General features: G+C 32.1%; 1 protein-coding gene and 2 long non-coding RNA genes across 6 annotated transcripts; 1 reads left to right on the top strand and 2 right to left on the bottom strand.

The window, feature by feature from the left end:
• Positions 1-16,270: 16,270 nt before the first annotated feature.
• Positions 16,271-19,527, bottom strand: LOC112715516 (uncharacterized). Of its 3 annotated transcripts, none has more exons than XM_025767292.3 (3): positions 19,110-19,461; positions 18,164-18,311; positions 16,271-16,889 (listed from the first exon to the last, which is right to left on the bottom strand). In XM_025767292.3, exons 1-3 carry the CDS (start codon positions 19,322-19,324, stop codon positions 16,875-16,877), a joined length of 378 nt encoding a protein of 125 aa, XP_025623077.1. In that variant the 5' UTR covers positions 19,325-19,461; the 3' UTR covers positions 16,271-16,874. The 3 variants fall into 3 exon arrangements, 1 of the variants encoding a protein (XP_025623077.1); XR_011866559.1 differs by lacking the exon at positions 16,271-16,889 and adding an exon at positions 18,410-18,503 and having other exon boundaries at positions 17,775-18,311; positions 19,110-19,360; XR_011866558.1 differs by lacking the exon at positions 16,271-16,889 and adding an exon at positions 18,410-18,493 and having other exon boundaries at positions 17,951-18,311; positions 19,110-19,527.
• Positions 19,528-46,094: 26,567 nt separating this feature from the next.
• On the top strand, positions 46,095-53,524 carry LOC112715515 (uncharacterized). Of its 2 annotated transcripts, XR_011866556.1 has the most exons (16): positions 46,095-46,273; positions 46,436-46,521; positions 47,103-47,167; positions 47,892-47,962; positions 48,087-48,241; positions 48,339-48,432; positions 48,540-48,610; positions 48,770-48,833; positions 49,118-49,190; positions 49,403-49,451; positions 50,074-50,139; positions 51,695-51,781; positions 51,990-52,119; positions 52,208-52,348; positions 52,451-52,557; positions 53,213-53,524. It is a non-coding gene; the product is annotated as an uncharacterized lncRNA (long non-coding RNA). The 2 variants fall into 2 exon arrangements; XR_011866557.1 differs by lacking the exon at positions 48,770-48,833.
• A 9,543-nt stretch (positions 53,525-63,067) lies between these two features.
• On the bottom strand, positions 63,068-63,740 carry LOC140175481 (uncharacterized). The gene is made up of 2 exons (XR_011866294.1): positions 63,474-63,740; positions 63,068-63,363 (listed from the first exon to the last, which is right to left on the bottom strand). It is a non-coding gene; the product is annotated as an uncharacterized lncRNA (long non-coding RNA).
• Positions 63,741-72,089: the final 8,349 nt, after the last annotated feature.

The raw sequence follows: 72,089 nt of genomic DNA, 5'->3' as shown, positions 1-72,089 counted from the left end.
TCTTAGCATGCACCGATGATGGTGCAATCTTTAAGTGTGGGGAGGTCGATACCGATCTCTACGAGTTAGTTATTCTCTTCTCAACACCAATATTCTATTTTCTTTGTTTGTTCATTGCTGCATTTACATATTTGATTGCATGTTTGTTTGATTTTATGCATTTAGTTACTACTTGGTTGAAGTAATATTTTCTTTTTCAAGAAATTTTTATAGTATTTCACTAATTTAAATTGAAAAATTAGTGTTAAACTTGTTTGGAAGTTGTATTTGGAACATAGTTAAAGGCTAGAACACACAACCTGTGAGACTTTGAGCTTATTTACATGGTTACATTATTTAACCATAAATATTTTATTCTTGTGTGTTTTATTCTCTATGATTGCAATCTTTGCTTTGTTCCATTCTATATGTCCATTATTTAGTGTACTTACATGCTTGCATATGATTGAGGCCATATTTGATTATTAACTCACTTATCCCAAATAAAGCCTACCTTTTATGCCATCCTTGTTAGCCCCCCTTGAGCTTTTATTCCCCTTCTATTTTATAACCACATTACTAGCCTTAAGCAGAAAAACAAAATAAAAATCCCAAGTTGAATCCTTGGTTAGCTTAAGATAGATATTGTGTATAATTTAAGTGTGAAAAATTTTATGGGAACATGGGATGATAGAAAAAAAAGTAGGAAATTAAATTGAATAAGTTATTTGAAAATTTGGGAAGCATACTCATGTGAAATCAAAATAATTAAATTACCATGTGCATTGATAAAAAAAAGAAAAAAATTATTAAGTAATTAAATAAGGGGATACAAAAAAAATATATATTACCCCAAATGCAAAAAAAACAAAAAGAATCAATGCACATGGGACAAAATTCAAAAATAAGTTTGATACATGAGTATGTAATACAAAAGTAAAAAAAAAAAATTTGGATAGTTAGGTAAAGCATTTTAAATTATATAAAATATGTATATCTTAGGTGACATCTTAGACTAATCAAGAGTTCAATTATTAGCTCACTTAGGCTTATATATATATATCCTTACCCTTACCTTAGCCCCATTACAACCTTGAAAAATACCTCATGATGTTTGTATGTATACATTAAATATTTGTTGATTGGTTAGATGAAGAACAAAGTTTAGAAAGCATGATTAGAGAAGAATAGAGTGATTACCCTATACACTAGAGAGACTAGAGTGATATACACTACCAGTGAGGGTTCAATGCTTGATTCTATGTTCCCTGCTTTCATAAGCTATCTTCTTACAAGTTTACTTGTCTTTTATTGTGTAATTTGAATTAGTGAAATTTGATTCATATTTGTCTTGGAGAACTTATTTACTTTTAACCAAGTAGGTAGAAACATTTTGCATGTAGTTGCATTCACATAGGTAGGTTGCATTGCATACATTCTATCATTCCTCTTCACTCCCTTTTAGTTCTCTTGAGCTTAGCATGAGGACATGCTAATGTTTAAGTGTGGGGAGGTTGATAAACCACTATTTTATGGTTTATATTGTGCTAAATTGAGTGGATTTTATCAATCTTTCGTACGCTTATTCATACTAATTGCATGAGTTTACGTTTTCCTTCCTCATTTTGTGCTATGATTGAAAACATACTTCTTTGACTTTTATTTTCCTTTATTTGAATCCTCTCTTATTATCATTCGATGCCTTGATATATGTGTTAAGTGATTTTAGAGACTACAGGGCAGGAATGGCTTAGAGGATGGAAAGGAAGCATGCAAAAGTGGAAGGAATACAAGAAACTGAAGGAATTGCCAAAGCTGTCAGCCTGACCTCTTCACACTCAAATGGTCATAACTTGAGCTACAGAGGTCCAAATGATGCGGTTCTACTTGTGTTGGAAAGCTAACGGTCGGGGCTTTGATTTGATATATAATTTAACATAGTGGCCATACAGATAGGTGACGCGAACGCGTGCTCCACGCGGACGCATCGCAGTGACGAAAATCAGCGTGGCAGATTTCTTCTCCAGCGATTTTTGGGCTATTTTCGACCCAGTTTGCAGCCCAGAAAATACAGATTAGAGGCTATAATATAAAGTGGGAGAATCCAATCATTCATTGATATCAGCTCATAATTCATAATTTTAGATGTAGTTTTTAGAGAGAGAGGTTCCTCTCCTCTCTCTTAGGATTTAGGATTAGGATTTTTAGAAATTAGGAATATTTCTTCTTCATCTCGGGTTCAATGTTCTTATTTATTTATTTTCTCTTTTATTTGTTTAGTGACCATTCATGTTATGATTTTCTTTGGTTAATATAATTTGAAGTATTTTCAGATCTATGATTTGTTTCTTTTATCTATGATATAAATAATTTAGATTTTTCTACCTTTTGGCTCTGGTTGATTAATTGGTGACTCTTGAGTTATCAAACTCATTGTTGACTGAAAATTAGAATTCTTCAAGAATTAATTCGAGTTCCACTAACTCTAGCCTTTCCCAAGGAAAGACTAGGACTTGAGGAATTAAAATTAATTCATCCACTTAACTTACCTTCGTAGTTAGAGGTTGACTGAGTGGGAGAAAAATCCAATTCTCATCACAATTGATAAGGATAACTGGGATAGGACTTCCAGTTCTCATACCTTGCCAAGAGCTTTACTAGTTATTATTTTGATGACTTGTTATTTTATATTACTTGTTCAACCCTTTTGAAAATCCCAAAATATACCTTTGCATAACCAATAATAAGAACATACCTCCCTGGAATTCCTTGAGAAGACGACCCGAGGTTTAAATACTTCGGTTATCAATTCCAAAGGGGTTTGTTAATTGTGACAACCAAACGTTTGTAAGAAAGGTTGATTGCTTGGTTTAGAAACTATACTTGCAACGAGAATTTATTATAACTTCTAAACCATCAATCTTCCGTTCTTCATTGCTTCATGACAGCATGGGCATATTGGCGATATAAATGGGATGCGGTGATGAATCCGAGCAAGCATCGGAAGCCAGCCATGGAGAGCTTTCCAGATAAATAGCTTAATTTTGTGAGGCAAGTTCAACTTCTATAGATCAATCTACAGCTTTTTCTGCTGCATATAATTAGGGCAAAGCTCCAAAGACAGATGGTAAAATAAATAGGCAATTCTGTAACATGAAGCTATATCATATTGCTTGGATTTGTTCAAATTCTATTGCAATTTGTTCCTACTTTGCTAAATTTTAACTAACAAAATCCTGTCTGCAACGTCTTGAAAAAATAATTCTTGAATAAGATTCTGATTCTAATTCCTATCTTCAGTAATTAGATCTTTAACTCTTGGAACCAACTCAAAAATAGTTTTTCTGTTTGGCATGTCAGAAATCATTAAAGGATACGGAGGAGGCAGCCAAGGATCCTCAAAGGTTAGGATATTCTCTCCAGTACCCATAGCCCAGTTAAGACCTTTTTCAACAATCTTTTGGCCTTCTAGTATGCTCCTCCATCCCCAAGAAGGTAAGACTCCAATTTCTGCCGTTATAGTATTACCATTACTAAAGTATTTACCTCTTAGGATTTTGGATAGTAAGAAAGTAGGCTGTGTTACGAGTCGCCAAAACTGTTTGCCTAAAAGCACCGAATTTTGGATTCTGAGATCTTTAAATCCGAGTCCTCTTTCTCTTCGTGGGCGAGATATAGTGTCCCAGCTAATCCAAGCCATCCGCCTTTCAGAACAATTTTTTTCCCACCAGAACTGAGAAAGTAGAGAGTGAATTTCTAAAATTAAACCATCAAGCAACTTGAAGCAAGACAATGTATAAATAGGAATAGCTTCTCCCACTACCTTAAGCAATACCTATCTACCACCTGACGATAGAAGAATGCGCTTCCACCCTTGGATTATTTTTCAAACCTTCTCTTTGATCATTCTAAAAGAAGCCTTTTTCGATTTAGAGATTGTAGAAGGCAAATCAAGGTATCTATCCTGAGCCCAATATGATTAATATTCATAGAGTTAGCCAGTAGTATACGAGTAGTGGAAGGAGTGTTGTGGCTAAAGAATATATCAGATTTATTAAAATTTACCCTCTGGCCACTGATGCTTTCAAAAGAATTTAATAAATGCAAGATGTTTGAACATGCTTTAGGATTAGCCTTATAGAATAAGATGGAATCCTTGGCAAAGAGGAGGTGGTTGACTTTGGGGCATCGCTTATGTATCTGAAGACCATGAATTAGTCTGTTTTGTTTTGCTTTGTGTAGCAAGAAGGAGAGACCTTCTGCACAAAAAAGAAAAAGATAGGGAGATAGAGGATCTCCTTGTCGAATACCTCTATTTGGTTTTGAAAAATCATAGGGTTGTCCTTCCACAATGACAGAATAAGAAATAGTTGTCACTAATTCTTGAATCCACATGATCCACTGGGAGTTAAAACCAAACTTCTCCAATATAAACCAAAGAAAGTGCCATTTCACCCTATCATATGCCTTACTCATATCTAATTTTTGTGCCATTTTATTTTCGAGTCCCTTTTTTTGTTCTTCAAGTAATGCATACACTCATGAGAAATTAGGATATTATTAGAGATTAATCTGCTTTTTATAAAAGCACTTTGCGTAGGGTTAATTAGTTTATTCATCATACCCTGAAGTCTATGTACAAGTACTTTAGAGATAATCTTGTAAAAGATTGAGGATAGGCTTATTAGTCTTACCTGAGTCATATCTTTAGTATCAGAAATCTTGAGAATAAGACAGATCTGAGTGTGGTTAAAACCCTTCAAAATTATGTCCCCTGAAAAGAAGCTCTTAACTGCTTGAAACACATCACCACTAAGTATGTTCCAGAAGCTTTGAAAAAATTTTACTGTCATACCATCATCTCTCGGAGCACTTTGAGGATGAATGATAAATGTCACACGTTTCACTTCTTCCATAGTCATTGGTCTTTGAAGCCTACGGTTCATGTGAGCTGTAACCTTAGGTTCAAAATCAGTAAACAGAGGTTCAGAGTTCTCCACCCTTGCCATGAATGTCTCTCTTTATCACTTGCTTTCTTTAGTTACTTGCTTGATTTACTCCTCTTGTCATTTAAATTCTTGCCCATTTATTTCCTTGCACCTTTTATAAATCAAACCCCTTTGTTCATTCATAGCCAATAATTGATCACTTCATTGTAATTCCTTGTGAGACGACTCGAGGTTTAAATACTTTGGTTAATTTTCATTGGGGTTTGTACCTGTGACAAAACCAAATTTTAATTTGATACGAGAGTTGTTTGTCGGTTTGGACTATACTAACAAGGGAAATATTTTGTGGAATTCCGAACCGGTGTAAATTCTTGCTATCAATTACCAAGTGGAAAATGTTCATCAAATAACCAGATTATTTCTATGATCAAATATGTATTCTTATAGGCTATGATTACTATGATAAATCATGCAATTGGAGTAGCAGGAGTTGTAAGCCAAAAATGCAAAGCCATTGTTGTACAGTATGGATAAATAATCATAAAGGAATGTTGTTATTGGCTAGTAGTTTGGGTGCTCTATCAATCGATGCATTTGTATATATTAATGCTACTCATGAAAATATATATTAAGACCAACTTTTGAAAGCAAAAGTCGAGTAAAATTGTATAATATTTAAGCTTGATCTACAATAATGCAAATTAGAATTCAAACTTTTATTTCTGTAAAGTCATTCATATAATGTCGATAGAAGGGTCTATAGAAAGTATAGTGCATTATAACTTTTTAAGTAAAAGAGATGAAACTAACAACCCCAAATATAAACCAAACATGACTACATGACAATTACGGATTTTTAATTTTTGTTTGAATCTTTTTTTCTATACATATTATAATTCCTGGTAGCAAAGTCAATGACATTGTGTAGTGGTGCACGAAATGCAATCCCACTCTTTGACAATTCACACAACTAACCAGCAAGTGCACTGGGTCGTCCAAGTAATACCTTACGTGAGTAAGGGTCGATCCCACGGAGATTATTGGTTTGAAGCAAGCTATGTTTATTTTATTATTCTTAGTCAGGATATCAATTAAAATTATCAGTTGGAATTATTAGAAAAATAAAAGAGCATGAAATAAATAATTGTTACTTTAATAATGGAGAATATGTTGGAGTTTTGGAGATGTTTTGTCTTCTGAATTCCTGTAATGTAATATTCAACTCAATTCCAAAGTGCAAAGTTCCTTCCATGGCAAGCTGTATGTAGGGTGTCACCATTGTCAGTGACTACCTCCCATCCTCTTAGTGAAAACGGTCCAGATACTCTGTCACAGCACGGCTAATCAGCTATTGGTTCTCGATCATGTTGGAATAGGATCCATTGATCCTTTTGCGTTTGTCATCACGCCCAGCAATTGCGAGTTTGAAGCTCGTCACAGCCATTCAATCCTTGAATCCTACTCGGAATACCACAGACAAGGTTTAGACTTTCCGGATCCTCAAGAGTGGCCGCCATCAATTCTAGCTTATATCACGAAGATTCTGATTAAGGAATCTAAGAGAAGCTCATTCAATCTGATGTAGAACGGAGGTAGTTGTCAGGCACATGTTCATGGATTGAGGAAGGTGATGAGTGTCACAAATCATCACCTTCTTCATAATTAAGCATTAATGAACATCTTAGATAGGAACACACACGTTTGAATGGAGAAATAGAAACAATTGCATTAATTCATCGAGACGCTGCAGAGCTCCTCACCCCCAACAATGGAGTTTAGAGACTCATGCTGCCAAAAATATAAAATCCAGTTCTAAAAACATCATGAGGTACAAAATAAGTCTCTAAAAATTGTTTAAATAGCAAACTAGTAACCTAGGTTTACAGAATATGAGTAAACTAAGATAATTGGTGCAGAAATCCACTTCTGGGGCCCACTTGGTGTGTGCTGGGGCTGAGACTTAAGCCTCTCACGTGCTTGGGCTGTTTCTGGAGTTGAACGCCAGGTTGTAATGTGTTTTGGGCGTTGAACTCCAACTTGTAACCTGTTTCTGGCGCTGGACGCCAGACTGCAGCATGGAACTGGCGTTGAACGCCAGTTTACGTCGTCTATCTTTGCGCAAAGTATGAACTATTATATATTGCTGGAAATCCCTGGATGTCTACTTTCCAACCCAATTGAGAGCGCGTCAATTAGACTTCTGTAGCTCCAGAAAATCCATTCCGAGTGCAGGGAGGTTAGGATCCAACAGCATCAGCAGTCCTTTTTCAGCCTAAATCAGATTTTTGCTCAGCTCCCTCAATTTCAGTCAGAAAATACCTGAAATCACAGAAAAATACACAAACTCATAGTAAAGTCTAGAAATATGATTTTTGCCTAAAAACTAATGATATTCTACTAAAAACTAATTAAAACATACTAAAATCTACATGAAATTACCCCCAAAAAGCGTATAAAATATCCGCTCATCACAACACCAAACTTAAACCGTTGCTTGTCCCCAAGCAACTAGATAAATAAAAGAGGATAAAAAGAAGTCAAGAAGCAATAATATCTCAGAGTTTTAAGTGAAGCCCAGATTCTAATTAGATGAGCGGGACTAGTAGCTTTTTGCCTCTGAACAGTTTTGGCATCTCACTTTATCCTTTGAAATTCAGAATGGTTGGCATCCATAGGAACTTAGAATTCAGATAGTGTGATTGATTCTCCTAGTTTAGCATGTTGATTCTTGAACACAGCTACTTTTATGAGTCTTGGCCGTGACCCTAAGCATTTTGTTTTCCAGTATTACCACCGGATACATAAATGCCACAGACACATGACTGGGTGAACCTTTTCAGATTGTGACTCAGCTTTGCTAAAGTCTCCAGTTAGAGGTGTCCAGAGCTCTTAAACACACTCTTTTTGCTTTGGATCACGACTTTAACCACTCAGTCTCAAGCTTTTCACTTGGACCTGCATGCCACAAGCACATGGTTAGGGACAGCTTGATTTAGCAGCTTAGGCCTGGATTTATTTCCTTGGGCCCTCCTATCCATTGATGCTTAAAGCCTTGGATCCTTTTTACCCCTGCCTTTTAGTTTTAAGGGCTATTGGCTTTTTCTGCTTGCTTTTTCTTTTTCTTTCTATTTATTTTTTCTTTTTTTTTCACACAAGCTTTTGGTTTTTCACTGCTTTTTCTTACTTCAAGAATCAATTTTTTTATTTTTCAGATCATCAATAACATTTCTCTTTTTCATCATTCTTTCAAGAGCCAACAATTTTAACATTCATAAACAACAAGATAAAAAATATGCATTGTTCAAGCATTCATTCAGAAGACAAAAAGTATTGCCACCACATATAAATAATTAGAATTTTTCTTATTAAGAACTCGAAAAAAATATTGCCTCTTTATTCTAAAAATCTACTATTTTATTCATGTTTGATGATGATGAGAAAAATAAATTATAACTTAATTGGAATTAAAATCAAAGTAGAGATACTAATTACTACTACTAATATATAACTTCTAAGGTAAATTCCTAATAAGAACAGTTATCACAGAGTTAAGGCAAAGATTAGAACTCTACGACCTTTATTTTGGGAAGTGGATGTTCCTCTAGTCTGTGGGGTGCTTGGTCCTTCAAGAGATAATTTCTGATGCTTCAGTTCCTTTAAGTCACATCCTTGCTCTTTCTATTCCCTTAGGTGCCATGATCTTGATGAGTTTTAGCTCAGTGATCATGGCAAATCACACCAAACTTAGAGGTTTGCTTGTCCTCAAGCAAAAGAAAGGAAAGGAGAGGAATAGTAGGAGAGACAAATTCGAAATTCAAAAGATATGATGAGTTGAAAAATATATGAGAAGAAATTAAAAAGATTTGAAAATAGTTCAAAAAGATAGATGAGTTTTGAAAAAGATTTGAAAAGAAATTACAAAAAAATCAAGAAATATGTTTAGGATTAAAAAAAATTTTTGAAATTGAAGTTGAAAGATGAGAGTTTGTAACATGTTTATGCAAGAAATCATGAATTGAAATGTGAAAATTGGAAAAAAATTGAATTGAAAACGAAATTACCTCCTCCCCCACAATCCTGGCGTTAAACGCCCAAACGCTGCATGTTTTGGGCGTTTAACGCCCAATTGCTACTTCTCCTGGGCGTTGAATGCCCAGCTGTTGCTTCTTTCTGGCGTTGAACGCCAGGAAGTCCTTTGTCACTGGGCATTTTTCTGAACGCCCATGACGCTGTCAATCTGGCGTTAAACGCCCAGAAGGTGCTTCTTTCTGGCGTTTAATGCCCAGATGGCTACCTTTACTGGCGTTGAACGCCCAGTGGGTGCTTCTTTTGGGCGTTCAACGCCCAAAATGTTTCTTGCTGGCTTTTTTTATGCCAGTGAGCTTCCAAATTCCCTTGTAACTTTGTGAATTCAAGCAATTGCTATTTTACCTTGAAGATACTTTGACATATACCTGTAAAAATCAATTAATTAACAAATAAACTTTGTAAATGGATGGGTTGCCTCCCAGCAAGCACTTCTTTATTGTCATTAGCCGAACTATTACTGAGCTTTAATCAAGCCTCAATTTTGAGCATTCTTGCTCAAAATTGCCTTCAAGATAATGTTTGACTCTCTGTCCATTAACAATGAACTTTTTATTAGAATCATTATCCTGAAGCTCTACGTATCCATATGGTGATACGCTTGTGATCACATATGGACCTCTCCACCGGGACTTCAATTTCTCGGGGAATAATTTGAGCCTAGAATTAAATAGCAGAACTTTCTGCCTTGGCTCAAAGACTCTGGATGACAATTTCTTATCATGCCATCTTTTTGCTTTCTCTTTGTATATTTTTGCATTCTCGAAAGCATTGAGTCTAAATTCCTCTAGCTCATTTAACTGGAGCAATTGTTTTTCTCCAGCTAACTTGGAATCAAGGTTCAGGAATCTGGTTGCCCAGTAGGCCTTATATTCCAGTTCCACTGGCAAGTGACATGCCTTTCCATATACAAGCTGGTATGGAGAGGTCCCTATAGGGGTCTTGAATGCTGTTCTGTATGCCCACAAAGCATCATCCAAGCTTCTTGCCCAATCCCTTCTACGGTTAATTACAGTCCGTTCCAGGATTCTTTTGAGTTCTCTATTTGAGACTTCATCTTGCCCATTAGTCTGTGGGTGATATGGAGTGGCCACCCTGTGGCTAACTCCATAACAAACCAAAGCAGAATAGAGCTATTTATTGCAGAAATAAGTGCCCCCATCACTGATTAGTACTCTAGGGGTGCCAAATCTGCTGAAGATGTGTTTCTGGAGGAATTTTAACACTGTCTTAGTGTCATTAGTGGGTGTAGCAATAGCTTTTACCCATTTGGATACATAATCCACCGCCACCAGAATATAAGTGTTTGAGTATGATGGTGGGAAAGGTCCCATGAAGTCAATACCCCATACATCAAACAACTCAATCTCCAAGATCCCTTATTGAGGCATGGCATAACTGTGAGGCAGATTGCCAGATCTTTGGCAACTGTTGCAATTAAGCACAAACACTCGGGAATCTTTATAGAGAGTAGGCCAGTAGAAGCCACATTGGAGGACTCTTGTGGCTGTTCGCTCACATCCAAAATGTCCTCCATACTGTGATCCATGGCAGTGCCATAGGATCCTCTGCGCTTCTTCTTTAGGCACACATCTACGGATTACTCCGTCTGCACATCTCTTGAAGAGATATGGTTCATCCCAAAGATAGTACTTTGCATCCGTGATCAACTTCTTTGATTGCTGCCTACTGCACTTTTTGGGTATGAACCTTACTGCCTTATAGTTTGCAATGTCTGCAAACCATGGCACTTCCTGGATGGCAAAGAGTTGCTCATCCGGAAAGGTTTCAGAGATCTCAGTAAGAGGGAGGGACGCCCCTTCTACTGGTTCTATTCGGGACAGGTGATCTGCTACTTGGTTTTCTGTCTCTTTTCTGTCTCTTATTTCTATATCAAACTCTTGCAGAAGCAACACCCATCTGATAAGTCTGGGTTTTGAATCCTGCTTTGTGAGTAGATATTTAAGAGCAGCATGATCAGTGTACACAATCACTTAAATAGGATTTAAACTTGTCAATAGCGTAAACCACTGCAAGCAGCTCTTTTTCTGTGGTTGTGTAATTCTTCTGTACGTCATTTAAAACACGACTGGCATAGTAAATGACGTGCAGAAGCTTGTCATGTCTCTGTCCCAACACTGCACCAATGGCATGGTCACTGGCATCACACATTAGTTCAAATGGCAATGTCCAGTTTGGTGCAGAGATGATTGGTGTTGAGACCAATTTAGCTTTCAGAGTTTCAAATGCCTGCAGACACTCCTTATCAAAGAAAAATGGCGTGTCAGCAGCTAGCAGGTTGCTCAGAGGTTTGGCGATTTTTGAAAAATCCTTTATAAACCTCCTATAGAATCCTGCATGTCCCAGAAAGCTTCTGATTGCCTTAACATTGGCAGGTGGTGGTAATTTTTCAATTACCTCTACCTTAGCTTGATCCACCTCTATTCCCTTGTTCGAAATTCTGTGCCCAAGGACAATTCCTTCAGTTACCATAAAGTGACATTTCTCCCAGTTTAAAACCAGGTTAGTCTCTTGGCATCTCTTTAGAACAAGTGCTAGATGGTTAAGACAGGAGCTGAATGACTCTCCAAATACTGAAAAGTCATCCATGAAGACTTCCAAAAATTTTTCCACCATATCAGAGAAAATTGAGAGCATGCACTTCTGAAAGGTTGCAGGTGCATTGCACAGGCCAAATGGCATCCTTCTGTATGCAAATACTCCAGATGGACATGTGAATGCCGTTTTCTCTTGATCCTGGGGATCTACTGCAATTTGATTATAACCTGAATATCCATCCAGGAAGCAGTAGAATTCATGACCTGCTAGTCTTTCTAGCATCTGGTCTATGAATGGTAAAGGAAAATGATCCTTTCTGGTGGCTGTATTGAGCCTTCTATAATCAATACACATACGCCACCCTGTAACTGTTCTTGTTAGAACAAGTTCATTTTTTTCATTATGAACCACTGTCATGCCTCCCTTCTTAGGGACGACTTGAACTGGGCTTACCCAGGGGCTATCAGAAATAGGATAAATAATCCTAGCCTCTAGTAATTTAGTGACCTCCTTCTGCACCACTTCCTTCATGGCTGGATTCAGCCGCCTTTCTGGTTGGACCACTAGCTTAGCGTCACCCTCCAATAAGATCTTGTGCATGCATCTGACTGGGCTAATGCCCTTAAGATCACTGATGGACCACCCAATAGCTGTCTTGTGTGTCTTTAGCACTTGAATTAGTGCTTCCTCTTCCTGTGGCTCTAAGGTAGAGCTTATGATTATAGGAAAGGTATCACATTCTCCCAGAAATGCATATTTCAGAGATGGTGGTAATGGTTTGAGCTCGTCCTGAGGGATTTTCAAAGGTTCTATTATTCTCTCTGATTCCTCCAGATCAGGCTGAACATCTTTAAAGATGTCCTCTAGCTCTGATTCGAGAGTCTCAGTCATATTGACCTCTCTTACCAGAGAGTCAATAATATCAACACTCATGCAGTCATTTGGGGTGTCTAGATGTTGCATGGATTTGACAACATTCAACTTGAACTCCTCCTCATTGACTCTCAGGGTTACTTCCCCTTTTTGGACGTCAATGAGGGTTTGGCCAGTTGCTAGGAAAGGTCTTCCTAGAATGAGAGTTGCACTCTTGTGCTCCTCCATTTCCAGCACCACAAAGTCAGTAGGAAAGGTAAATGGCCCAACCTTGACAATCATGTCTTCAATCACGCCTGATGGGTATTTAATGGAGCCATCAGCAAGTTGAAGACATATCCGGGTTGGTTTGACTTCTTCAGTCAAACCAAGATTTGTGATAATAGATGCAGGTATTAAGTTGATACTTGCCCCAAGATCACATAGAGCTTGCTTGGTACAAGTACCCTCTAATGTGCATGGTATCATAAAGCTTCCGGGATCCTTAAGCTTCTCAGGTAAGCTTTCCAGGATAACTGTACTGCATTCTTCAGTGAGGTAAACTTTTTCAGTTTCCCTCCAATCCTTCTTATGACTTAAGATCTCTTTCATGAACTTGGCATAAGAGGGTATTTGCTCAAGTGCTTCTGCAAACGGAATCTTTATTTCAAGAGTCATGAGATAGTCTGCAAAGTGGGCAAATTACTTATCCTGTTTCGCTTGGTGGAGTTTTTGAGGATAAGGCATTTTGGCTTTGTATTCCTCAACCTTAGTTGCTGCAGGTTTATTACCTGTAGAAGTGAGTTGGGAAGCCTTTTTAGAAGGGTTGTTATCAGCACTTGTATGTGTCTGATCCCCCACTGGCATTTGAATGCCAGGGGTGGAAGCTGGAGTGGCGTTAGACGCCAGCTCCTTGCCTGTTTCTGGCGTCTAAACACCAGAACTGTGCTCCCTTTGGGCGTTCAACGCCAAGTCCTTGCTTGTTTCTGGCGTTGAACGCCAGGAATGAGCATGGTTTGGGCATTCAGCGCCAGCATTATTCCTCTCTGGGCTCTGATTGTCCTTAGAGGGATTTTGGTTAGCCATTTGTTCATTTCTTGGCTTCTTGCTGCCTTGAAGTGAGGTATTTAATGTTTTCCCACTTCTTAATTGAACTGCTTGGCATTCTTCTGTTATTTGTTTTGACAGTTGCTTTTCTGTTTGCTTCAACTGTACTTCCATATTCATATTAACCATTCTTGTTTCTTGTAATATCTCCTTGAACTCGGCTAGCTGTTTTGTTAGAAAGTCTAATTGCTGATTGAATTCATTAGCCTGATCTACAGGACTGAGTTCAGCAGTTACTGTTTTAGCTTCTTCTTTCATGGAAGCTTCACTGCTTAGGTACAGATGCTGATTTCTGGCAACTGTATCAATAAGCTCTTGAGTTTCTTCAATTATTTTTCTCATATGTATAGATCCACCAGCTGAGTGATCTAGAGAAATCTGAGTTTTTTCTGTAAGCCCATAGTAGAAGATGTCTAATTGTACCCATTCTGAAAACATTTCAGAGGGGCATTTTCTCAGCATCTCTCTGTATCTCTCCCAAGCATCATAAAGAGATTCATTATCTCCTTGTTTGAAGCCTTGGATGCTCAGCCTTAGCTGTGTCATCCGTTTTGGAGGAAAATAGTGATTTAGGAATTTTTCTGACAGTTGTTTCTATGTCCTTATGCTGTTCTTAGGTTGGTTATTTAACCACCTCTTAGCTTGATCTTTTACAGCAAATGAAAATAGTAATAATCTGTAGACATCCTGATCTACTTCCTTATCATGTACTGTGTCAACAATTTGTAAAAATTGTGCCAGAAACTCTGTAGGTTCTTCATGTGGAAGACCGGAATACTGGCAGCTTTGCTGCACCATGATAATGAGGTGAAGATTCAACTCAAAGCTACTAACTCCAATGGAGGGTATACAGATACTGCTCCCATATGAAGCAGTAGTGGGGTTAGCATATAACCCCAGAGTCCTCCTGGACTGTTCATTTCCACTTAGTTTCATGATGGAGCAAGGGAGATGGTATGGATGTTGATATTGTTTATTTTATTTAATTTATTATATAAAGAAAATTGATTTTTGAAATAATAAAATAAAATAAAATAAAAACCGAAATAAAAAATAAAAATAAAATAAGTAAAGAAAGAAAATTAACAATTAAAATAAATATTTGAAAAAAATTTGAATTTAAATCTGAATTTTTATAAAAAAAAATTTCGAAAAAAATAGTTTAAATTAGTTAGAAAAGATATTTTTTTGAATTTTGAATTTTATGATGAAAGAGAAAAACATATAAAAGACACAAGACTTAAAATTTTTAGATCTAATGCTCCTTGTTTTCGAAAATTTTGGAGGAAAAACACCAAGGAACACCAAACTTAAAAATTTTAAGATCAAAACACAAGAAAGACTCAAGAACACCTTGAAGATTCACAAGAACACCAAGAACAAAAGAAAGAACACCAAACTTAAAATTTTTAGAAAACTTTAATAAAATTTTCGAAAATTATGAAAAGATTAACAAGAAAACACCAAACTTAAAGTTTGGCACAAGATTAAATCAAGAAAAATTATTTTTGAAAAAAAGTTTTGAGATAAAGATACCCAATTACCAAGAACATAGACCAACGCTCTAGCCAATTGGGCAGTAAATGTAACACTTGTTCTAAATAGGTATATTCCTTTTGGAAGATTAATGCTTTAAAAAGAACACAAGTGAAACATGAAAAGACACATATCAAGAAAAATTAAAGATCAAACAAGAAAAATAAACAAGAACAACTTGAAGATCAAGGAAGAACAACTAACACTTATACGAAAATTTTAAAGTAAAATATAAAATATGCAATTAACACCAAACTTATAACAAGACACTAGACTCAAAGGAAAATTAAAAATTAATAAAGAAAAAAAATATTTTTGAAAAGAAAATAAAAGACTCTAACCCAATTGCCAAAATCTTCCTAATCTAAGAAATAAAATAAACCTTTAGTTGTTCAAACTCGAACAATCCCCGGCAACGGCGCCAAAAACTTGGTGCACGAAATGCAATCCCACTCTTTGACAATTCGCACAACTAACCAGCAAGTGCACTGGGTCGTCCAAGTAATACCTTACGTGAGTAAGGGTCGATCCCACGGAGATTATTGGTTTGAAGCAAGCTATGTTTATTTTATTATTCTTAGTCAGGATATCAATTAAAATTATCAGTTGGAATTATTAGAAAAATAAAAGAGTGTGAAATAAATAATTGTTACTTTAATAATGGAGAATATGTTGGAGTTTTGGAGATGCTTTGTCTTCTGAATTCCTGTAATGTAACATTCAACTCAATTCCAAAGTGCAAAGTTCCTTCCATGGCAAGCTATATGTAGGGTGTCACCATTGTGAGTGGCTACCTCCCATCCTCTCAGTAAAAACGGTCCAGATGCTCTGTCACAGCACGGCTAATCAGCTGTTGGTTCTCGATCATGTTGGAATAGGATCCATTGATCCTTTTGTGTTTGTCATCACGCCCAGCAATTGCGAGTTTGAAGCTCGTCACAGCCATTCAATCCTTGAATCCTACTCGGAATACCACAGACAAGGTTTAGACTTTCCGGATCCTCAAGAGTGGCTGCCATCAATTCTAGCTTATACCACGAAGATTCTGATTAAGGAATCTAAGAAAAGCTCATTCAATCTGATGTAGAACGGAGGTGGTTGTCAGGCACATGTTCATAGATTGAGGAAGGTGATGAGTGTCACGGATCAGCACCTTCTTCATAATTAAGCGTGAATCAACATCTTAGATAGGAACACACACGTTTGAATGGAGAAATAGAAACAATTGCATTAATTCATCGAGACGCTGCAGAGCTCCTCACCCCCAACAATGGAGTTTAGAGACTCATGCTGCCAAAAATATAAAATCCAGTTCTAAAAACGTCATGAGGTACAAAATAAGTCTCTAAAAGTTGTTTAAATAGTAAACTAGTAACCTAGGTTTACAGAATATGAGTAAACTAAGATAATTGGTGCATAAATCCACTTCTGGGGTCCACTTGGTGTGTTCTGGGGCTGAGACTTAAGTCTCTCATGTGCTTGGGCTGTTTCTGGAGTCGAACGCCATGTTGTAACGTGTTTTGGGCGTTGAACTCCAACTTGTAACCTGTTTCTGGCACTGGACGCCAGACTGCAGCATGGAACTGGCGTTGAACGCCAGTTTACGTCGTCTATCTTTGCGCAAAGTATGGACTATTATATATTTCTGGAAAGCCCTGGATGTCTACTTTCCAACCCAATTGAGAGCGTGTCAATTGGACTTCTGTAGCTCTAGAAAATCTATTCCGAGTGCAGGGAGGTCAGGATCCAACAGCATCAGCAGTCCTTTTTCAGCCTAAATCAGATTTTTGCTCAGCTCCCTCAATTTCAGTCAGAAAATACCTGAAATCACATAAAATACCTGAAATCACAGAAAAATACACAAACTCATAGTAAAGTCCAGAAATATGATTTTTGCCTAAAAACTAATGACATTCTACTAAAAACTAATTAAAACATACTAAAATCTACATGAAATTACCCCCAAAAAGCGTATAAAATATCCGCTCATCATGTAGCATCAAATTATGGGGCCTTAAAATCAAATTCAATGCAAGTCGCATCCTTATATCATCATTAACCTAAAAAATATAAATATTTTAAAGTTACCAACAAAACCATATACACTAGTAAATGAGGTGCTATTTATCTTTTTTTAAGCAAAAGAAAATTGCATTTATTGTATAACTATACGTCTTCCTGTAGTTTGTCATCTAAGTTGTCACCCATATACCACAATCATTACTGTGTTAAATAAGACGCAGTTAGCTTACGTAGATAAATATTTCAAAAAAAAATAAATACAAATATTTTTTACAAGCTATAAGCTTGTTCTTTTGTTTTTAGCGTATCCACAAATACAAAATCAAGTATTTTCGAGATCTTTTATTATTAGACATACAACAAGAAAGGCATCTCCAGTACTCTAGGACAATTCTTTTGGCATTATCTGCCAACTCCAATGTTGTATTTCAAGTACCTCTTAATCAACTTTTGAATGATAATAACTATATTCAACAAACAATTTTCTTTTTAGTAAGTCTATACAGTCATGGAAACGTAATAGCAATGAATCAATGGTCCTACGTTATTGTTAAATGATTTTTTGCACATTTACTGTTTTGAGTGGAATTCCAAGTACATAGGAAATATCCGAGCATAGTCCTTAAATTTTAATTGACCTAATATTGATGACTACCAGATCCAGTTGATCAAAGTAAGCATACCTTATTGAAATATGTCTCCCAGCCTTGTTATTCAAAAACACAATGAGAAATTAAAGCTTCAAGTGTACCGATTTTACATGATAACAATAATATATTTTGATCTTTTTAACAAAAAAAACTAGAACACAATTCAGGTAACAGGAATGGAAACTCACTCCCTATCTACCAAGACAGCTGAAAGCAAAATTAATAGTATGGAAAATTTTGCATCCCAAGTCCAGATGCATGCAGTATGATCTCTACAATAAAATCCTCAATCTAACTTCTCTAAGAAGTATTTATGCTCAAAGAAAGAAACTCATAATAACTTGAAAAACAACCTTTTGATTTTCTATTCTAAGGTACAATAAAGAATAAATGCTTTGATAAATAGAAGGTTTAAGTAGCAACCATTTGCTTATGAGAAAAACCAATTCCCTTTTCGATGCCGGCCTTAAGTTTTGGCTTAAGGGCTTCCAAAACCTTCTGTTCATATTCAGTCAACCCTTGGAGATCAGATGGAATTAAAGCCTCAACTTGTTTCCCGCCGAGTTTGACCCTGGAAGTGAAAAATGAAAGATCAGTCAGGTTTGATTGTACCAAGGAGTAGTCGTACATGTCCCCATATCCATCAAGCGCACGAAAAGACAACTCAACGAATCTAGCAGCCGCATATGCCATAGATAGAGTAGCAGATCCAGCACCATCCTTTGCTTCATTGTTGGTTTCTAATTGAACAACCTACATTACTCTATAAGTAAGCATCTTTATGAATGGTTGTTATATGTTGAAAGGAACCAGTTGTTAAAAATTGAACAACAACAAATTTAAAACAAAATTGAACAAGAAAAAATAAATAGTTCATTCGAGAGGATTCAGGACAAAATAGAATAGAGAAAAATTCAACTAAAAGATCTCAAAAGTTTAACTGGGTTTAGTTCAACATTATTCTAATATGCAAGCCTCTCAATCATTTATTATATTAATATACTCTTATCTACTTTTTATATATAAATATATAAATCTTCAGCTGGTTTATTTGTAACTTCAAAAACTAAAGTTGATTTGCTCAATAGCAGTTTGTGAATTAATCATTATAGTAAGATGATGTGGTCCACTCTTCTTCAATAGTACTTTATTTCGCTTTAACCATTAACGAGGTATATAGTAAGTAACATGAGAATGAATCATGTTTTAATTATATATAAAAGTCAATCTAGTAGAATTATATATTCATAATCATATCCAGAATAAAATATAGGAATATAGCATATTGAAGTTTGAACATTAAACTGAAGTATTGAACAGAGGTAGGAGGAGATTATCAAAGGGGAAAAAGAGGAGGTTTGCGACTTACCTAAACCGGCGGCACCACTGCGGAGAAGAGAGCAACAGCGACGATGACACTAGCAACTTCCAAGACGGTAATACACACAGGCCGCAATAGGGTGCATCGTGCGATATAACACCCACACAACAACATCCACAGACAAGGCGACGGCGCAATGCAGGGCAACGACAGCGGCACGAGGTAGGGTGGCGAAGGCGGGACAACGCAAGACAGGGGAGCATGCAGTGGAGACAGGGCTAGAAAAGCAATAAGGAAGGGCATGGCAAGCAGGGAGAGGGAGACAGATTGCTTTTGAGACTTTTGTCAGGATTAGGGTTTGTTCATCATTTTTTGACACTTTTAAAGATAAGAAAAGAAGAAAAGCAAGCCAAATGATGTTTTTGATTAATTAGTTTTTTTTTTCTATTGTTTGAAATGATTTGATGATTTAATTTTAATTCAAATTATTATTAAAGAAGGGTATTCTTGTTACATAAATAAAAAAAATTGATTAGTCATTTAACAAAATTAATTATAAGGATATATTTATTTTTTTATAATTATATATGAGAATATTTTTGTAAATATAATAATTTAATATTTTTTAAAAATTAAATAAAAATAAATATTGACAAGGATAAATAAAATTCACATGGCAAATTTTTATTTATCCACTTTTTATATCGTACCAATACGTATAAATTAGTAATCTTGCCGAAGCAATCATCTAATATGTAACTAATATTTTGAGTAATTACCCAAATTAGTCTCTAAGAATTTTAAAAACGGATATTTTAGTCTCCAAAAAAAATTAATATACAAAAACATCCCCAAAATTTTACTCCGGTAGACAATCAGTTCCTGGTTTATTTTTCGACGGAGTAATTACCCAAATTAGTATCGAATGATTTTAAAAATGGATATTTTAGTCTCAAAAGAATTAATATGCAGATAAATCTCAACATTTTTCTCTATCAGACATAACAGTCTCCCTCTATTTTCTGACGTAAACAAATATTGTTTTCTATATATATTATTTTTATTTTTAATTTTATATATACTTTTTCAAATTAATAATGTTGTTAGTTGTACAAAATTATTAAAATTAATATTAAATTTTTTTGAATAATATAAATTCAAAAAAAAGTTATTAATCCTAATATATTTTTTGTCCATAATTATGTAATATTTATTAACATTTTTTAAATAAATACTTAAAAAATATATATAATGTATATATATAAACAAATTGATTATTGAGTTATTAAAATATAAAATAAATAGTAAATTTAACATACAAATAAAATTAAAAAGTATATATATTGTCACTCATTATAATAATAATAATAATAATAATAATAATAATAATAATAATAATAATAATAATAAATTATTCTACAAAAAACTTAAGAGCCAAGGTTAAATTTATTTGATATTTTTGTATTTAATATAATTTAGTTTGGTGTGATAGCTAAAAATTAAGTATAAACAAAATTATTCTTCTATTTTTAGTTGAATCTCAACTTTATCACCAAATTATCAATTAACTCAAAAAGTTAACTGAATTTCTATTTCATAATTAGACTAATTTAACATATACATTTATGTGGCACATACATATTATTTTTATTTGATTTATAATTTGTGTAAAAACAATGTTAACAAAAACAAGAGTGTCAAATTTACATTCTCCGTTAGTGAATTATGTTAGAAAATGGATGGGAGACTATTATGTTTGATAGAGAAAAATGTTGGAGATTGATATGTGTACTAATTTTTCTTGGAGATTAAAATATCTGTTTTTAAAAGTTTTAGGGATTGATTTGGATAATTATTGCATAGAAAAATAGACTGGAGACTGATTTGTCTGCCAGAATAAAATTTTGTGAATGCTTTTGTATATTAATTTTTTTGGAGATTAAATTGTTTGTTTTTAAAATTTTTAAAGAGTGATTTGAATAATTATTTCAATATTTATAAATCACATATTTTAATCTATATAATTTAAAATATGAATTTGTGGTTAACATAGAGTTGTAACCCATTTTGGCCCTTGAAATTTTTGACTTGCCTCAATTTTGACCCTCAAATTTATAGTTACCCAATTAAAACCCTCAAATATTGAATCGTGACCCACGTTTGCCCCTGTCACTATCTCCGTTAACGGAGATCTGATGTGGCACGTTAAGTCGCCAAAGTGTGTATCCATGTGTCACGCAGCTTGCCAGAGTAGAAATGTGATGAGTAAATGATATGGCAGAATTTGAATGAACTCAATTTAATCCCTCCATAGATGATAAAACCCTAATTTGCAGCCCTCCTTTTCGAATACGTTCAAGACTGTGCTAGAAAAATGATGAGTTCAGGAAGCCAAGGTACAGTGAGTTCTGCACGATCACATTCTCATGGGGCTTCCCAATGTCATCTTCATCTTCTTCTTCTTCTTCAATGTGTTGCTACTGGTATTTGTGGGTGACGAGTAAGCTTAACATTTTTTCTTTTTGTTGGTTGTTGCAAAATTGGTAGAGTTCTGGGAGAATGTGGTGTGGCTTCTTTATGTGGGCAGACGGTGAAGAAGAAAAAAGTTTAGTGGGTAAAACACAACTTACAAGCAGTGATGATAGTTGGAAGATGAATTTAGCATGGAGAATTACTTTAATGGAAGTTGAAATTAGGTGTTTGAAAATATGGATTAGTATTTTAAGTTTGGTTATTTGTTTAGTTGTGTTTCTGACTGTTATGTATGGTGTAAGTATGATTAAATTTTGATTAAAAGTGTAGACTTGAAGGTGTGTACTCTGAGGGTGAATGAAAGCATTGTATTCAGATTTCCATGAAAAAAAAAGCATGGTGTTAGCTCCTCTGGTACAATAGTGAGGAAGTAAAGCTAAGTATTAAACATATTGGTACCATTCATAAAGCTGAAATAAAGTGTCTACATTTAGTGAATATCCAAAAGAATTACTTGCCAATAGCTGAACAAATATCTAGAAAGTCATGAACAAAATACATCCAGAAATTATTTAACAAAATAGCCAAGTATTTTGGACACACATAACCATGTTCTAGTGACACAACATAAACATAATTAAGAAAACAACTACCCTAACTATAATAGTCCATCACAACTAAACATCATTCATTTCTTCCTAGGAGGTTTGAATGCTGGCTTTACTCCTGGTGTTAGGACAAATTTCATAAATTGAGCCATCCTTGAAGATGTTTCAGCACTTGCTCCTTGCAATGGGTCAACACTTGATGATCTTGGGGCTGGAGATGCTTTCCTCTTATGTTGTAATTTGTCGGGCCTCGTTGCAGGAGTTACCTATGGTTGCATGAGTAGAATACAAGTCCTCATCAATCAAAGTAAAAATTAAATTAAACAGATATTTAAAATAAACATTAAAAACACAAATAATAGGACATATTGGATTCCTACTTATTCCTGATCTCTATTATCTGGTTGTGAAAAAGGTGTCTGTGATAGCACAATCTCTGAAGGAGCATTAGCCATGGTTGGGGCTGCTTCTCTGTCTTGTGCAGGCTGGCCCTCTATGGTTTCATTTGCATTAGAACCTTTTTCTTTCTCCTTAGCTACTACAGCTGCTACTGCAGCAGCAAGGGCAGCTGCAATGTCATCAGCTTTTCTGTGGGAGTAGCTTCTCTTTGTGTGACCTTTTGTCCCACAATAAGCACAAGAAAACACCTTGTACTTTCTAGGTAGTTTTGTTGCATCTGTCTTACTCTTCTTACTTTCTGAAGCTTCTTCATCTGCATCCTTCCGTCGTCTCTGCTTCAAAGGACCTGGCTTCCTCCGAATCTTGGGAGCCTAGGGCCTACTATACTGAGACTTCTCCCACATTGCTTGTCCAGGGATGGAATTCAAGGAATTCTTATATGTTTCTCTATATGAGTCCATTGTCAACCACTTGTTACAATAGTTTTCAGGTTTACCATTGAGTCTAGCTATTACAGCACATGCGTGGACTCATGGCATGCCTGAATTTCAGATTATATTCAATCATAGAGGAGGTTCAGTCACAAACAGTTTATATTCAATCAGATCAGAATTTGTTCAAAACTAAATTGTATGCCTAACACATTTTATATCTGAAACATTTTATAACTACTATCAAGTAAGAAAAAAAACAATCTTATACCTGTGATCTGCCAGAATTTGCATGTGCATATCTACTTTTTCAAGTTGACAGCCATGTTTGTTGGAAACTCATGAATCTCAAATCTATGATAGACATCATCACCACACCACACCAGACGTCATTTTTGTGACTCCTTTCTTATCTTCTCTAGTCTGCTCCTCTGAATCAGAGGTAACCTGCCAATGTGGTGTTGCAGCTTCACTTTATTTTTTGCTATTGTTCTCATCACGAACATGCGTACTTCCTCTAGTAGAGTGAGTATAAGCTTTGCCCTATACTCCTTTATCCTTGCATTGAAGACCTCGCACGCGTTATTACAAATGTTGTCCAGCTTCGGACCATGGCTAAAGTATGCCTTCGACCAACTTTCCTTTGGCCATTTGTTTAAGTAGGCCCAGGCATCCTCATTCTTTCTCTTTACTTTCTCCATCTTCTGCTCAAAGCCATGCCTAGTTGTCTCTCTTGCTGCCCTATTTTTAGTCCTCCTTGCACATATGTGGTTGTTGTTGAATGTTTTCATCTGCCAGCAAGTCTCTTCATGATCCATAGAGGCATAGGCAACCCACTTACAATCCTCCTTCTTGTACTTGCAAACAATTCTCACCCTATAACTCTCATTTCTTCTGAAATTGATTTGCCTCCCCTCTTGTATGGTGAACTTTCTCACTGCCTCAATAAAATCATGTTTGTTATTGAACTTCATCCCAACCTCCAACTTTAGCTCTCCAAATCTTGCTCCCTCCATGAACATTGGGAAAGCATCGTCATCATCCGCATCAGATTCTTCATCTGAATTAGGTGTGGTCTTCATTTCCTCAGAATCATTGTGGTACGCATCAAAGGCGTCATATGGTGGCTGGACCTCACTGTCTTTTCCAATCACTTGGCCCAGATCAACTTCCTCATCAGAATTATGAACTATCAACTCATCTTCTTCACATAAGTCTTCGAGACATATCTTACCTTTTGCGTTATTCTTCTTCATTTTCAAACCCTTGGGTCCTGCTGCAGCAACTTCAGAATCAGAATCATCATCACTAGATTTCTCAAAAGCCTCGGGTCCAGGCCTATAGAGTTCATCTTCCGCACTCTCATACGAGTCACTACTGTCACTGCTTAATGTCATGGATGGGACCTCACCAACAACCTTCTTCCCTTTGGGTGCAAATCTTGAAGCTGATCGTGTCACTCGTTTTGGTGGTGGTATTGGTACCTTCTTGATAGCACTTTTCTTTAGGGTAGACTTTGAATTCTTTTTGACACTTGTTGTGGACTTCTTTGTAGTGGTGGGTGGAATGGACTTCTTAGATTTATTGGTTTTTGGTTTACAAGAACATGGCTTGGAGAGAGGCATTGGTTTAGACTGGGCTGGATTTGTGGAGGTGGACTGGGCTGGAGGTGTGGAGGTGGGCTTGCTGCAGGCTTTGACTTGGGCTGGCCTATAGATTCAGAGGTGGGTTGGGCTAGATGAATTGAGGTGGGTTGGGTTTGAGGTTTAGAGTAGGGCTGAGTTGGAGGAGTAGAGTTCAGCTGGCCTGGGGGTGCAGAGTTTGCTTCAGGAAATGTGATTGTTTTTTGTTCAAGGGGTGTGTTTAGAATACATGAAGATGGATTTGAGGTGGTGTCAGATACCATGATTTTTGGATTGGGGGTCATAGGGACCAGTTGTGGAACCTCATAAGTTCATGTTTAGAATTTCCATGCTCAAGGTACACATGCACTAAACCTTCATTATTTTTTGCGTGAAAGCACATCTCTAAGAGCTCCTTGTCATGTGATAGTGCTCTCAATCAGTCTTCAAAGGCCTCCCAGGAGCTAGCTACCATCACTCCTTCAAATTGTTGTATCCTAGAACCTTGTAGTAATTTTTTATTGAAAACACGTCCAATGTATCTTCCTCTAGTTCAAATAACTGTTCAATTTGGTCTCCGACATACACGACTTTTCCATCTTCTTTTGTCTCAAAACTTACTCTATGGTGGATGATAATTGTTATATCATCATCCATCTACATTGCAAAATAACAGAAATCTCAACAATAATTTTAAAAAACAAAGCATACTGACTTAACTGATTTCAAACTCCAAATAGGACAATAGGTCATCATTCATTTTTAAACAACAAATTCTTTATACACAAGCAATAACACACACATAATAACATTTATCCACAGCCACCAAAAGATAAAATTGACATTCTCTTCTTCAGCAATGAAAAAAAACCCCTAACATCATTCACATGCAAAAATTTACAATGCCCTAAATATAGTCAGCACCTTCTTTCGACAATAACAATCCAATACAAAAATCAAAACAAAAGCCAAAAATAGAGTACTAAAAAATTTGTGAAAAAAAAATATAAATAACACTTCCTAACATGATCTTCATCGTCTCTTTTTGCGCCAATGCTAGTTCGTCAGCAACCTCACCAAGCAGTTCAATACACCACCAATGTTATTCTGATTCTTCTTTCTCACAATCAAGCATGCGAGAAGGTTAAAAACGTGGAGAAGAAGAATATAAGAAAAAGAGAATGAAGAAGAAGGGTCAAGTAACATTTGTCTCTTCATCTATTTGTTGACCCAATGTTTTTAACCCAACGAAGCCCTTAAACGACGTCACATTGAGTTAAAACTGGGAGGGAACATAAAATGACGTCGTTTTAAGGTTTCCTACGTGTTAATTTAACGTGCCACATCAGATCTCTATTAACAGAGATAGCTACAGGAACAAACGTGGGTCACGATTCAATATTTGACAGTTTTAATAGGGTATCTATAAATTTGGGGATCGAAATTGAGATAGGTTGAAAATTTCAGGGGAAGAATTAAGTTTCAACTCGGTTAACGATTAATCATAGTAATATAAAAAGATCTTCTCCATATAATAATAATTTAGTATAAAATATATCATACACAAGGAAGGACCCAAGTTCAATGAAGAGGGGGCACTTGCCCCCACTAAGTTATAAAAAAATAATAATATTATATAAATCAATATATTTTTTCAATGTAATTATATTTTTGTTCTTACAAAAATTTATAAAATTTTATTTTGAGATTTATGTTAAAAATGTTCTTTTATTAAATTTAACATGTAATAATATTTATTTTATTAAATTTGATTTAATATTAAAATTGAAAATAAGTAAGTAAATTAACTCAATAAAAAATTAATGAATGATAATATACTTTTTAAAACTAATCAACTAATTAATTATTAGCCAATGAGTTATAGTTCAAATGGTATGGTCTCTACATACTCAATTAAGAGATTGCGAGTTCGAGTCTTCTATCTTTGATAAAAAAACTAATTAATTATTAAACTAAATCTCAGTTCTCTAAACATAAATAAAATTATCAGAATCTAATTTTGTCTTTAAAAATTAGTTATAATAAACAAAAAGAATATCTACCTATTAATTAATATTCTTTATTTTAATATTATATAATACTTTTTAATTTTATTTCTTAAATAATTTTGTTTGTAACAACTATTTTGAATTAAAAATATTTTAAGTCATAAATATTACAACAAATAAACTTTTTAATTGAATGAGATGTAATTAATATTTAAAAATTATAATGAGTAGTAGAACAATTGTTTAAAAACATAGAAGTTGATTTTAATATGTTAAAATATGTATATTGTTTTAGATAATTATTTACGCGATGAATGTATAATATAATTTTTTTAATTATAATACATAATTAAATAGATGTGTACAATTTTTAATTTGACAATATATTAAAATTAAATTAAAATATTTTAAGAATAAAAATGTTTACTAATTTTTTAAACTTTTATATCTCCATTATATTTTTAGTATAATTAGTAATCAAAAAAATTTATCTTAAAATATATATTTTACCCCACTCTTAAAATTTTTTGGGTTTTTCACTGATTATACACCTTACGATTCGTTGGACAGGATTCCCATCTTACGTGTTTCCTCACAAAATTTGAGCAATTTAATTTGTTTTTGTTGGTGATGAACGTGCATTGCAATAATAGTGTTGAGTTGTATGTGGATCATGGATGTTAACTTTTATATACGAGAACGACAAAGAAATTATTGAAGATTGTTACAACTTACAAGTTTCCCGAATATGAGGATAAGATTTTTTATGATATTTATAAATGTGAGATATTTTTTATTTTTTAAATTAATTTTTATAATTAAGTTAAACCCATTCAATTTTAAAATGCCATTATTATAGTATATCTGATTTAATATTAAATTATTCAATAAACAATCATGCTTTGGTCTAGATTATATATTATTGTTATGAATAAAATGATTACAAATAAAATTATATTAGGCATACATTTCATTAATATAAAATATATGTTGAAATATAAAATATACATTAAATATAAATTAAATAATATATATTTTATATAATATCATGGTTAATTTTGATTTATACGTAATATTTTGAATTAAGTATGATTTTGATCTCTAAGGTGTAGACCGAAAAAAATTTTTGTCCGCAACGTTTTTTTACATACAAAATCGTCCCTAACGTTCAACTATGTTTTAAAATTGCAATTTTTACTTAAATCTTAAAATTTTGAACTAAATTACCCATAACAAAAAATTTTATAAAATAAAAAAAAGTGAAAGAGAAAAAGAGAACCACGGGGAAATGAAGAAGAAGAGGAAAGGGAAGAAGAAGAAGGGGCAAGAGCAAGGTGGCGACGACGCCGTCGAGGGAGGACGGACGTCGCACGCCATGTCGCTATTTCTGCCCTGCGCCAGTGTTTGATGTTGACACCAGTAGATCGGTGAAGGAGGACGTCATGCGTCGCGTCGTCATTTCTGCTCCTCTTCTCGCTCGCTCGCCACTGTTCCCTGCCGGTCGCCATTGCTCCTCGCTTGTCGCTGCTTCACGCTACTCGCCATTAGTTCTCGTCACTGCTCTTCGATCGTGGGCCCGCCATTGTTCCGTAGGATTTCAATTATGCTTCTGATTTGTTAATTTTATTAATTACATTGTTGATTCTTCTGCTTCTGTTTCTGTTGTTAACTACATTGTTGATTTGTTAATTTTGTTAATTACATTTTTTTATTCTAATTCCATTGTTGTTGTTGATTCTGATTTCATTCTGATTCTATTGTTCTTCTGCTTTTGAATTCACTGTTGTTGTTGATTCTTCTGTTTCTTTTGTTTATTACATTATTTTTGCTTCTGATTCCATTGTTGTTGTTGCTGATGCTATGATAAAGAAGAAAAAAAAGAAGTGAAACTGAGTATTTTGGTAAAGAAAGTTTATTGGAGAAGGGTTGATGGAGAAGAGTATTTTGTTCCGAAGGACGATTTTAAAATTTAGCTGAATCTTAGGGACGATTTTATATGCAAAAAAAGGTTGAGAACGAAAAGAATTTTCGACATATACTTTAAAGACCAAAATCGTACTTAACCTTAATATTTTTGTTACATATGGTTGTATTTGATTATCTTCATATATAAACACCGAGATACAAACACTTGACACATAAATATAAAATATTTGTATTTATATACAGTGTTTGGTAAAATAGATGGATAAAACATATAAAGAATTTAAAAGGTCAATATTACCCTATATTAAAGCAAAACCTATTGTTCTCTTCTCAATCCCTTTCTCATCAATTCTTTCACTATCAAGTTAAAAAATTAAGAGCTAAATTCATTAAAAAAACAAAAAATAAATACTACCAAATTGAAAAAGATAAAAAATAATTCATATTCATCTCATGAAATTAGTTTTAATTAATAGGTCATCTATTTTTAGTTATGAACACATAAGATAAGATAAGACCACAATATATGTCAGGTGTGCGACCCATCAACTTATTACTAGCAATGGGAAAGAAAACATAGCAGTTACAACAAAAGCTTGATTCAAGGCGTCAGTAAAATATTGTCATCTATTTCAAAAACTTCAGCCCTTTAGTGTCCCAGAATGGGAGTGGAGAACACCCTATACACAGACAACAACGATACTGGCTCTACGAAGTTAGAATCAAATCTTTGTATTGGCTTTCCCAATTTATTCATGAATAAGAATTTAAGAGCTAGAACCGAATGCTTCTAACTGCTTCACCTGCTTCTTATTATTTTAAACTATGTTGGCGTGGCGGAAATGAATGAAAAGCAAGATGAACGTGTTATTTTCAACTCGATTGATAGATAGATAGCTTGGTCCGTTATGATAGATGAAAGAAATAGATGGAATCCATCAATAAATTAATAAGGAAGAATTTTCTATTTTTATCTATTGATAAAAAAACTTTTCTTGATTCATCTCAAAAATATCGATATCTATCTGATCGAGTCTACATCATTTTTTAAAATTTTTTTTTATAATTAACACTCACATATCATACTAGCTATAGGCTGGTTTATTCCATGTACTATCAAAGCCAAATAGAAATATAAACTTAATAGCAAATTAAAGAAAAAAAACAAACAAACACACCACACATATATAATAAGGCATTATTGCCAATCATATTTCACCTCTCATATCATCATTGCATTCGTCAAAAATAAAAATTAAACTAGAAAATCAAAATAGAGACACATGGTAAAAAAAATTAGAAATGTAGTATTGTCTTAGATCTGGAGACACAAAAAAAAAAAAGAACATAAAGGGAAAAGAAGAAAAAGAAAAAAGAAGGAAGAAAAACAAAAGAAAAAAAACTACAGAAAAAGAAGAGAAAAAAAGAAAAAAAACGAAAATAAATATAAAATAATTATAAAATTTTTAAAAAAATAAGAATATAATTATCAAAAAATATAATTGAACTTGTATTTTAAATTAAAAATTCGTGTTTTAATATTTTAAAAAGATACAAAATACATAATTTTTTATAAATAATTGTGTTTAAAAAATTTATATCTTACTAAATAAATAATAAATGCATATCACCATATTCATATCTTTAATAGATACGGATCATAGACATAAACACTAACCTACCAAACCGGGACTATATACTATATTATTAGTTTGAGACATCTTTAGTTCTGTAAACTATATGTTCCACGAAAAATTTATAAACTGTTAGCACTAAATAGACTATGCTGAAACGAAACGCAAGGACATAATAAATGGCAATGGTTTCTAACTTGTCCACTCTGAAGCTATATACCATATTGAAAAAAGAAAAAGTACGAGAGATAACAACGTGTACAATGAAATTAATTTAAAATTAAAATTAAATTATAGATAATTAATTAATTTTGATAGTTTTTAATTTAAAATTTAAATCAAATATTAGAATTATCGTCGATTTTAAAAACAAATAAACTATCTTCTTCTCTCACTTCTCTCTCTCTCTCACTCAATACGGTTTGTAGCGTTCTATGCCTTTCTTATGAAGTTTTGCTGGTACACTAACGCCACGGTCACCAGCCATCATCGAAAATCGCGTCGATACTGTTCCGACTGGTGGCGCCGTTGTCGCACAGGCCACCGCCAAGGGAGGACGTGCATAATGTGTGGGTCGAACTAACGGCACCGCAGCAACTCGGACGTCTAGGGCCTCTGTCGCAGCCGGTGTGTGCCTTCTTCCCGATACCGTCCTCACCTCCTCCGGATGCGCCTTCACTTTCTCCCATTCTTTCAAGTCTCTTCTCACCGATAATACCACCATGCTCTTCTTCTTCTTCGGATACAAGCATGGTTAGCTTCTTTCATGATTTGAGCCCTATGCTTCACAATAGTGCTGCTTTTGTCATGACTAGTCCTTCAAAATTATGTTTCACCACAATAATAGTTTCTTCTGTTTATTCATCTTCTTCTTCTTCTATTTTAATGGTCAATTTAGAATGGTCATTTTAGTAGACACTACTAGAAAACTAGTTATACAGACGGATATTTCTGACGGATTTTATCCCACTGAAATACAGAGGGAATTTCAGAGGGATTTTTTGTCGGAAAATAAAAAAATGGATTAGCATAAATTACAGACGGAAAAGAAAATCCGTCGATAATTCCGTCGAAAAAATTAATTTTTTTCATGAAAAATAATTACAGATGGAAAAATCTGTCTGTAATTAAATAAAAAAATGATATATTTTATTAAATTAATACAGACAGAAAATCTGACTGTAATTTAAAATTTTCCGTCGAAAAATATTAAAATAAGGGTGGTGACTGAAAAGCTCACCGGTTCAATCACGATACTTCTACAAATCTACACACTCATCCCTTCTAAATCCTCCATCAGCGGCGCATCTCAGCTTTGGTTCAGTCGCACAGAAGCTCCGTCACACCCGTTCCCGGATCTTCTCGGGGTGTTGCTCGCCTCTCTCCTTTCAAATCCAAATCTGCAATCCGCTAATTTAGCCAAAGTTTGGAGGTTAGATTTTCAATTTTACGCAATTAATTCTTCCTTTTCCAATGGATCTTCTCCGTCACGCTCTCTTTCGTTCCTCCTCCTCCGCCGCCACCGCCTCTGCTGCCATTGTTCGGTTGTTCCTCTGAGTTATCGGAAGCTTTTGCCGCTGCCGTGACTGCTCGCGTCGCACGATCTCTCTCTATCATCCATTGCGTCGCACGAGCCCCCTCCTTGTGATTCTGTTGCTTAGGATTCAATTTTTCTGTGCCAATTTTAGATTTATCAATTTTTCTTCGCAGTTTCTATCCTCTTGTTGTTGTTAATGCTGATTGAGCTTCTTGTTCCTGTTGCAGTTTCTATCACATGCTGGTATCTCAAAACAGATAGTAATTTTGCCCTTTCTATTCTCTTTCTTCTGTTTAAATGTTTTTAATTTCCAGCTTAGGGATTCGATCACCTGTTCTGAGCTTGTTCCACGATTCTACTCTATTTGTGTTTTTTTTTGTGTGTGGATAAATGCATTGCTTTCAATCATTCATCTTGGTTAATTGTTTTTGGAATCCTAGAATTGCACATTCTTAATTAATGAGTGTTCTAGCAATACAGTGAAATTCATTGAACTCTTATAAATATAGAATGGAATTGAACTTCTAGATTATGGCTTCTCTTAATCACTTATTGCAGCAGATAAATTTATCTATGCAGAAATTATAGTATTAGGACACAACTTATGTATTTCATGTTATTGAAAACTTAAACTCTTATGTTTATCATTAAAAAGTTTCCCCTTTTATATCATGAACGAGTACCCTTAGTAGAACCTCCAAAGGAAAGAGCTGTTTTTTAATATAATTTAGTTGCTTGTTGTAGGTTAGTGCAGTGAAATGTGGAAGGATTCAAGTTGATGGTGAGAGGGTACCAGTTTCATACATAGTTAAATCATCACAGAAGATTAGCCATTTCGTACACAGGTTTGTCTTTGCACTGAAAGCTTTGCATTTTTACTTTTGTGGTTTAGAAGTGATTGAGCTTGAAACTGATGCCGCAAAGATTTTAGGCATGAACTGCCTGTGATGGCTTGTGAGGTTCCGATTCTCCAAAAAGAACTAGATGTGCTGACTGTTTGTAAACCTGCATCTGTCCCTGTAAGTATACATTAACAAGTGAACTATATTTGCTAGTCCCTGTGATTGCTTTTTCTTTTCCTGTGGGAAATTTTATACTTTCTTGTTTTCCTTGTCCTTATTATTTGAGTTAATGTGGTGTTGTTGCTTGTTAGTTTGGTTGTCCTATTAAGGGGAAATGTTAGGAACAAACAATTTGAAAAAAAACATTGATTTAGAATCTTTGCATAACTCAAAATAAAGTATATCCTTTGCTTAGGAGGTGGTTCTTTTGTTCATTCCTCAGTTTTCTAACTTTGGTTCTGTTGCCTCTTTCTTCTTTTTGCCTGTATTTTGGTTACAAATCATATTGATCATTTCAGGAACATCACATTCGAACTGGTTGTAGTTCTGTGTCTGTTATAGTGTATGGGGATCTTGAGAAACCAGCTCTAATCACTTATCCAGACCTAGCACTAAATTGTGAGTGCATATGTGTATTCTTTCATCCATGCTTTTTATTTTATTCGGAAGGTTGAATTAATTGTTCACTTATCTGTTTGTGCAGATATGTCATGTTTCCAAGGATTATTTTTCTGTCCAGAGGCAGCTTTTTTGCTGCTTCACAACTTCTGCATATATCATATCAGTCCTCCTGGACACGAGGTCTGTAAGAGATTGATTTCAATATACATTTTCTTTTTTATTTAGAAAGTGAACTTTATAATTCACATAGTTTCTCCTCTTGGAACTTCCACAAGAGTTGTTGCAGTTGGAAGTTGGTGCAATTTGTCCTGATGACCCTATACCTTCTTTGAAGACTTAACAAATCAAATAGTTGAGATTCTCAACTATTTTGGATAAATTACATTATAATCACACTGTTGATAACTTAGTTTTAAGGGTGGTTAGGTTTCACTGTGTAGAATATACCATTACACCTTATAGTTAAAGTGATGTACATAAAGAATTATTGATTGTACTTTACTGTATTTATTACCATGAAGTTATGAAATATAATTAATCTAATTTTGTGAATTGAAGTTTTCTGTTTTGTACTTGCATGTTAGTCTTTTCTATTTTCTGAACTGCAGAGTTATTAGCCAACTATCATTACTTATGTATATCTAATAAGTGTAGCAATTTTTAAACAATGCAAGAAGATTGCAATCTTTGACAATAAAGATTAATGAAGTTTAAATTCTAAGCCATTCAACTAACAATAGGATGCATATCATATATAGATACTAATTAGATCTTAGTAATTTTCATTGAATAATTTTTTAATATGTGTTGCAATAATCAAAGCTGGTACCAGGAGGTATCAAAGCTAAAGGCAAAGTATGAGTCTCTACAAAGGACTCAGAGGTATTATTCACTTATTTCCCTTCTAATAATAATGATAATTACAATAAACACTTAAAGTTAATTACATACCTTTCAATAATAAATTAATAATATGGATATGTATGTTATAATATTAAATGATTGCTTCCACGAAGATATTTTTATATTCAAAAATTGTTAAATTGATTTCATATAGTAATAATAATTGAATTTATTAGCAAAAATCATAATATATAATGGAATATATATAAATTATATTACAAAATTTACTTGGCAATGTAAAACACAGGCACTTGCTTGGGGAAGATCTTGGACCATTGAGCATAAAGGAGCTGCAGAATCTTGAGAAACAGCTTGAAGGTTCTTTAGCACAGGCCAGACAGAGGAAGGTCAGTGCAAACACCTATCTATTATTTTTCATTTGCTTCTTTCTTTTTGTTTAAATTTGTTCTTTGATTGCTTTCCTTTATCTTTTTTTTATATATAATTATTTGGTTACTTTTCTTTGATTGTATATATAACATGCCTGATAATAAAGGATCTAAAATTAAATCAGTGTGTTAATTAGGGTACAATCTAGTTTAACTTGATTCAACAAAGTTTTAACTGTTAAATTAAACATCATATAAAGTTGAAAAGTGAAAATAAGGGAAAGACATAAAAGTAAAGAGGAGGGGAAATGCTTAATTACTTGGTAATGAAACATTATCATGCAAAAAATTTAAACTGCTTTTTTTTTTAAATTTTTTCTCACAGTACTAAGTTGATCAACACAAGCAATAAATTGTTAGAAAAATAATTGAGAAATTTTTAGCAGTTCAGAACATAGAAAAGTATCCCGTTTAGTTTCAGTTGACAATCATGTAACCTATACTAAAAGACAGGGATGCTTGTATAACGTAATTGTCAACTGTTGGCTCGAAAGTGTAAGTACATTTTCAAATTTTTGGTGAGGCTTGCTTCCGTAGCAAAGGGGAAGAAATGAAACAAACATGAACAATCAAAGTCTCAGGCAAGTTCTCAAGTTCTACTCATATCATCTGTTGATTTTATCTGTAAATAAGTAAACGATGTTCTGTTGGTTAAGATTGTGATACTCTTCTCTTCACTTGACTAACTTTTTACTTTTTAGCTAGTTGTTGATGCCAATATAGACTATAATTAATCTCTATAGCTGACAGAGGGTTTTGGTAGCTAGTGGATATTACTCAACCTATTTGAGTTATAGGTTTTTTCATCTGATTTATGATATCTTGTTTCTTATGGTGAACATTTAGGCTTCTTGCACTGGCTATTTCCTTTGCTAAGAGTATTAATAGTCCATATACTGTGTCTATAAAGATTAATATAAAAAAGGCTTCTTGCTAAATGTATTCTTAATTGTTTGCTTCAAGAGAAGGAGAAAGATCAGTGGGTTGTTGCTTTTTATTTTGGAGCATATATACGACTATATATTGCTTCTACTACAACTTTCTTTTCATCTCGTATCTTTCTTTCTTACTTGATTTCTACATGCAACCATCATCCATGTATTTGCTTCTCTGCTGATCTCTCATTTCTCTCTGACCTTTTTTAAAAGAAAAGAATACACCTTTATTTTTATTTTTTTCCTATTGAGGGTTATGCATTTTTATTCACAATCATCGAGTACATGAGTATACTTTCTAGTTATTAAGAAGCACCACCAGTTATTAAGGAGACTCCTGTTCTAGTTCAAGATTCTGCAAAGATTAAAGAAGCACCACCAGGTTCTTTCTCTTTTTCTCCTATTAAATTTGCAGCCCCAAATCGAAAGTTACTGGAACTAGATCAGATGGAGGTGAGCTTCACTTGTGAATTTGTTACTTGAGATGAAGAATACACTGTATAAAGATTATGTTGTCACTATTTTTTTATTTTTGTCAGAATTTGATACTTGAAAAACAGATGAAAAATGAAAAAATATAAGGAGGCAGAGAAGCCTGAGGCAGAGGATCAATTCATGACCCCACTGTTTGAATCAATGCACACAATAATGATGAATGGTTTCTATACAGATGAAGTTCCAATTTTAGAACCTAATTAAGCAACTTTATTGTATATTTTGACTTAATTAGAGGACAATAGTTGATGTATCAATGCACTTTGTTGATGTATGGTTGTTACTTGTTATTATAATTGATGTATCAACATTGTTTATATTTTGAAATATATTAACTTGTTTGTTTATAGTATTTTTTTAGTTTGATAATACGATGAATTTATTTATTTTTTGAAATATTATAAATATTTGAATACAAATTAGATAAAAATTTGTATTAAATTTATATTTATTTGTATGAAAAAAAGTTTATTTTGTAATTGAAAAAATAAAAAAATTATTTTACCTTACTGACGGATTTACAGACGAATTTTCTGTCTGTAATTAGAATGTGAAATGATTTTCCAAGGTTTAAATTACAGACGGAAAATTCGTCGAAAAATCCGTCTGTAATTACCGTCTGAAAATCCGTCTATAATTACAGACGGAAAATCCGTCGAAAAGTTTGTCACCTTTGGGAAATAGATAGAAAATTTACAGAGAGAAAATCCGTTGGTAACTGGTAAAAATTCGTCTGTAATTTCCGACGGAAAAAAATCCGTCGGTAAATAATTTCCGACGGGGCTTTTACAGAGGGACAAAATCCGTCGGTAATTTCGTCGGTAACCAAAAATCCGTCTGTAATAAAGACTAAATCTGTCTGTAAATCTGTCTGTATTAATTTATTTTCTAGTTGTGAGATATGCCGATGGTTATTTTATTTTTATGTAGATGATTATTTTGATTGGATTGAGTTTAGTTATATATAATTAAAATATATTAGATATTCAATTTATTAAGTATGCAGATGATTATTTTTATTTTTAAGTGGATGGTTATTTTTATTAAGGGTGAGTGGCGTGTGGCAAGTCAAGTAGCGATGGTGAAATGGGTTGATTATTGATGAAGGTGAGGTGGCCGCCGGTTGAAAAAGAAGAGAGTATTGAAAGATTTCATATTATTATTTTTCTGACTAACTGGATTTTTTAAAAATTTAAAATTTGAAATTGGAGAATTTGAAATTTGAAATTTGATGTGAAATAATTGAATAAGAGTTTTTAAATTTATTATTTTGTGAATAATTTTTATTTTTAACTTATATTAAGCTAAATAAATAGTCCATTATACACATTATATAAATATTTCATTGACTTCCCAGGGGAACTCTTAAAAAAATAATTGAGTGCTACTTTAATAATATAATGCTTCAAATTAACGGAGGACGCAACATAAAATTATTGATTCCATATAATTGGGAGCTTGTACGCTTTAGCTTCTTAATTAGCCCTCCCCTTAGGCTGAGTATATATATATATATATATATATATATATATATATATATATATATATATATATATATATATATATATATATATATATATATATATATATATATATATATATATATATATATATATATGCAACAATGAATAATTGAACATATATATCAATCCACAATACTAGAAGGCTAAGTAACCTTTAATAATCAATAATTATTTTATAATTTTTGTGGGTCATAATGATGCTGACAAGATGGTAAGATATTTTTAATGAAACAGAAAAAAAGATTATGAAAAATAAATAATTAGGTTGACTTTTAATTACCTTCATTTTGAGACAATCATAATTCATCAGCACATTATTGAATCTTATCTACTCTTCAAGCTATATGAGCAAAATTACAAAATCTAATCTAATTATAATAATGAAAGTGATTTAAGTTATGGCAATGACATGATTTCCCATATATTTAGATGCTAAATTTCAGGATATGATGTTCCTGATCATGTGACTTAACTTGATGATGAAATTACTTCTCCCACAGGCAATGCGATATCATACATATAGTAATAAAAGAAAATAAAAGGGCATTTTCAAATATCAAAAAACAATAAAAATTACCCAACATGGTTTAAATAGATTAGATTATATATGGACCGATCACCGATGAGCATCGATTTAAAACTGCATTTTGCATGCATGTTAATAACATGTAAATTGTAAATAATTACACCTCTCTTTCGAGTATTATATGCATATGTACCATAGTGGTTGACTGTGATTTGTGAAAAAAAATTATTTAAATCTTTAATTATGATTGTTCGCATTGTACAATAGTTTTAAACTCTGGGTCCTTTTATAAATATTATCAATATCATCTAAATTAGTGTAAATTAAGCACACGAGTAAATTAATTATTCAACGAATTTAAATTAATTAATTTTATTTTTTTTATTCGCGGTGATTTAGACAATTAAATTTCACATAGAATAAAATAAATTAAACACATCAATAACATAGGTCAAACCGCCGTGTGAAAAAAAATAAACTTGAAATGATTTGATTCAATAAAAATTAAAAAATTAATTTAGGTTTAATTTGGGTAAACAATATAATTAAATTTTTTTAAAAAATAACTTAAATAATAAATATTTATATTAAAAGTAATTTATAAATAAATTATTTTATATTTAATTTTTTTAGTTCTAAAAATATTTATTTTAAAAGAAATATAATAAAAAAACTTTTTATTATAAAAAAATTATTTTTTAACTTCTTTATAAGCACTTAAATATTAATAACTTTTTAAAAGATTATAATTTAATTTTAAAAATTATACCAAATATTAATACTATACTTTCTATAAATCACAAAACTCAAAAAATAACCTTTGAAATTTTCGAACGGATCCTTAATCCTTCGCGTGTAAAATTTAAGGTCCTAATTTGATGAGCATTTACTCAATTATCTTACACAGACAAACATCACGAGTAGATGAAAGTGACAATATACGGGAGTGGATCCTCTCCAGTGAATAAAAAACTGGATGGTGTGCAGTGTTTAATCTAATCATTCACCATTCTCTCTCTCTTATTTATTTTTGGTCCCACTATTAAAATCAAAAGTGAGAGATTACACTGTATTTTATCAAGTGTTGAAAAAACTGAAGAGGATCCATTTCCGACAATATACATAGGCAACATATTCATTTATTATTGTTGTGTCCAATCATATATATCATATCCACTAAGCGACGAATACATATACGATAACTCCATTGCTTCTACTTCTGCAATGTCTTATCCATCGTCAATAATGAAAAATCATACAGCTAGCACATGACCAAAGAAAAATAAAAACCAAAAATTCTTTTTTGTAATAGTATTATAAGAGAGTAGAGTTTTCGAAAAAGAATTTTTACTTAAATTTTTTTAAAAAAATTTTAAGTTGATCACCTTAATTTTTTTGTTATTTTTATTATTCATGGTATCACATAATACATTAAATGATATTATAGTATACATCTCACATTAATATTTGTAATTATTTTAATACCAAATTATTGAGATATTTTATATAATATCTCAATATTTCTTTTAATTTAGTATTAATTTGATTTAATAATTATATAAATTTATCATATTTTTAATTAATTAAAATTATCAGATATATATTGTGATTATTGTGGTATTATTTAATGTGTTATCTCAATAAATTTTGATACCGACAATAAAAACGATAAAAAAACTAATATGACTAATTTAAAATATTTAAAAGATGAATTTAATTTAAAAATTCTTTCAAAAATTAATTTTGAGAATAAATGATATTTCAACACAATTTTGACAAAAGAGTGATATTTAGATATTTAGTTTCAAAAAGATACCGTTTTGATAATAAGTTTTGAAAAAAAGTACACATTAATAAAAAAACTTCATTAATATGATAATGTTCCGGAGAAAAAAAAAGCTAAAATTTATCTTATTTAATATTTATTAATATAAATTTTAGCTATTTTTTAATTTTTTTTGTTATCAAATATTTTTATTTTTATAATACTATTTCACACATAATTTTTTTGTATTATATTGTTTAGTAATATCCCAAATCAGTTTTTAAAAAATTTTTAGTTGGACAAGTTAATACTCAATAAATTTTAATAATCAAATTAGTTCCTAATCTTTTATTTTGTTAAACAAATCGTTTCCTAAAAACTTTTAAAATTTTCACATCAGTATAGCGGTTCAACAGGCACGATCAATCGCTTTTTTTTTATTATTTTTAAGAAATTAATTTTAAATTTTAAATTTTATTTTTAAAATTATAAATTTGATAAAATATTTTAAACATTAAAAATAAAAAAATTTCAAAACAAAAATAAAAATTTTATAAGTTTAGAATGTATAAAATTTATAAATTTAAATTAAATAAGATATTAAACGAATTTATTATGTTGTTATTACGTATAAAAAATTAAAATAAAGATTTAGAAATATTATTAACAACTAACTACTTATAAACGCTATTAACTAGATTTATTTATTTTTTATAGTATTTAATTTGAAGCAGAGATAAAAATTTATATTTAAAATACTATTTATTTTCGTACATAATTTCAATTGATAAAAAATATTTTTTAATTTTATATTTAATTTTTAAATTATCTTTAATTTTATTATTTTTTTCAAAATTATTAATTTATATTTTTATTATATCTCTTCACTATATTAAACATTATTCTTTCTCTTACTATATATTATTCTCTATACACATATCTGTCATTGTCTCATTGTCATTATTATATTACTTTGTTCTCCTTTTTCGTTTTCTGTTAACTTTTATGAGTTGTTGAAGTTTTGTTAAAATAATTAAGATATAAAGCATTTAAAATTTTTGTCCAAATTATCAAAATTTAATGTCAGTAATCCTAAAAAATAATATCAAAATATATTATTTTCAACTAAAATAATAAAAAATAGTATATAAATTTAAGTTTTTTAACTAATAATTATAAATTTAAGTTGTAGTTTAATATAGTATCTTGGAACAGAAGGCAGCCATTGTAATCCACATTTGACTACTACTATATATGTTTCACATTTATTTTATGCTGAATTCTATCCAAATCTCCTTAAAATAATATATAAATTACCCCTTATGATGTGCCATATTTTAGTTGGATATTTACTTTTAACTTGAGTTACTATCTTAACCATAGTTAAATTATATTGTAATTAAATTTTTAAAAAAGGTAAATGTATAATTTATTAAAAGATTAGAAACTGGTTTTTCTAATTTTCTAAATCACGTTAATGGTGCCCCTAATCCTAAATTCTTCTTCCTCGTTCTCTCTGAATGTCACTCAGCAACTCTTCCTCACCAGTCAGCCTCTCTTGAAGTCTCAAACGGCTGAACTCCAAAGTTCAGAAGTCACAATCGACGGCTCCTCTGATTTGTCTCATCAGCTCCGGTGCGTCTCCAACACTGCCATCGCGTCTGTGGCTCTCCTGCTCTGCGTAATCGCGTCTCTTTGCTCTGGTGCATCTCTCATCGTCGCGTCCTCATCTGTCACTACTATCATCCCTGGTCAGAGTCTGCTTTGCTGTGCTTGGACAGATTGGTTTTTTTCTCTTCTCTACGTTCTTGAAACTCCCTATTAGTTTTTTTTAGTTATTCAGTTGGCTTATAATTTAATTTGATTACAATCAACAAGGCGATGCTGCTTGAGAGACGCGACGAGGATGAAAGAATGGGGAGGATTGAAAGGCTGAAAGCTATTATAGAGGGTTAGGATACATCTTCTGAAAATGATTTGGAAAAAAAGCCATGTTTCAATTTTTAATACTTAAAAAAATTGCATAATTACTCATTTTAAAAACTAATTTAATTATAAAATAGTCTAACCATGGTTAATCTAATAACCATTTAAAAGGTGACACATCACACAGGGTAAATTACATGTTACTTTACAAAGGGTATGGTAGAATTCACCTTTATAGTGCACATTAATTAAACTATACTTTATTATTTTATTTTATATTGTTTGAAACGGGGCCGCTACACATCCATATAACCATGTAACCAAGTTGGTCCAAGCCCAAATAGAATCAGGCGCATTAAATGGCGAGTGAAAACACGCGCCAGAGACGAACGAAACCCTCCTTTTTCATTCGCGCTTCATTATAAAAAAATGCTACATCTTCTTCAACACAAAACCAATACACGAAACGACTCATTCTTTTCAAATCTCTCCGAACATCACTTAAAGTTCAATCACGTTCTCTACGGAAACCACTACTGAAAAGGAATCGGGAGAAGATTTTGTAAGTAACAACCAGAAACGAACGAAAATTGCAACAGAGACTACCAAAGGTATGAGAAAAATACTGTTCATTTGAAATCTTGCAATGTCGCATTTCTCCTAGTTTCATTTTAGGTTTACTGGATTGATTTGCTTCGTTTAGTAGATTGAACTACTGTGAATGCATTTTTACAGTATAAGTAATCCTTGGAATGAAATTTGTTGTTATTTTCATTCAATGCAGTGGATAGTGTAACTAGTGCTTTGAGATTTGTTCGGCTCGGTGGCTTTTGTAATTTTAATTCACCAAGTGAATGTTTTTCGGTTCGGTGGGTTCCTTTTATGATAGCATACAGCAAATTATTTCCTAGCTGTTTCATTATTTATAATGTTTGATTATGTGCATGAATGAGTTTCGTTAAGGCTGTCCTATATAATTCTAGTAAGAATCTTCAGTTTGGATCCCTTTGAGAAGCAAATAGTGTATTGTCCAAATGTATCGCTCTTGAATAACTTTGTCATTCTCCCTTTCTACAATTTTTTTAAACATGAGTTACACTTGTCAGCAATTTCAGCAGAAAAATTGACAATATCTCGAGACTTGATGTAAATGAGTTTTGTTTAGGACAATTGATATTAGAGACAACTCTTTCACTTTGATAAGTCAAACTACTGTAAAATTGTCTCATTATATTGGATAGATTTGAGCATGAATGGTAGTTAACCGTGATACTTAAAGAAAGATATCAAGTTTCAGTAAGAGTTTTTAAAGAAGCCAATTTGCAAATGTCATTTTGAAAGAATACCTATTTCATAAAATTTGAAAAACTTTTCTTTTGGAAGATGTTGATTTTATTAAGATATACGTGCTTGTTCTTATCGGTGTGGATAGTTTAACTAGAGCTTTGAAATTGGTTGTTACTATCTTCAGTACTTCTTTTGCATGGAGGAACACTATTTTTGTTGATTGAAAGTTGATCACCATTTATTAACCACATGAACGTTGTTCAGTTCAATGGCCTTTGTGATTTTGGTTCACCAAGTGAATGTTGTTCAGTTCGGTGGCCTGTGGCATTTTAATTAACTTGATTAAAATATACATGTTGTGCTTATTGATGTATTGAGTGAAGTATTGACCAAAATTTTTTATTACAGCAAAACAAAACAAGACAATGGTAACAATGAAGGAGAAGCCGCACTATAAAGTAAGCAGATTAAATATATTTATCCGCTTTCATTCGAATAATATCTATTTTGTATTATAAATATATCCTCACATTCTGTTTCAAAACTTGCATAAAACTCATTATTGCAAATGCCAAACAAAGTCAATAGCAACAGTGTACAGGGATATGAGTCAAGAAAAGAAAGATATAGTGGAAGAAATGAGATTTGGTGCCCTGGCAAATATCCCAGGAATGAATGTCTCTAATACCCTATTGAAAGAATTGCTTGATCGGTTTGATGAAGAGAAAGGATGCTTGAAAACTCTCCAGGAGAAAATATACATAACTCCTCGGAAAGTAGCAGCTGCCCTGGACATAACCAACGGAGGTAATACACTTTCTTCTTACTGCTTATTTTTGGTTCATTGGTGTCTAAAAAATTAAACTGAGCGATTTTGACTGATTTTTGCTATTAAAATATTGTAAGGAATCGTTTTCCTGATAAGGTTAATTACAACAACCTTAATTCAGCAGACAAGAAAATATTTGACAGCATCAAAAATATTTCCTTGGTGACTTTGACAAGGAATGTGCTGGGTATGAGTGTGAAAAAGGAGAAAAGTCGGAAAAATTCAAGAGGACTTTGTTGTCTTCATACAAAAGTGCTTCTTGCTCCCCGCAACGGTAAGTGTGGCCTCCCCAATCCGTAAGCCACTGATCTTTCATGTGGACAACATTCAAGAATGGGATTGGGCAAAGCATGTGCTCAACTTCTTGATGAAAGGAGTTGAAAACAAGAGAAAGGGGAAGAAATAGTCTGTTGATGGTTGTGTTTTTGTGTTGATGTTGATATACTTCCACGAAACCAAGTTTTTCCGCCCGTTCGCACCTGATGCTCCCCTAGCACCGTGGGCGGCCCATTGAACAAAGCAAATGATGCTTGAATGGATTTCTAGCGAAGCAACAGAACCATTGGTCAATACTCTATTAAAATTCCTCTTAAAATTTGGTTTCAAATGCTTTTAAAATACTCTACTAACTAAATAAATTTCTGTTTTAGGTTATAATTAATTTACTTGTCCTACTTACAACTGTTAGTTTGTTCATTTGAATGTTTCTGCATTAAGAAACATTTTTCTTGATGATTAAATAGTTATCATGTACTATTCACCATATGAATATTTTTCAGTTCGGTGGGATGGCTTCATTTGGTTTACCGGATTGTTAATGTGCTTTCTTGATGATTAAATAATTGAGTTCTTGTTTTTATTTTAGGGACTTCTGTACAGAAAGGAAAAAAAGAAAGAAAAAAAACAAGTAACCTGGAGAAAGAAAGAAAAAAGGAAAGAAAATAAAAAAGAAAATTGTCGAGATGGATTCTTCTTCGAAAGAGGAAGGATTTTTCGAATTTGAATCCGAAAGCCAGTAAGTTTAATTTTTATATTAATTTCATTTAACTTGTATTTGCTTAAATTTGTTCTTATGCGCTTGTTCTTATGTATTGCAGAGAAGAAGAAATAAAAAAAACCGGAACAAAGAACGGTGGTTAAAAAACAAACCAAAAAAATAAAGCATGTGCCGATAGATTCAGAGAGCACAAGCGAATCTAAAAGCCAGTAAGTATTGCATAATTTTTGTGAGACGTTTTGTTGATTGCATATGTATCACGTTTTGTGCAGCAAATGAATTAATTTCGGTTCGGTGAGCTTCTAATTTTCGTTTTAGCACTTTAATTTAGTTTGATTCGGTGGTGTTTGTCACTATGGTTGACTTCATTGTTAGTGTCTTATCTCCAATATAAATTTGATGTGTTTGTCTATCTTCCAGAGAAAATAAAATCGAGATAACACCCGTAATAAAAAGAAAACAACCACAAAGGGTGGCAAAAACACAAGCCCAATCTGACAAGGAGTAAGTTTTTCGAATCATATTTTCTTTTATTGATACTTACGTTTTAGGTTACTTGATACTTATTTTATGAACTTTCAAAACTGAACAAGCAAAAGACAATGCTGCGGAAAGAAGAAAACGAGTATTGGAAACAACAAGAGAAAAGAGATAAAAAATAATGATGGAGCTCAGTCAGCAAATATTGCTCTGGATCAATTTGACTCACCAAAGGCACAAAATGAATTCTTTCAGACGTAAGATTCAGTTTATTATTCCCGATTTCTTTTTCTTTCTTTGCTTACTTTTGCTACAACCTTTTCTAATTCCTCTAGATTCAATTACTAATATTTATTTATCATGCTTAGAGTGCCGACTGTAAATCTGAATAGCGAGCAACTCTTACAGACTCAAGGAAGCTATACACCTTCTGTAAATACTGCGAGTAATACCAGGTAAATTGGTTCATTGCATATTGTACTTTCCGTTCAGTGGTTGCCCAAAAATGAATTTAATGTGTTTCTAGACCTCTGCTTTTAATCTTGGTTTCTAATTTTAATTTGTTATCTTTTTTTAGGAAAAATACCCTGAAAAGCCTAGTAAAATATTTTAGAAAAAAGAAAATCTACCCAAGAAAGAGTTTTAAAACTCCACCACTGTAAGTTAAAAATATTTATGTTACTCTTCTAGATTTAGGTAATAATTTTTGTTTAATTAATCACAAGAAAAATGTGTTTAAATGTCACTAGAGCTACACCTGATTCTGAGCTACAAATCGTTGAGTTTCGACAAGGAACTCGTTCTCAACCTTTGTAAGTGTGAGATTTTCAATGTGCAAATTCCTATTTTTCAAAACAAATTCTAATTATTCAACATTAACTTTATCCTTGTTTACATTCCTTAGACCTCCTCTTGCATTATCTCTTCTGTCGATGCATCTCCTAAGATTGCGAGACGGTAACTTTCCAACGGCGAAGAAAGCGACGAAAAGCAAAGCTTCTCCTTCAAAAACAAATTCTCTTCCCGCAATGCTTTTCCAAGTATGATTTCGTTAAGGTCCGTTTTGAAACCTCAATTTTCAATATAGATATCGAAAATTTTCTTCATTGCATGAATGCACATAATCAATCATTTTGGAATCTATTTTCTGTTCAATTTCAATTAGTTTATTTGCTTCTATAGTGCGAATATTGATTCCCTTGTGTTTTATGCTTATAGGTGAATGTACGGTTGGGTGATAATGCGGATCACTACTATATGTTCTGTCCAGATTTTTGCTCAGTAAGATGCTAACTGTAACCAAGGTATGAAAATTCACTCTTCAATTGTTCATTTTGCTTATGAGTTACTTTAGATGGATAGGATTGAGATTGGATTGTGTTGAAAAGTGTGGTGCTTGCCCTTATAGACTGGGTTTAATGCTGCAATGTGGATTCGATTTGGTTAGTATCATTGTGTTGAAAATCCACTCTTCAACTGGGTTATATTTGAAGCTTGGGTAATCTGAGTTGACTTGAATTATTTAAACAAATTTGTATATCTTCAATTAATTAAAGAATTTTTGTTTCATTGTCAATTTGTGATCCAGTGATGGGTGACGAATGAAAACTTTATGTTCCTCAAGAGCTAATATTAATCTATCATGAAAGGGTAAGACTGTTTAGCAAAGATGTTTCTACAGGTGTTCATGTGCAAATAATATATACAATTCATCATGTTTAAAGAATATAAATCTTTTAGCTCAGTTACCAATAATTGAAAATTATATTTTAATGCACTGGTACTGGGTTCCTAGTTATGGAATGATTCAAGCAAAATTTCTTTTCATGTTACCTTTCTTATTTTTAATTTCAAAACTACATATCTGAATAACACAATTTGGCAGGTTGTTCCAGTAGCTTCAATGTTAACTCCTAACCAGTTTGAAGCAAAACTACTAACATGATTCAGGTAATTATCCCACAATTAAGGCTGCATGAAGCCTTTTGTTCCCCCTGTTATATAGTTTCCTTTCCTTTATTTTTTTGTTTCAATGTCTACCACTCTATAATTGAAAATGTGTTCTTCCCAACAAATATGACTCCATAAACAGCTGTCTCGGACTCTCGGCAATACTCGAATACTCACCATTCTTGCTTCTAGTTGGAGGAACTGATTTCTTCAGATAATCAATTAGGAACCTTGTAATTCTCATCTGGTGACTTATGAAAAAGGTCAATTAGCATATAAAAAAAGGCCCACATTTTTTGGTGATTTATGAAATGATAGTTACCTTTGTTAACCACTTAGTAATTAATTGGCTTTTTGAATGGGTCTGTATGGTATGTTTTCTGGTCAAACTCATTTTTCTTTGCATTGGACGGCCAAATTAATAAGGGGAAGAAGAAACTATTACATTATTACCGTATTCTTTTGTGGAAAAAATTAAAAGGTGCTTTTCACCTTACTTTAATTTATGTTATAGTTTCACGTGAATGAAGTAATGAATAAGTGTGGTTAAGGTCACTAACATATACATACTATACTAGTACTAGCATGTAAGAAATAATAAATATATGGTTTTATTTGTAAGAATTAGGAAAAGAAAGAGAGACAGGGGAGGGGTTACATCTTTTTCACCTTTCACTACCTTTCAACTAACAAAAGGAAATGTAATGTAATGATATTGGTGAAGTTGCAAGCATTGGTTAGGGCCACATTGTGAGAAAGCAAACCGCAGATATGCTAAGGCACATGCAAACATTGGTAAATCATTCTTCTTCAGAAGTTTAGTATCCCAGTCTAAGAATTTTAGTATATGGTTTCTTTTTGGATTTCATTTCAAGTTACAACTCTTTTTTCTGTCTTTGGTTTGGGTTTTTGAATGCAGTGGCTGTGAAGGAGCTCTATGATAAGATGCTTGAGTCTGTAAAAGTTAAATGATCAATGCCACCTAATGCTTGGTTATGGTCAATGATTGAAAATTGTAAACACCAACAAGATATAAGACTCATATTCGACATTTTGGAGAACCTCCACATATTTGTTAGTGTTTACTCTTGTCCACTTTAACCCCTTTCTGTTGCAAATTTGATTATTCAATATTGTTATAGTATTGATTTTCAATCTGTTTTGCAAGCAGAGGCTATCAAATCTTCGAATTCATGATGACTTTAATAGCAATCTCTGTTAAGAAGTTAGTAAAGCATGTATTAAAGCAGGAGCCCTTGATTTTGGTATAAATGCGTGATATTTGCCTAAATTTTGTATGTTATACTCCATCTTCTTTTCAATTGGAGCTTATGACATGAAAATATTGAGGTTATTCGAAATGTATATGCAGAAAAGAGGACTTTATGGAAGCATAATGTCTATGGACTGAGCCCAACTGTTGCTGCTGCTAATCATTTACTGGTAACGTTAGCCAATCAATGTTCTAAAATTTTTTATTTTGTTTCTAATTTCTACTTTGGTAATTTAGTGTCATTTATTTACTACAGACGCATGCTAAGAATCACAATGATACTAAATTGCTGGTGGAAGTAATGAAACTTCTAAAGATATTGTTTTCAGGTTAAGGAGGCTTCTTATGCTGCTTCCATTGCCACTCGCGTGTTCTCAAGCATGGTCAACCAATGTATCATTTGAAAATAATTAAAGATTCTCATGATTTTTGTTTTCAATTCCATTTCTGGATCATATCTGCACCATTAATTGCTTCTGTAATTCTTTTGAATGACATAATTCTTTTTAAAAAGATATTTGTTCAAGCACTTTTATGTGCATGAGGATATAATAGTGGAATGAGATGCATAGCTTCACTGTTATTGAGAATTATTCATTTTCATTGTAATTCCTTTATGGTTGCTATGTATCAGCCTTTGTGCCATCATTTGACCTCCTTTGTCAACGCATTTTTAGATTTGTTCGCTCCGAAACTTCTTCTTTGATGCAACTTTCTCTCCCTCCATATTTCTCCTTCGAGCTGCCACTGGTACTTCTTCTTCGCTATTAATATGTTGATATTTCTTCTCTATTAATAAAGGTCATTTTATTTTGAAGAATTTCATTTGTCTCTTTACGTTTCTCTACGTCTTTGTTATTTTTTTGGTATTTCTACTATGTTCTGGTGTTTTGCATAAGATAAGTCCATGCTCCAAGGCAGCTGAAACCTGAAATTTTGCCCTTTTCTGCTATGTGTTCCAGGAAGAAATTCAAGGCACATTAGGCAAGCAAGTTACAGATTACATCTGTGGTAATTGTTTAAGCTTTTGGTTAGAAATTCATTTGTTCTATTATTCTTTTGTATACATAAAATCTTACATAGGTATGGACCATATATTTCACTGTGTCCATCAATCACACTTATCTTCATATTTATAATCCCTTGTGCCGTTGTGAAGCCAACACTCCATTTCTTTCAAAATGGAAAAAAGGCTGATGAACTTATAGGTGCCGATGTTGCACGATTGAACCATATTTCCTTTGTGAAAAGCCATGCTAGTTTGTGAGAATCCTTTCCTTTATGACATTGTTTGATAACCCATCTAATACGACAAGATTTTGTTGTTGTTAGTATATGATTGCTGATGCTTCTCTTCAGTTTGTATATAATTGTTAGTATATGATTGCTGATGTATATATGTGCTGCATTGTTCTATCTCAAAGTTAGCTAGATCGCAATAAATCTCTCTAACCGAATAATGGAAGGCAAAATTGCATTAAAGAATTTGCTTCAAGTTCAAGAATTTGCATTGAATTCCACTCATGATTCCTCTTTTGTTAGTAATAATAATACTATAAGTTTCTATATATCTATATGATGTGATGTTATTGCATAATTAATAACAATTCTTGAATGATTTGTGCATCATCAGTTAGGATCTACTCTTCTGAGTTTGAGCTTGAATCCTCAACAAAATCAAGATCAGTTCCATACCCAAGTAAGTAATAATATAAAGATGAATTTCATTTATTGGTGTTAAGTGGGATCAAGTCCATTTCTTAAGATCTAAATTATATATGATTGTAATTAAGTAGAGTTAAAAACCAAACCCTAAGGGACGGTGAGCAGAACTTAAAAGTTCTAGTTCCATTCAATTTGATGTTACCAACATTACTACTACTATTATGTATTTGACTGAGTCAATTAATTATTAATGAATTAATTTTAGGCTTGGCAACTTCGTATCTGTCAACATTTTTATCTGTGTATGGTGCAGCTGAATTTAAAATTGGAATAGCAGTAATTCCTTCTTTTGAGTTAAGATTCAAAGTCATTTTTGAAATTAATAGTGTATATTGAAATTATATCACCTTGTTAGTGAGTTAAACAAATCTCCCAAAAATACTGCATTTTTCAGTGAGATAAACAAATCTTCAGCAACTACAATTTGAATTGTAAAGTAGAAAAAGAGCTTCTTACTCTTAAATTGTATCTTATTTGTATTAGATTGAGTGTTAGTAGATATGTAGTTATTTGGATTGTTAATTTTTATGTCACAGGCCAAAGAAGTCATGAATAATGTTACAAAGGAAAAAAAATTCAAGTCTTTATTATATAAATAAATCAGCCATTATTTTTAGCAGTAGCTTTATTTTTATTTTTAACTTTAGAATCTCATCATAGAGTTATTGCTAATGTTGCTTCCTGGAAGTTGCTTAAATAGTGTTACTTTTATGCTTAAATTTAATGTTGTAGAATAATACCATATATGTTTGGAACTATTGATGTTGAGAATTTTTTTTATATTTAGAATTATGTCTTATATTGAGGAATTGTGTTATAAAAGATTTAATTTTTAAATTTTAATATTAAAAAATAAATTTTTAATTTGAGAATATATAAATGAAATGAGATTAATGAATAATTTAAATTAAAAATAAATAACTACAAGGTTTGTGGAGGTTTGAAAATCTCACAAAATAATTAATTTGTCTTAAATTGAAAAGTCAATTTGTAGGGGTTTTAAACTGTCACAAAAGTGATATAAAACTGTCACAAAAGTTCAATATAAAAACCCCCACTAAACACACACAAAACCCCCACTGAATAGATTGTGGAGGTTTTTAAAAACCTCCACAAAAGACCTCGTGGCACGTCAAATTTTGGGGGTTTTAGAAACCTCCACAAACCATTTGGTGGGGGTTATAAACCTCCACAAATAAGAAAAAAAACGGCCACAAATAAACAAAAACCTTGTAGTGGCTAAAGTTTTCAAAACCCCAGAGAAAATGATAAAAATCTCGAAGGAGTTGATCGAAAAATGTTATCATTGGATGACACATGTGAAAAAGACAAAAGATAGTAGCAACGAATATTAAGCAATATTCCTCTTAAAACATGAGGCGCTTTATGAGGGGTTAAGAGAATATTTCATGTCTCTAATGCCCAAAGAACAAGTGCATGCTTCGGTAAATTCTTTCCCAATTGCGTTAACAATAATAATTTTTTTAAACACTCTTATACAGTATATCTCATAACTTTTCTTCGTGTAGGTTGTCAGGATACATAGCATGATTCTCAACCAAATCAAAGTTCAGCAGTATCAGGAACAAATGTACATTGTGCTACTGGATATTGTGGTAAGCTAAATTTCTTATTCACTGCTGAGTCCTGTTCGGTTCAGTCAGAATGTTAATATTGATTCTCCTGATTCTTATGTGTTCTGTTGAGTTCTTTTGCATGAAGAAAATTTTTCTCTTGATGATTGAATATTTTTCACGTTTTATTCAGCATATAAATTGTGTTTGCTTCGGTGGAAATGTGATTTAACTGATGTTCATTTTGTAGAATTTTATGTTGGGAAGACATGACGTGGAGTACACTGATAAGAGGATAAACAAGGCCTACAGGTTTGATATTGAGCAGTATGCCCACCATCCAATTTTTTTACAAAAGAAAACTTGTATCGCATCCATTTGTAAGTTGTAATTTCTAAAAATTCTTTGATAATTCTCTTGTTTACTATTGTTTCGACTGAAATATTCAATAATTTTCTGAAACTTCAGTTATTTGTCCCAATTTGAAATGGAGGGCATTGGTGGTTGTGGATTGCTAATGTCAACAAAAAGAAATTTTATATCATTGACCCTATCAATAAGCCAAAACAAGATATACCTGAATCAAGAGTGCAACTGAACAAATTTGTGGTAAGTTATTTTGTTATAAATTATTCAAATTATTCTGTACATGATAGGAGTTCAGTTCACTGTTGTTGGTTCTCTTTATTTACTTTTTTTTTTCTTTTTCAGGGTTTAATAATTTTCCATATGAAGGTGTATGCTAGGGCAGAACCCTTAATGGAGGATGGACTGGGAGAGGAAGTAGAGTATATCCAATTGAATGGTCAACGTACAGAGTAAGAATCTTTCTCTTCTATAGTGTTATTATGTATTTTATTTTGTATACTATTGATCGTATTATACTCAATTCTTGCTTAGCTATGATTGTGGAATATACATGCTGAAATGGCTTGAAACAATTGATCCACGAAAAATCAAAAGTGGGAAGAGATATAAATATAAAGCTTGGACACAAGTAAATACTTTCTAAATTAATACACTTCTTTCTTTTCTTATTTCATTCAGTTCAGTTAATAGTGTAACTAGGGCTTTGATGTTGGTTGTTACTCTGTTCAATAGTTCTTCTCCATGAAGAAATACTATTCTTATTGATTGAAATTTGATCACCATTTATTCACCACATAAACAATGTTCGGTTCGGTGGCCTTTATAATTTTGATTCACCAAATGAATGTTTTTCGGTTTGGTGGCCTCCTTTTAATTTGTTCAGGGTTTAGGGCTACTGTGATTACATTTTTACAGTATAACTAGGCTTTGAATGAAATTTGTTGTTATTTAATGTGATTTTGATTTACTTGATATTTAATGTGTTCAGGGTTTTGGGTTATTATGATTGCATTTTTACGGTATAATTAGGGCTTTGAATGATATTGTTCTTATTTCATTTGGGTTCATTTCTTATGTAACTAATTCATTTCAATTGAAATGTAGGATGTGATTGATGACTTCAGATACCAATATGGTCCAAATCTTCTGTTGCATGAAATGAACAAAATCAAAGACCAAGTGATTTGGGAATCTAAAGCAATAAGACTCTCCAAGCCAACTGTTGTCCTCTCCAGCCTTTATTGTAAATTCACATCTGGAGATTTAGATAGCAAGTAGCATATACTGGTTGTAATTAACAATATTTTGTTTAACTTGTTAAAAAAGCAAACAATGCTTCTTTCAAATGTATATATGTCAATGTTAATGTATATATCTATTCTTAATATCAATGTATGTATCAAATGTTAATATTTATATTCGATTCAAGATGGATTACTCATCTGAGATGTTAATTTATATATCTATTGGAACTATTTGGCTGCTGTTTTACTCCATATTCTCAGTGATTGCAATCAGTGTATTTACCAATACATTACAAATACCAAAAGAACACAATGAACCGAAATTAATACACTGGGAGAATTGAAAGTTGCAAACATATTGTACAAAAATTCAAAGAGCTAAACCCTGAACCCTGAACCCTGAACCCTTGAACCCTAAGTCCTAAACACTAAACCCTAAAACCTAAACCCTAAACTCTGAACCCTGAACCTTGAACCTTGAACCATGAACACTGAACCCTGAATCCTAAACCCATAAACCCTAAACACTTAAAACCCTAAACCCAAACCCTCAACCCTAAATCCCTAAACCCTAGGCCCTAACCCCTAAATCTTAAGCCTTAAACACTAAATCCTAAGCCCTAAATCCTAAACCTTAAACCCTAAATCCTGAATCCAAAACCGTAAACCCTAAACCGTAAATCCTAAACCCTAAATCCTAAACCATAAACCTTAAACAATGAACCCTGAACCCTAAACTAATATCAATGTATGTATCAAATGTTAATATTTATATTTGATTCAAGATGGATTACTCATCTGAGATGTTAATTTATATATCTGTTGGAACTATCTGGCTGTTGTTTTATTCCAGGTTCTCAGTGATTGCAATAACTGTATTTACCAATACATTACAAACACCAAAAGAACACAGTGAACAGAAATTAATACACTAGGCAAATCGAAAGTTGCAAACACACTGTACCGAAATTTGGAGAGCTAAACCCTAAACCCCTAAACCCTAAACCCCTGAACCCTAAACCTTGAACTCTAAACCCTAAACTCTAAACCCTGAACCCTGAACCCCTAAACCCTAAACCCCTAAACACTAAACCATAAACCCTAAACACTAAACCCTAAACCCTGAACCCTAAACCCCTAAAACCCTAAACCCTAAATCCTAAACCCTAAACCCTGAACCCCTAAACCTTAAACCCTAAACTCTAAACCCTGAACCCTGAACACTGAACCTTAAACCCATAAATCATAAACCCCTAAAACCCTAAACCCAAAACTCTAAACCCTGAAAATCCATCCAAGAAAGAGGTTTAAAACTCCACCAATGTAAGTTAAAAATGTTTATGTTACTCTTTTAGATTTTTTTAATAATTTTTGTTTAATTAATCACACGGAAAATGTAACTAGCACTACACTTGATTCCCGTTTCTCAAAACAAATTCTAATTATTCAACTTAGAAATTAATACACTAGACAAATCGAAAAATTGCATATATCAATATAGAATTTCGCAAAAAAAGTGACTATTCATTAAAGACTAACAACAGTCAGAAATTAACCCTGCTATAACCATGGTGAACCGAAATGCGCTCATGGGTGAACAAAAATTTACATTAATAAAAACTAAAACTTGTACAATCCTCTCTTACATAATTCATATCTGGTGCATTATAAAGAGTGGAGCTTGACTGAATCGATGATCCAGAGTCTAAAAGATTCAACTACAAAAGACATAATTAATTGTATATCAGCAAAATGAACAATTGAATTTTTAACTAATCAAAAGCAAGTCAATTTAATCTTGCTTGGATCTGTCTTTTTCTTTTTCTTCATGGCATTTGAGATCTTTTTTTCCAGGTTTGATCCAAGTTTGTTCTTGGGCCGACCTCTTGTTTTGACACGTGGTGGGCTTTGAAGGTCATTCACATTGCTTAATGTCGCTTCTTTATGGATTAACAAACTTTTTCCTTTGCTTCTCTCTTGATATTCTTCCATCTCCGCCATGACCTTGTCAAATGCTCGGTGCAGAATTTCGGTCAACTCTTCAAACTCGGATGCAAATTCACATATATTGTGTGACCGAAACACCAATTCGTCAAATCTCTTACTTCTCGGCTCCAGTAGAGGTTCATCTTGGCTGCTCTTGATGTGTGTATGCATGCTCTTTATGTTTTTGCTCTAGCGTTCCAATATATATTTTGGTGCCACGTTATCCACTCCCTCAAAGCTTAGGACGCTTAGGGAATGGCGGCATAATATGTCCCTAGACTCAAACAGCAAGCAATGGCACTTTACATCTCGTGATACTGTGTCATAAGTGACAACAAAATTGTTGAATGTGGAGTTGAAAACCTGTTCTATGACTTCATATGTTGTGAAACCTGGGGTGGAATGCGTTGATCTTGTGATACCGTTCACTTTACCTCTGAATTGAGCTTGAACTTCTCATGGGTATATACATGCTGAAACTGTGCCTTTATTGCTGATTTTGTTGTGCACGGTATCACGGTGTGAAAATCTGCAACATCGAATTCTCTCTCGTATTGCTTCATGAGTTATCTCAACGAGATATTCCGTGTGATGAAATTATTGAAAAATGAATGCATGATCTCGCTCTTTTGTGTACTTCTCATCCCGACCCAGAAGTGGTGATCCAAGTAAACTGGAATGCATATATGCCAATCCTCATACAACTCTACAAAACAAACTAAACCCATAAGGTGTGGTGAACCGAAAATAGTGCATGCTTTGAGAAAAAAAGATATGAGCATGAAATAGTTCGAATTGAAATCTCAATTACCTAAAAGCCACTTGTTGCCTCCGAGGCCGTACTTTCTGAGGAAATCGATCCAGTTTCTGTCAAATGCTTCTTTTGTGTACGAGTTCCAAACAACATGGCTCATCTCTTGTTCAATTTTGTTGTGTCCCTTGTAGCCGTTTAATTTGCTTAGGATCTTCTTCATAATGTGCCAGATGCACCAGCGGTAAATTGTTGTTGGCATGCACAGCTCAATTGTGATTTGAATCGATGTGCATTGATCAGTAAGAATACCTTTTGGTGGCTTCCCTCCCATACAACGTAGCCAATACTCAAATAGCCATTTGAATGATTGGATGTCCTCATTTTTCATTAGTGTGCATCCGAGAAGTGTCGACTGTCCGTGGTGATTCATGCCCACAAAAGAACCTAAAACAAAATTGTACCTGCATAAATAACAAGCAGACTGTAGTGAACCAAAATATATAGATGCACTGAATATCAAAATATAGTTGAATGAACTCAATACCTGTTTGTGTTATACGTGATTTCAAATGAAACCACGTCTCCAAAATACTCAAATGCAGCCATGTTTCTTGCATCAGCCTAGAATGCATGTTTAATGCAGTGATCGCCTTCAAGGTTGAGTTCAAAGAAGAAATTTTGGTTCTTCTCTTTCACTTTTACTAGGTACTTCCCAAATTCTTTGGCATCATCTTCTTCGAAAATATTCCATACTTTCCTTGTGATATAATTCCTGACATTTTTTTCAATAAAACCTAGTTCACGGTGGCTACCAGCTGCTGCGATAAATGATTGGTAAGTTTTGCTCGATCTAATTTCGGCTTCCTCGTGGGTTTCAATGGTGCGACGCACAAACATGCTAAGCTCCCTGTGTTGTTTGAGCATATCAGCCTGGTCTGGACAACAAGGATGTGAGTGATTCAAATCAACTTTGAAAATTGTCCAAAGACCAACATCCTTCATTATGTGTACATAAATTCTTGCCAGACAATTTAACCCAGCTGAAGAGTTCGTCTTCAAAGTTGGAGATATCTTGGATTTCCACCTCTCCTCTCTGGTGCATACAATTAGTTGATTCTTAATCTGGTCTCTGTCTCGAGTCGTGTTTCTTATTTTCATAGAAAAACTGGCAAGTTTGGAATAATATTTGTAGAACTTTTCAGCTTCTTCTAGTGTCTTGAAAATCATTCCCACCTTTGGGACAAAATTTTTCATCCACAACACAGCTGGTTTGCATGGTGAACTGAAATCTTAATTATGGTGAACCGAAATCTTAATTATGGTGAAACAATTATATAGTGCTTAGGGAACAGAACAGAATATATTCGTTTATTTTTTTTACTCCTTTCTACATATAGAACCGAACACATGGACATGGTGAAACAACTCTATAGTACTTCCCAAACCGAACAGTTACTCACACTTACTGACAATTACATATTATCAATTCAATTCAATTCAATTCAGATATAGATCACCTCAGTCCATTCAACTCACTTCAAATAAAATTAGCAATTACATTCCATTGAATTTGATTCATAATTCAATAATCCAAATCTCATCAAATTGATGCGTTTTAGAAAAATTATCCAAATTGCACTCATTCAACTTATTTGAAGTCGATTCATTCATTGTTTCAATTCAAAGTGCAGATCGAAGAAGAAGAAGAAGAAGAAGAAGAAGAAGAAGAAGAAGAAGAAGAAGAAGAAGAAGAAGAAGAAGAAGAAGAAGAAGAAGAAGAAGAAGAAGAAGAAGAAGAAGAAGAAGAAGAAGAAGAACGACGAAGCTAATTACGTTGAAATCAATCCAGATCCATAATGCAGAGAAGAAAAACGTGAATAGAGGAGAACAATGAATTTAATTAGTTTGGAGAAGAAGAAGAGGAGGAGGAGGAGGAGGAAGAAGAAGAAGAAGAAGAAGAAGAAGAAGAAGAAGAAGAAGAAGAAGAACAACAACAACAACAACAACAACAAGAATGCGAACAGAGAAGAAGAAGAAGAAGAAGAAGAAGGTACTTGAATTACGTTATATAGAAAAGTTTACGTTGAGAAAGGTTGATCACGCAAAAGAAGGATTACGTTATATACCTTATATGAGGTGCATGTAAAACAAACGAGGATGTGGGTGGGAGAAAATGCGTGTAGTGGAAGGTACTTGGATAACATCCATCTAATTTTTACATGGATGTAGAGCTTTTCTGTTTTTGAAATAATGCCATCGTATTATAATAAGGATGATATTAATTTTCATAATCTAATGCGAATCTGCTTATTATTTTGTTCATCATTGAATACTATCCATTAAATATAGTTACTTAAAGTGAAATACTATATAAAGAGAGACAAAAAACTTTTAGATTTATCGTTCTGTTTTGCTTCTTAATCCTCACTGAATACACTTAAATTTAATAGCTTTGATGGCAGTGATTCTTTGTAATTAGTTAGAAAGCTTTAACTTTCTCTTTCTCTTTCTATCTCTCTACGATTTTGAACAAACTCAATTTTATTATTAAATAATTTTTTAAGTTCATAATATTTTTAACTTCCTATATAATAAGTATCTTTTAAATTATCTAATACATAAAAGTTACATCTTTTCATTTATCTTAAAGGTTGAAAATTAAAGTTAAATGATATTAGTTCTTTTATTAAGCACAAAAATAAACATTAAGTCTAAATGATATTAGTTTTTTTATTGAGGCAGAGGAATTCCATAGAAGGGTAATATTAAGTCTCGTGTTCTAATATATCAAAACATGTATTGTTTATTATATTATATATTATCTTTGCACTACATATCAAAAGGTGAAAATCTATATCTTTCTTTTGTTACATATTTTTTTTCTGTCTAAATTAACTTGTATAGTATCAACTTATTTCTATTATTTATACAATATTTTTTTCTGGTAGTTATCCATTAATAAATATTGAATTAACGATTCTATTTATTGTATTTCAATGTGTTTATTTCAGTTAGACTTAATAAATTATCAAATTTTAAATCTATTCTCTTGAACTACTTTTTGATAATATAGTTGGAATTGTTTAAACAGAAGAAAATTCTTAGACACTAAAATTTTTAAAGTAAAAGAAAAATACAATAAAATAAATTAAAAAATCTAATAGAATAAAATAATTTTTAAAACAGAATATATATATATATATATACATATATATAAGAAAAATAATAAATTAAAACTTACGTGGCCATAACATAGAAAAATAAAGAGAAGAAAATAATAATGAAAGTTGAAATAATGAAAAATATATAATACAGCTTTTATCTTGTCACGTTTAAATATTAAATGTCAATCTAATAATCAATTAAAAAAATAATATTATCCAATGTAAAATAGATTAAAAATAAAAAAGAGATTAACAAAATTAATTAACAAAGTTTTTATCTTAGATTGTCATATTATTTAAAAAATCAAATTACAAAGTTCTTATCTTACTATATTTATTGTGTTATATGTCAATCTAATAATCAATAAAAAAAATAATATTATCTAATATAAAATAGATTAAAAATAAAAAAATTAATAAAATATAATTTTTCACTCTACCATTAGTAAGCAAAGGTTCTTTTGCATCTTTTACATGCTAATTATATGATAAATGAATAATATTAAATTAATCAATTTTCTTGTAATATAATTTAAAAAATTAATAAATGTTTAATATAGTACTCTATATAATTAATAGTTTAGATAGTTTAGAAAATTAATATCTCAATATTTTTAACAACTTGGTAGGTACAAATTTTCTTGCGTCTTTTATATATAACAATTAAATAACTTAGCCAATATGCAAAATAAATGATATTGTGGTAAACAAAATTGATAATTTAATTTCTGAGTAAATATTTATGTACTCAAATTTTAAATATAATATTCTACATAATTAATAATTTAAAAATTAAAAAATATTATTGCGAAATAATTTTAAAAAAAGTTAACAAAATATTTATAGGACTTCTTCATTCCATCGATGATAGGTAAAGACATATAAACAAAAATAAGAACATATATCAGATCGAAAGAAGAATTTTTTTTTACATCAAATTGATAAGACAAAAAGAAATTATTTCTTTCTACATCAAATTGATAAGAGAAAAAACATAGTACTATTTTTTACGTAAAAAGTTGGAAATAAATTAAAAGGATAGACGAATGTCTGAAATTATAAATTAGATAAGTAACCGAAGAGAAAAAAAATGTAGGTAAAAATTATGCTTGAAAGTAGTAGCTATTGCAAAATCGAATAAAATTTACCACTATAGTATAGGGAGACAATGAAAGACGATAGAGGATGTTGAAGAAAGGAGAAAGACAACAACAAGAGAAATATAGAAAAGTACATGAAGAATAAAAATAGTATATTTTTTTTTAAGAGATTACAAAAAATAGAATAATTAGAATGAAATCAAACTGTTGATAAGAGTACAGCGTATTCAAAATAAAAGTATATAAACTAAAACTAACATAGAATGTGAAGATATTGATAAAACAAAGGATATAAACTAAAACTAACATGAAATTAAACAAAATATGAATATAGTGAAAAAATGTAAAGACATTGATATTCATATCCGTCCATTTACTGATTTATTAACAATTTACAGATAGTTTACATTTTTTATTGAGAGAAATATTATCATGGTTATAAGAGTAAAAAAATTGCTTTTATGTTAGTGGGAGGTTGTTGAACTTTTTAAAATAAATTTTATGACTATTTTGTCCTTATAATTTATTTTATAAAATAATTTGTTAGAGAATAAATATAGTTCAAAAGAATTGAACACCAAAGTCATGGTCAATTTTTTGTATTAACTTTATATATTGTTATATATTGTTATAGATAAACAATCTTATTTGAAGATTGATTTGTCTAATGTAATATAATTTTAGATACTAATTTAGTGATACAAATTTATTAAGAATTAAATTATTTAATTAAAAAATTCTTTAAAATTAATTTAAAATATTCTTTTATATATATATATATTAAAAAAATAATATTATTATTAAAATATATTATTCAAATTATATATTAATCAAATTGTTAACAAAGAATTAATAAACTACTTATTTTAAATTATAGAGAAAAGGACAAATCGATCTCTGATTATTTGGTCTACGGATATTTAAGTACTTGAGAAATCAAAAATATATTTAAGTCTCTGACCTCTTCAAAATCTAGACACATCAATCTCTAAATATAATTTGTCATATTTTAAAAATTTTCTTATGTATACATCCGTATCAATTAAGTCAGTATAATGGAAGTCATGTCTGATTTTTTTATTGGATTTAATAGATTTTAAGTGAACATGAGAAATTGATGTGTCTAAATTTTTAAAAAGTTAAAAAACTTAAATGTAGTTTTAAATTTGTAAAGACTTAAATATCCACATTTCAAAAGATCAAGGATCTATTTATCATTTTCTCTCAATTATATATAAAAGTTGAGTGTAGTAAAATAATTATCTAGCTCACATTTTTTTGAGTGAATCATACTTTTACTAAATGATAGAAATAGAGAGGCTTTTATGTTTTGTGTTTCAACTTCAAATCATGAATTATAAGCTGTAGTTATTACTCCTTATAATTTAGTGTATGTTTGGTTTTGTATTAAAAAATATGAACGTACGCTTGAAATATAGTTACTAGTAATTAAATTGGTCAAGTTATTGAATTATTGGGTCATTGATTCAACTGGTGACTTGTTGAATTATTGAATTTGATAGATTTTAAGTGAACATGAGAAATTGATGTATCTAAATTTTTAAAGACTTAAATATCCACATTTCAAAAGATCAAGGATCTATTTATCATTTTCTCTCAATTATATATAAAAGTTGAGTGTAGTAAAATAATTATCTAGCTCACATTTTTTTGAGTGAATCATACTTTTACTAAATGATAGAAATAGAGAGGCTTTTATGTTTTGTGTTTCAACTTCAAATCATGAATTATAAGCTGTAGTTATTACTCCTTATAATTTAGTGTATGTTTGGTTTTGTATTAAAAAATATGAACGTACGCTTGAAATATAGTTACTAGTAATTAAATTGGTCAAGTTATTGAATTATTGGGTCATTGATTCAACTGGTGACTTGTTGAATTGATTGACCTGGTCCTACATAAATAAAAAATAAAAAATAGTCAAAAATTTAAAATTAAAATTTAAAACACATATTTTTACTAATATTTTAAGAATATCTAGCTATTCTAAAATAATATGGAATAAAAACAATAAGTATTTTATTAATTTTACTCTATCATAAATATTTTTTTATTTTTATATTAAAGTAACTATTATTTTTAAATTTTAATAATTTATTAATTAGTTTATATATATTATATTTTTTTTAACAAGGGAGCTCAACACAAATAGTGGAGTGGGAAAGAATCCAACAAACAAGGAACTTGTAAAGACAAGAACAGAAAATTGTCCCTAATGTTATCTCCGACATTACCATCAACAACAACGGGGATCTAAACTACACAATTCTCTATAACAGATTACAGATTTATGGAACACCTCCTCAGCATCTCCTTCCGTGTTGTTGAAAATCTGCCTGTTCCTCTCTAGCCAAATGTTCCAAATAACCGAAAAAATAACATATGAACCACTTATTGTGGTCTCTTTTATTGTGAGTGACACCTATCCAGCTCTCAAAGTGTTCCTTTAGTGAGTCCGGTATAGACCACAATCTCCCAAAATCAGATAGTCATCGACACCACACCTGTCAAGTAAACTCACAGCCCATAAACAAGTGATGTTATATATATTATATTATTATATACTACAATTAAAAAAATAATATTAATAGGTATTATATAATTATTAAAAAAATTGAGTTTATAATTATTATTAAATAAAAATATAGTTAATTTAAAAATAAGTGAGTTTATAACTAAAATTAAAATAAATTAAATAGAAGTAAATTATTTGATAAAATATATCTATATATATTATAATTTACACATAGAATAACAAGAAACACAATAACTCAGTGGCAATGGAGGACCTTTAATACTGTTTTGTAGCTTTTGTTTTCAATTCTTACCATTAAAAATTAATTACAAAATTTATTCTCTCAACTACCTTTCTTTTCCTTCTTCATCCCTTCGAAAAAGGTAGGAATGAGATAGTTGGGTTTTCGTGGCACTCTTTCTCTTACTCGAGAGCAGACTTTTGCCATGGGACTTTAGGATTTTTTCATTCCTGAAAGAAAATGGACGCAAGCTATGTCAGTTGACCAATGGAATGCTACTGAAGGGATGATGAAAAGTGGTTCTGAGTCCTCGAGGGCAAGTGAGACTGGGATGACATACAAGCAGGTATTGCAGAGTCCTCCTAGAATGACTAGACTGGTTGAAAACCTTCAGGCATAGGATGTGTGAGAGCTGTTCGAATCTCCTCCATGCAGAATTATTTGATTCTGGAGCCATCCAGTTGGGTTCTGCCATAAAGGATGCTGCTCAGAGGTTGGTCCCCAAGCAGCCAGTTCTGTCACTTGGGGGGCAGCATAGGAGAACTTTTTTGCAGCTTCGGAACTTCAAGAGCGGAAGACCTACACCAAATCCGCTGGCAATGATTTCATTTTTATTTTATTTCACCTTCCATCATTTTATTTTTGTTTAATTTTACAAACTTATTTACCATTTATTATTATAATTTATAATTATTAGACATTATCAATTATTTGTATATATATCTAATATTATATATAATTTATTATAATATGAATATAATATTTAAGATAATATTTTATATAATAATATATTATAATTTAAAATTTTGTAATATAAAAAGTATTAAAAAAACAATATTAAAAATTTAATCCAATTTTTACTCTTTTAATAATTTCACATCTAAAAATAATTTTAATCATTGTTATTCAAATAATATTTTATCAATTATAGTTATTTTTTATTTAAAATATCTAAATATAAATCACGTAAAAACAAACTCAATTCTAATTAAAATTAATTTTAGTGTAATCAAATTGAACTCAACTTTAATTTACAAAAGCTAAATCAAACACATATTTATATCATGTGACTACTGTCATCTCATTCTCTACGAGATAGAGTGAGAAATGATATGCGCCATATTTAAGTGAGTTTTGAATTACATCTGAATTCTACCAATATAAAAATTAATTTCTGTAATTTTTGTAGTGTTTATTTAATTTCTTTGTATTTCAACATTGCTCAACTAATATCAACTATTCAAGAAGTTACTTTGTAGGTATCAAATAGATGTGATGTGATGTCTTACCGTTGTTAAACCCTGTCTAAAGTTTTAGAAACGGTTTTTTATTTATGGCAATGATTTTTGACCATTACGAAAACCTTTATTTATTGTAGTGACCTTTGATTTGAATTCAGCAAACTTTACTTTTGAGGACGTTTTAGGCACATTATTTTAAAGAGAAAACTGAATGCAAATGACCTGTAACGATCATGGTGTAAATCAAATTGAACTTTTGAAAATGTCGTAGTTTCATCGTTTTTATTTTTTCACATGTGACATGTGTAACTAGAAATGGAAAGGAATTAATGATTATAAGAAAAATATTATCATATCATGGTAGTCCCTCAAAATTATGTTATATCAAAAAGGAAGTACGCAAAAACAACTTTTTTTTGCAACTTTATCCAACTTTTTTTCTTGTTTTTTTAAAGTAATTTTTTCTCTTTTCATATTTACCCATCAGATCTCTATAATTTTTTTTTTCTGTTTTCTACCACCACTACAAAAAATCTTTGGTTAAAGCAGTAAATTGTTTTTAGTAATTATAGTGATTTTTGAAAAACTACCATAATTATCATGTTTAAATAGAAAATATATAAAATAAGATGACATGATAATTGAGGAGGTAGACAGATAGTAGAAGAATCATGCATGGACTTACTAGATAGGCCTTATGGATGTAATAAAAAATTTAATAAGAAAAAATTAATAAGGATTAGACTTAAAAGGAGGATCATGGATCTAAAAACTAACAACGTAGCTCTTCTTGCAAAAGGATCATGTTCTAGCCAGTTAAAGGCGCCAAGATTTGAAATTGAAAGACATAAATTAAAGGATGATTTTATCAGTAAGGGAGATCATAATATTGTGAATAGTGCAAAAAAAGAGAGATAGAATGAGAAAGAAGTTAAAAAAAAATATATATAGAAAAGATGCCGAAAAGGGGGTATAATACTATCAATAGATGAAAGTAACATCTATATATTGAGCTTTGTTCAATGAGCAAGGATAATATGGAGGCATGTAGAATGTAGAACGTAGTAAGTAAGTTGAAACGTGTGCAAAAGGTCTAACAGACCTTCAAAGGAGATAATTAATATAGCAAATGAGAATGAAGTGATGAAGGAAATAGCTATAGAAGGGTGAAAAAAAGTATATTGGAGATGAAAAAAATAGATTTTGAAAGGATCATTGATCGAATAGGGGGATAAAAAGCTAAAAGAAAAATTTGTTAGGCTATTCAAAAATTCAAATAAAAAAGAAAAGTGTCTGCGGTCGTGATCTGGTATGATGCGGCTGTGGAACTTTACATGTGATAGGAATAAAACACAATTTTTTATTTGTAAAAGTTAGAGGAACAACAATAAATTTATTCGCAACAAGTATTAACAGCAACACAATAACTTTCTCTCTTCTCTTCTTTCTGGTGTTTGGTGCATGTTTTTCTTACAAATGAGACCTCTTTCACTCAATCCTAACTCACCTCAGCCACTTCAACTATTCATGGATTTGGATACTAATATTTGAACTTTTTCTCCACATAGGAAGGGAGCTAAAATAACCCAACAAATCTCCCCCTCACAAATATGTGGAAGTAACCGCCAATCCGGCGATTGAGCAACAAACTTTAAACTTCCATCTTGGTAATGCCTTGATCATCATATTAGAACCATTCTTATCAGTATGAAGTATGAACTTTTTTAAGTTCAAATAACTCAGCATCCAAAACATCACGTATTCAATGATACCTCACATCAATATGTTTGTATCGAGAATGAAAAGTAGAGTTTTTACCAAGATGTATAGCACTTTGACTATCATAAAACAATACATACATGAAGAAAAGTAGTTTTCACATCCATATGCTCTATCTCTAAATCAAGACTTGCAGCCAAACTCAAAATAGATCTTCTCACAATCGGTAAAAAGATTTCATTATAGTCAACTCCTTTTTCTGTCTGTAACTCTTGACCATCAAGCTAGTCTTGTACCTTGGACATTGAGAATTTTTTTCATGCTTCAACTTATAAACCCACCTGTTCTGCAAAGCTTTCTTTCTTTTTGGCAACTTCACAAGCTCAAATATTTGATTATCATGCAAGGATTTCATTTTATCTTGTATTGCATCAAACCATTTCTTATTGTTGTCACCTTTCATAGCTTTCGCATAGCATTTAGGTTCTCCCCCATCTGTCAAAGTCACATATCCATCAATAAATGTCACATGCTCGTTAAAAAAAACATCGTTGAAGGTCGTCGCTCTCTAGTAGACCTCCTAGGATGGAAAAAAAAATAAACTAGATAATCAATTTTTAGTTTTAGATGTTCAACATAAATATCTCTATAATTTTTTTTATTTTGGATTTTTTTTGTTAGATATTTTTATATTCATTTGGATTGTTTGTGGATCTTTGGATGTATCCTAGGTGTAGGGATTTATAATTTTAGATATTTAACCTAACATAAATGAATCGGACTTGGTGAGTGGTTTATGGAAATTATCTTAGTCTTTTCTGTAAATATAATTTTTATTTACGGGATGTTATACATCCATGTAACTATGTAATCAAGTTGGCCCAACACCAAAAAAATCTAATACCATTAAATGAAATGTGAAATACACGTGCCCAACACACACGAAATCGCTCTTGCCCAAAGCTTCTTCTCCCCCATACTTTTTCTTCTTCTTCCGTGCTTCTTCTTCTTCTTCTTCTTCTTCTTCTTCTTCTTCTTCTTCTTCTTCTTCTTCTTCTTCTTCTTCTTCTTCTTCTTCTTCTTCTTCTTCTTCTTCTTCTTTTCACGCTCGTTTACGCACGGAGTGTCTTCTTCTTCTTCGCCTTCTTCTTCGCGTTCCTCCTTCTCCTCCTTCTTCTTCGCGTTCCTCCTTTTCCTCCTTTTTCGCGTTCCTTCTTCTTCACGTATTTTCTCCTTATCGTCATTCTTTTGTTGTTGTTGTTGCTGTATTTTTTTATCTTTTCCTCCTTCTCTCTCTGGTGAAGAAGTAGTAGAAGGTGAGGAATAAGAGTTTTGAATAGTGCAGAATGAACCGAACACAGTACTCATGGTAAACCAAACACAATAAAATTGTATAGTATTGAGTGAACAAACCCTGAATGCTAAACCCTAAACCCTAAACTCTGAACCCTACCGTAAATCCTAAACCCCTAAAACCTTGAACCCTGAACCCCAAACCCTCAACCCTCAACCATGAACACGGTGAACTGAAATTAATATACGAGGCGAACCGAAAGTTTGAAACATACTGAACCCCTGTCACTGAACCCTGAACCCATAAACCCTAAAACCCTATCTCATTCTTTTGTTGTTGTTGCTGCTGTATTTTTTTGTCTTTTTCTTCTTCACTCTCTCTGGTGAAGAAGCAGTAGAATGTGAGAAAAAAGAGTTTTGAATAGTGCAGAATGAACCGAACACAGTATTCATGGTGAACTGAACACAGTACTCATGGTGAACCAAACATAGTACTCGTGGTGAACCGAACACAATACAATTGTATAGTATTAAGTAAACGAAACATAATCCATTATACAAAATCAAATTCAAACAGCTTTTGACAGAATGAACCGAATACAGTACTCATGGTGAACCGAACACAGTACTCATGGTGAACCAAACACAGTGCTCATGGTGAAACAATTGTATAGTACTAAGTGAACGAAACATAATCCATTATATAAAATCAAATTCAAATAACTCTCCCTACAATTTACATATTATCAATTCAATTCAATTCAGTACACCTCCGTCCATTTAATTCAATTCAAATTAGCAATTGCATTCCATTCAATTCGATTCAAAATTGAATAATCCAAACTTTGTCAGTTTGATTCGTTTTAAAAGAGTAATCCAAATTGCTCTCCTGATTTGAAGTTGAGTCATTTATTGTTTCGATTCAGAAATGCATATCGAAGAAGAAAACGAAGAAGAATAGGAAGAAGATAAATGCAACGTAACCAGATCGAAATAAGAAAACGAGAAGATGAACGCGACCAAAAGAGAATGACGAAGGCAATGCAGATCAATAAGGAAGAACGCGAGTAGAAAAGGAGGAGGAGGAGGAGGAGGAGGAGGAGGAGGAGGAGAAGGTTTACGTTGTAGCAGAAGATTTACATTGAACAAAGCTTTAGGTTGCAGCACGTTATATGTAGCGCGTGTATGACAAACGAGCGAGGGGTGAGAAACACACGTGTGGAGGAAATTACTTGGTTAAGAATCATGTAAAAAATACATGGATGCAGAACTTTTTCATTTTTTTATGTGTATATTAATAGAAATTTTGGATTTGCATGCTTGCAATTTAAAGATTTTATGTATATTAAATTTGTGAAAATTTTTAATTTTAGTAACTTCTATGATGTTAGTCATTTTGAAATTTTATAATTTAGGTTGTCATTAGCAAGTGGCCATCGACAAAAAATTGTCAAAAAGTGACCACCAAAATAGTGATACAGTGGAAGAAAGGATGGAGAAAGAATTGAATGTGAGAAGAAAGAATGTGAATATAAAATTTTAGTTAAAAAAATTAACTGAAGTTAGTTACAAGAGTTTTAATTTTTTAATAGAAAAGTATAAATAGACAATAAAAATATTAAACAATGTGAATAATGGATATATCGTATGTTTAATTTATTAGGTGTGCGGATGGTCATCCTAATATTAAAATTTAGGTGGATAATTTAGGGATGTAGTATATTTTTACTTAATTGGATCAATTTTAAAATCTATCATTCACATTGTTTACAAAAATCATTGTCTATTTAACAAAGTCCGTTTTTAATTAAACTCCATAAATAAAAATGTGAAAACCAGGCATACCACTAATAATAATGACCTCTTTAAATTAATTATTGATATTAAATTAAATCCACCCACTTCTTATAAATGTATATTTACACGGAATAATAGATAGAATCATAGAAGTGTTAGTTTATCTAGAGTGGGAAAAAGCAAAAAGTAGTTGTTTACATATGATATATGAACATGAATCATGGAACTATGTCTGCTTGATATTTATCTTATGTTTTTTGTTACATTATTGCAATTCTTGCAATGGGTTTTGCCAGCAAAGTACTCGAGAAATGAGTGAAGGCTTGTGTTTCACTCGACAAATTTCATTGTCATATTGGATTCCATCATGAGCTTGACATTATTAATATAATTATATAAATATATATGAATAAACATGTGGGAAGAAGGTTGGGTTTGTGTAAGTTGCTTTTGAAGTAAGTGACAAATTGAGTGGCTTAGCAACAAATTTGAAAAGATGCAAAAGCCGTTGGCTCCGTCCATGTTTAAATAATTAATTAATTTGTCTCGCATATAAAAAACTTAATAACACCAAGGTACTATATGGTGTTGGTCCACCAAAACCTCATGTGTTCCAAAATGGGACCAGTTTCGTTTTTGTTTTCTTATTAAAAACGAATATCAAAATACTCCAAATAGTTAGCCCCAATAATGCATGTGTGGTCTCTCTCTCTCTTTTTTTTTTTTTTTGTTTTGAGCTGTGCATGTGATCTCTTGTTTAGGATTAGGATTTGGGTGCAGTTAAGGTCTTAATTCAGGTAGTAATTTATATACTTTTTAATGTTGTATTTGAATTTAAATCTTGGTGAATGCACTAAATATTAAAAAAAAATTCTTTTGTATTGTGTGAATAAATGTGTAATGTAAATATTGTAATACTTAATATTAAAAATTATCCAATTTATCTGGCTAAAAAAATATTTAAAGCTTAAATAAGTGTTCCTATGTCTATACAAGAAAGAAACAGAGACTAATTTCCTTTATCAACTTAACTAACCTTTCTTATTCTAGCTTATTCCTAACATACGAATGTTTAAAAATTTTATGTTTTAAATTAAAATTTACTACTTATAATATAAAATACTTAAATACTTGGGCTAATTTTTTTTATATTGGTTAAATATATGTGTAATACATTGTTATTGGAAAATTTGGTGTTTTTTTTATATGGTGTTTTATTCAAATCGGACAGTCCGATTTGTTTGAAGAAAAAAATAAACTACAAATCGAAAGATCCGATTTGTTTGAAAAAAAAATTACAAATCGCATGGTCCGTTTTGTATTTTTTTATTTTCTTTATTTTTTAAAATAAAAATCGGACGGTCCGATTTGTGATTGTTTGAGAAAAAAATAAAATAAATCGGAGCCTCCGATTTGTAGCTCCCATAACAAAGTTAAATACTTCTCTTCTCATATCATTGAGAGATACACTCTTCTCTCTTCCACACGAAAAAAAAATGCAAATACTTGTTAGTGTCAAATCACAGTTCCAATCACACTAAGACAAATATCTCCTATAATGAGTTTTATACACATACAATCGTTGCCTTCAACAAATAATAATAATAATAATAATAACCATTTCTAACCATACAAATTTAGACCGTGATAAATTTGACCACGATAAAATGAGTTAATATTCAAAATAATCTCTAAAATTTGATTCCGATTCAATTTAATTTTCGAATTTTTAATTGATCTAAATTATACCTAAATTTTAACGTGTATCTCAAGTTGGCCCTTCCATCCATTTCCATCATCAAAAAAATGACGTGACAAATTTAGTTAACACCTAACAGTAATACAAGTAAACGACGTCGTTTTTCAAAAATCTAATTCTCTATTCCTTCGTCATTATAAGGGGGTCAAATTTTCATAGTGTTAAATTCAAACAAACAAATTAAACAAGAAGTTTTTACAACATTCTTCCGCCACCGTTGAAATAATTAGCCTCTGAATAAGCCACTCCATTCACATGAAAAGTTTTATTATTTTCTATTTGTGAATGCCTGAATTCAATGCAGAAAAAGTGAAGAAAAGTGGAGCAGCACTCACGACGGTAGTAGGTCTGAGGTGGGGCGGCGATGTGGTCAATGACGGAAGGGTCACTGGTTCTGGCATCAATGGTTTTGAGACTGTGAAAGGGACTCTTGATGAAGGAAGAGGGTGAGTTGAGGTTGTAGTGTTGCATTGAAACCCTATTCCTCATTCTTTTTCAAGAATAATAAATAATAATAACTAAGAATCAGTTTGAAGTGAAATAGAATAAGTAGAAGAGGATGTGGTTGTTGTGAATGAACCAATTGTTCATGCGTGTGTAAATGAAGGTGATGATGATTACTTAATGATTGAAAATGGGTTGGAGAGAAGCCATGGCTGCTTGAGGAAGAGGAATAAAAGGGAGAGTAAAACGACGTCGTTTTAGAACAAATAGCAAAACGACGCCATTTAATTGTGCCAGGTCAGTTTTTTTGTGACAGAAATGGACGAAAGGGCCAACTTGAGACAAGCGTTAAAATTTCAGGGTACAATTTGAATCAATTAAAATTCGAGGATTAAATTAAATCGGGGTCAAATTTCAAGGGTCATTTTGAGTATTAACTCCGATAAAATAGAGACGACGCTATATCCATTAAAAATGAGTTTTTATTGATAAGATTATTTAAATTTTAAAAAATTATTTAAAATTTTAAATTATTTCTTCTAACCTCACCTAACCTAATCTCAATTCCAGTTATAACTCTAATTTTACCTACCCACAATTTCAAACTCATCACTATTCACCAAATTTCATATATAGCCACTGTCATAACTATGAATCCTTGTAAACTCATTTCTCGCTGTCACAATCTCCACGTATTTATCCT

The sequence above is a fragment of the Arachis hypogaea genome, chromosome 10, assembly GCF_003086295.3.
Source record: "Arachis hypogaea cultivar Tifrunner chromosome 10, arahy.Tifrunner.gnm2.J5K5, whole genome shotgun sequence".
In the NCBI taxonomy this organism is placed as follows: Eukaryota; Viridiplantae; Streptophyta; class Magnoliopsida; order Fabales; family Fabaceae; genus Arachis; species Arachis hypogaea.
Note: the sequence above shows the minus strand (reverse complement) of the source record. Positions and strands in the feature narration are given on the sequence as shown.

What these genes read in the sequence shown, in the direction of transcription:
- LOC112715516 (XM_025767292.3), bottom strand. Translation starts at nt 19,324, where the DNA reads ATGCTCCCCTGTCTTGCGTTGTCCCGCCTTCGCCACCCTACCTCGTGC. An exon ending in CAGTGGTGCCGCCGGTTTAG is followed by an intron (nt 18,312 to 19,109) that starts GTAAGTCGCAAA and finishes TTTCACTTCCAG; the next exon opens with GGTCAAACTCGGCGGGAAAC.